At 39.9% G+C, this 72,089-nt stretch overlaps 1 protein-coding gene across 1 annotated transcript; it reads right to left on the bottom strand.

Annotated features, from left to right (window-relative positions):
* Positions 1-18,553: 18,553 nt before the first annotated feature.
* On the bottom strand, positions 18,554-69,566 carry CCNB3 (cyclin B3; the record flags this gene model as incomplete). Its single annotated transcript, XM_082682048.1, has 11 exons — positions 18,554-18,691; positions 18,913-19,043; positions 22,457-22,606; positions 23,441-23,596; positions 26,934-27,071; positions 44,558-44,650; positions 46,012-46,107; positions 47,021-50,189; positions 54,238-54,335; positions 59,151-59,237; positions 69,471-69,566. The coding sequence occupies 11 exons, from the start codon at positions 69,564-69,566 to the stop codon at positions 18,619-18,621; spliced, it is 4,287 nt and encodes a 1,428-aa protein (XP_082538174.1). The 3' UTR covers positions 18,554-18,618.
* Between the last annotated feature and the right edge of the window lie 2,523 nt (positions 69,567-72,089).

The following is a 72,089-nucleotide window of genomic DNA, read 5'->3' as shown; positions in this document are numbered from 1 at the left end:
TACTGTCTTTGTCTGGTTTTGGTTATATGGATAAAGCTAGCTTTGAAAAATGGGTTGAAATGTTCCCTTTTCTGTTTTCTGGAGAGATAGTGTAGAATTGGTGTTAATTCTTCTTTAAATGTTTGGTAGAATTCACCAGTGAAACCACTTGATAATGGAGACTTCTCTGGGGGGAGGTTTTCAACTATGAATTCAATTTCTATATTAGTTATAGGACTACTCAGATTATCTATTTTATCTGGATGACATTTGGTAGTTTGTAGTTTGCAGGGAATTGGTCCATTTCATCTAAGTTGTCAAATTTATGTGCATAGAGTTGTTCTTAGTATTCCCTTAATAGCCTTTTAATGAATATAAAGTCTGTAGTGATTTCCCCTCTTTCATTCCTGATATTGATGATTTGAATCTTTGCTCATTTTTCTTTGTTTAGCCTGGCTAGAAATTTACGAATTTTACTGATCTTTGCAAAGAAGCCGTTTTGGGTTTCATTGATTTTCTCTATTTTTTTCTTATGTTTCCTATTTCATTGATTGTTGCTGTTTCTTTCCTTCTGCTTGATTTATTTAATTCTTTTTCTACTTTAAGGAGGAAGCTTAAGTTATTGATTTCAGATCTTTCTTGTTTTCTAATATGAGCATTTAATGCTATAGAGTGCCCTAAAACCACTGCTTTTTGCTGTATTCAACTAATTTTGATATATTTTCATTTCCATTCTGTTCAAAATATTTCTAATCACTCCTCGGACATTTCTTTGACACATAGATTATTTAGAAGTATATTATTTAATTTCTAAGTGTCTGGAAATTTTACGATTATTTTTCTGTTACTGATTTCTAGTTTAATTCCATTGTGACTAGAGAACACATTCTGTATGAGTTCAATTATTTTTAATTGGTTAAGGCTTGTTTTATGACCTAGGATATGGTCTATCTTGGAGAATGTTCCACGTACACTTAAGAGAATGTGTATTCCTGCTGTCATTGGGTGGAGTAATATATCAGTTGGATTCAGTTGATTGATGTTGTTGTTCATTTCTTCAATATTCTTTCTGATTCTGTCTGCTTATTTCCATCAATTACTAAAACTATAATTATAGAGTTTTTCCACTTCTCTCTGCTCTGTCAAGGTTTGCTTCTTGAATTTTGAACTTCTGTTATTAGAAGCAAATACATATAGAATTACTAGGTCTTTGTGGTGAATTGACTCTTTTATCAATATATAATGTTGTTCTTTACCCCTGGCAATTTCTTAGCTCTGAAGTCCATTTTGTCTGATGTTAATATAGCCATTCCAATTTTTTTACATTAGTTTTTTTCTGGTTTATTTTTTTAATTGAAGTATAGTTGATTTTCAATATTATATTAGTTTCAGGTGTTACAACATAGTGATTGAATATTTTTATAGGTTATACTTTGATAAAGTTATAAAATATTACCTATATTCCCTGTGCTGTACAATATATCCTTGGAGCTTATTTATTTTATACAAAGTAGTTTGTACCTCTTAACTCCTTACCTTTATGTTGCCTCTCCCTTATTCCATCTCCCCACTGGTAACCACTAGTTTCTTCTCTATATCTGTGAGTCTCTTTCTGTTTTGTTATATCCATTCATTTTTTTAGACTCCAACATATAAGTGATAACATACAGTATTTGTCTTTCTCTGTCTGACTTATTTCACTAATACCCTCCAGGTCTATACATGTTGTTCCAAATAGCAATATTTCATTCTTTTTTAAGGCTTTTCATTCATTTTTTTTCTTTTTAATGTCCTTATTGGAGTATAATTCCTTTACACTGGTGTGGTAGTTTCTGCTTTATAACAAAGTGAATCACTTATACATATACATATGTCCCCAACTCTCCTCTCTCTTGCGTCTCCCTCCCTCCACCTTCCCTATCCCACCCCTCTAGGTGGTCACAAAGCACCGAAATGATCTCCCTGTGCTATGCAGCTGCTTCCCACTAGCTACCTATTTTATGTTTGGTAATGTATATATGCCCATGCCACTCTCTCACTTTGTCCCACCTTACCATTCCCCCTCCCCTTACACTCAAGCCCATTCTCTAGTAGGTCTGCATTTTTAATCCCGTCTTGCCCCTGGTTCTTCATGGCCTTTTTTTTTTCTTCTTAGACTCCATATATATGGGTTAGCATATAGTATTTCTTTTTCTTTTTCTGACTTAACTTCACTCTGTATGACAGACTCTAAGTTCATCCGCCTCACTAAAAATAACTCAATATCATTTGTTTTTATGGCTAGTAATATTCCACTGTGTATATGTGCCACGTCATGTTTATCCATTCATCTGTTGATGGACACTTAGGTTGCTTCCATGTCCTGGCTATTGTAAACAGAGCTGAAATAAACATTATGGTACAAGACTCTTTTTGAATTCTGGTTGTCTCAGGGTATATGCCCAATAGTGGGATTCCTGGGTAGTATGGTGGTTCTATTTTTAGTTTTCTAAGGAACCTCCATACTGTTCTTCATAGTGGCTGTATTAATTTACATTCCCACCAACAGTGCAAGAGGGTTCCCTTTTCTCCACACCCTCTCCAGCATTTATTGTTTCTAGATTTTTTGATGATGGCCATTCTAAATGGTGTGAGGTGATACCTCACTGTAGTTTTGATCTGCATTTCTCTAATGATTAGTGGTGTTGAGCAACCTTTCATGTGTCTGTTGGTGATCTATATATCTTCTTTGGAGAAATGTCTGTTTAGGTCTTCTGCCCATTTTTGGATTGAGTTGTTTGTTTTTTTGATATTAAGCTGCATGAGCTGCTTGTATATTTTGGAGATTAATCCTTTGTCAGTTGCTTCATTTGCAAATATTTTCTCCCATTCTGAGGGTTGTCTTTTTGTCTTGCTTATGGTTTCCTTTGCTGTACAAAAAGCTTTGAAGTTTCATTAGGTCCCATTTGTTTATTTTTGTTTCTATTTCCATTTCTCTAGGTGGTGGGTCAAAAAGGATCTTGCTGTGATTTATGTTATAGAGTGTTCTGCCTATGTTTTCTTCCAAGAGTTTGGTGGTGTCTGGCCTTACATTTATGTCTTTAATCATTGTTGAGTGTATTTTTGTGTATGGTGTTAGGGAGTGTTCTAACTTCATTCTTTTCCATGTAGCTGTCCAGTTTTCCCAGCACCACTTATTGAAGAGGCTGTCTTTTCTCCATTGTATATTCTTGCCACCTTTGTCAAAGATAAGGTGACCATATGTGTGTGGGTTTATCTCTGGGCTTTCTATCCTGTTCCATTGATCTATATTTCTGTTTTTGTGCCAGTACCAGACTGTCTTGATTACTGTAGCTCTGTAGTATAGTCTGAAGTCAAGGAGCCTGATTCCTCCAGCTCCGTTTTTCATTCTCAAGATTGCTTTGGCTATTCAGGGTCTTTTGTGTTTCCATACAAATGGTGAAATTTTTTCTTCTAGTTCTGTGAAAAATGCCAGTGGTAGTTTGATAGGGATTGCATTGAATCTGTAGATTGCTTTGGGGAGTAGAGTCATTTTCACAATGTTGATTCTTCCAATCCAAGAACATGGTATATCTCTCCATCTATTTGTAACATCTTTAATTACTTTCATCAGTGTCTTATAATTTTCTGCATACAGGTCTTTTGTCTCCTTAGGTAGGTTTATTCCTAGATATTTTATTCTTTGTGTTGCAATGGTAAATGGGAGCATTTTCTTAATTTCACTTTCAGAGTTTTCATCATTAGTGTATAGGAATGCCAGAGATTGCTGTGCATGAATTTTGTATCCTGCTACTTTACCACATTTATTGATTAGCTCTACTAGTTTTCTGGTAGCATATTTAGGATTCTCTATGTATAGTATCATGTCATCTGCAAACAGTGACAGCTTTACTTCTTCTTTTCCAATTTGGATTCCTTTTATTTCTTTATCTTCTCTGATTGCTGTGGCTAAAACTTCCAAAACTATGTTGAATTGTAGCAGCGAGAGTTGGCAACTTTGTCTTGTTCCTGATCTTAGTGGAAATGGTTTCAGTTTTTCACCTTTGAGGATGATGTTGGCTGTGGGTTTGTCATATATGGCCTTTATTATGTTGAGGATCGTTCCCTCTATGCCTAGTTTCTGCGGGTTTATATCATAAATGGGTATTGAATTTTGTGGAAAGCTTTCTCTGCATCTATTGAGATGATCATATGGTTTTTCTCCTTCAGTTTGTTAATATGGTGCATCATGTTGATTATTTTGTGTATATTGAAGAATCCTCGCATTCCTGGGATAAACCCCACTTCATCATAGTATATGATCCTTTTAATGTGCTGTTGGATTCTGTTTGCTAGTATTTTGCTGAGGATTTTTGCATCTATGTTCATCAGTGATATTGGCCTGTAGTTTTTTCTTTGTGACATCTTTGTCTGTTTTTGGTATCAGAGTGATGGTGGCCTTGTAGAATGAGTTTGGGAGTGTTCCTCCCTCTGCTATGGTTTGGAATAGTTTCAGAAGGATGGGTGTTAGCCCTTCTCTAAATGTATGATAGAATTCACCTGTGAAACCATCTGGTCCCAGGCTTTTATTTGTTGGAAGATTTTTAATCACAGTTTCAATTTCAGTGCTTGTGATTGGTCTGTTCATATTTTTTATTTCTTCCTGGATCAGTCTCAGAAGGTTGTACATTCTAAGAATTTGCCCATTTCTTCCAGGTTGTCCATTTTATTGGTATATAGTTGCTTGTAGTAATTTCTCATGATCCTTTGTATTTCTGCAGTGTCAGCTGTTACTTCTCCTTTTTCATTTCTAATTCTATTGATATGAGTCTTCTGCCTTTTTTCTTGATAAGCCTGGCTAATGGTTTTTCAACTTTGTTTATGTTCTCAAAGAAGAACCTTTTAGTTTTATTGATCTTTGTTATCGTTTCCTTCATTTCTTTTTCATTTATTTCTGATCTGATCTTTATGCTTTCTTTCCTTCTGCTAACTTTGGGGGTTTTTTGTTCTTTCTGTAATTGCTTTAGGTGTAAGGTTAGGTTGTTTATTTGAGATGTTTCCTGTTTCTTAAGGTAGGATTGTATTGCTATAAACTTCCCTCTTAGAACTGCTTTTGCTGCATCCCATAGGTTTTGGGTCATTGTGTTTTCACTGTAATTTGTTTCTAGATATTTTTTATTTCCTCTTTGATTTCTTCAGTGATCACTTCATTATTAACTAGTGTGTTTTTTAGCCTCCATGTGTTTGTATTTCTTACAGATTTTTTCCTGTAATTGATATCTAGTCTCATAGCATTGTGGTCAGAAAAGATACTTGATACAATTTCAATTTTCTTAAATTTACCAAGGCTTGATTTGTTACCCAAGACATGATCCATCCCAGAGAATGTTCCATGAGCACTTGAGAAAAATGTGTATTCGGTTGATTTTGGATGGAATGTCCTATAAATATCAATTAAGTCCATTTTGTTTAATGTATCACTAAAAGCTTGTGTTTCCTTATTTTCATTTTGCACAATCTGTCCATTGGTGAAAGTGAGGTGTTAAATTCCCCTACTATGATTGTGTTACCATCAATTTCCCCTTTTGTGGCTGTTAGTATTTGCCTTATGTATTGAGGTGCTCCTATGTTGGGTGCATAAATATTTACAATTGTTATATCTTCTTCTTGGATTGATCCCTTGATCATAGGTAATGTCCTTCTTCGTCTCTTATAATAGTCTTTGTTTTAAAGTCTATTTTGTCTGATATGAGAATTGATACTCCAGCTTTCCTTTGATTTCCATTTCAATGGAATATCTTTTTCCGTCACCTCACTTTCAGTCTGTATGTGCCCCTAGGTCTGACATGGGACTCTCATAGACAACATATATACGGATCTTGTTTTTGTATCCATTCAGCCAATATATGTCTTTTGGTTGGAGCATTTAATCCATTTACATTTAAGGTAATTATCGATATGTATGTTCCTATTCCCATTTTCTTAATTGTTTTGGGTTTATTAATGTAGGTCTTTTCTTTCTCTTGTGTTTCCTGCCTAGAGAAGTTCCTTTAGGATTTGTTGTAAAGCTGGTTTGGTTGTGCTGAATTCTCTTAGCTTTTGCTTGTCTGTAAAGGTTTTAATTTCTCCATCAAATCTGAATGAGATCCTTGCTGGGTAGAGTAATCTTGGCTGTAGGTTTTTCTCTTTCCTCACTTTAAATATGTCTTGCCACTCCCTTCTGGCTTGCAGAGTTTATGCTGAAATATCAGCTGTTAACCTTATGGGGATTCCCTTGTGTGTTATTTGTTGTTTTTCCCTAGCTGCTTTTACTATTTTTACTTTGTATTTAATTTTTGATAGATTGATTAACATGTGTTGTGGCCTGTTTCTGCCTGGATTTATCCTGTATCGGACTCTCTGTGCTTCCTGGACCTGGTAAAATATTTCCTTTCCCATATTAAGGAAGTTTTCAACTATAATCTCTTCAAATATTTTCTCAGTCCCTTTCTTTTTCTCTTCTTCTTCTGGGACCCCTATAATTTGAATGTTGGTGCATTTAATATTTTCCCAGACGTCTCTGAGACTGTCCTCAAATCTTTTCATTCTGTTTTCTTTATTCTGCTCTGCAGTAATTATTTCCACTATTTTATCTTCCAAGTCACTTATCTGTTCTTCTGCCTCAATTATTCTGCTATTGATCCCTTCTAGAGAATTTTTAATTTCATTTATTGTGTTGTTCATCACTGTTCGTTGGCCCTTTATTTCCTCTAGGTCCTTTCTATACGTTTCTTGTATTTTCTCCATTCTATTTCCACGATTTTGGATCATGTTTACTATCACTATTGCGAATTCTTTTTCAGGTAGACTACCTATTTCCTCTTCATTTGTTAGGTCTGGTGGGTTTTTGCCTTGCTCCTTCATCTGCTGTGTGTTTCTCTGTCTTCTCATTTTACTTAATTTACTGTGTTTGGGGTCTCCTTTTTGCAGGCTGCAGGTTCGTAATACCCTTTGTTTTTGGCGTCTGTCACCAGTGGCTAAGGTTAGTTCAGTGGCTTGTTTAGGCTTCCTGGTGGAGACGACTAGTGTCTGTGTTCTGGTGGATGAGGCTGGATCTTGTCTTTCCGCTGGGCAGGTCCATGTCTATTGGTGTGTTTTGGGGTGTCTGTGGCCTTATGATTTTAGGCAGCCTCTCTGCTAATGGATGGGGTGTGTTCCTGTCTTGCTAGTTGTTTGGCATAGGGTGTCCAGCACTGTAGCTTGCTGGTCATTGAGTGGAGCTGGGTCTTGATGTTGAGATGGAGATCTCTGGGAGATTTTTGCCGTTTGATATTACGTGGAGCCGGGAGGTCTCTTGTGGACCAGTGTCCTGAACTTGGCTCTCCCACCTCAGTGGCACAGCCTTTATGACTGGCTTGAGCACCAAGAGCCTGTCCTCCACGTGGCTCAGAATAAAAGGGAGAAAAAAAGGAAAGAAGAAGATAAAATTTTAAAATAAAGTAAAATAAAAGTTATTAATATAAAAAATAATTATTCGGAAAAAAATTTTTAAGTAAAAAAAAATGACAGACAGAACCCTAGGCCAAATGGTAAAAGCAAAGCTATACAGACAAAATCACACAGAGAAGGATACACATACACACTCACAGAAAGAGAAAAAGGGAAAAAGAAATATATATCTTTGTTCCCAAATTCCACCTCCTCAATTTGGGATGATTTGTTGTCTAGTCAGGTATTCCACAGATGCAGGATACATCAAGTTGATTGTGGAGATTTAATCTGCTGCTCCTGAGGCTGCTGGGAGAGATTTCCCTTTCTCTTCTTTGTTCGCACAGCTCCCGTGGTTCAGCTTTGGATTTGGACCCGCGCCTGCATGTAGGTCGCCTGAGGGCGTGTGTTCTTTGCTCATACTGGACGGGGTTAAAGGAGCAGCTGATTCAGGGGTTCTGGCTCACTCAGTCCAGGGGGAGGGAGGGGTATGGATGTGGGGTGGGCCTGAGGCAGCAGAGGCTGGTGTGATGTTGCACCAGCCTGAGGCATGCTGTGTGTTCTCCCGGGGAAGTTGTCCCTGGTCACAGGACCCTGGCAGTGGCAGGCACCACAGGCTCCAGGAGGGGAGGTGTGGGTAGTGACCTGTGCTTGCCCACAGGCTTCTTGATGGCTGCAGCACCAGTCGTAGAGTCTCATGCCCATCTCTGTGGTCTGCGCTGATAGCCGCGGCTCATGCCCGTCTCTGGAGCTCCTTTAATCGGGGCTCTTAATCCCCTCTCCTCACGCACCAGGAAACAAAGAGGCAAGAAAAAGTCTCTTGTCTCTTCGGCAGCTCCAGACTTTTTCCCGGACTCCCTCCCGGCTAGCTGTGGTGCACTAGCCCCCTGCAGGCTGTGTTCACGCAGCCAACCCCAGTCCTCTCCCTGGGATCTGACCTCTGAAGCCTAAGCCTCAGCTCTCAGCCTCCACCCAACCCGGTGGGTGTGCAGACAAGCCTCTCGGGCTGGTGAGTGCTGGTCGGCACCGATCCTTTGTGCGGGAATCTCTCCGTTTTGCCCTCTGCACCCGTGTTGCTGTGCTCTCCTGCATGGCTCTGAAGCTTCCCCCGTCCGCCACCCACAGTCCCCGCCCACGGAGGGGCTTCCTAGTGTGTGGAAACCTTTCCTTTTTCACAGCTCCCTCCCACTGGTACAGGTCCCATTCCTATTCTTTCGTCTGTTTATTTTTTCTTTTGCTCTACCCAGGTACATGGGGATTTTCTTGCCTTTTGCAGGTCTGAGGTCTTCTGCCAGCATTCAGTAGGTGTTCTGTAGTAGTTGTTCCACATGTAGATGTATTTCTGATGTATTTGTGGGGAGGAAGTTGATCTCTGCATCTTACTCTTCCACCATCTTTTTTGTTTTTGTTTTGTGGGTTTTTTTTGCAGTATATGGGCCTCTCACTGTTGTGGCGTCTCCCATTGTGGAATACAGGCTCCAGATGCACAGGCTCCAGATGCGCAGGCTCAGTGGCCATGGCTCACAGGCCCAGCCTCTCTGCAGCATGTTTTATCTTCCCAGACTGGGGCACAAACCCATGTCCCCTGCATCGGCAGGCGGACTCTCAACCACTGCGCCACCAGGGAAGCCCTCTTCCGCCATCTTGAAGCTCCTCCTCATTCATTTTTGAATGCTATCTATTTTTTTCCTTTTGCTCTCAACCTATTATATTTGAAGTGAGTTTCTGTAGGTGACATACAGTTGGGTTGTGTTTTTAATCCATTTTAATTTTTGTCTTTTCATTGGCATTTAGACCATTTAATATAATTATTGATATGACTGGATTTAGGTTTTCCATTTTACTGTTTATATTCTGTTTGGTTCCTCTGAATTATTATTCCTGTTTCCCTTCTCCTGCCTTCTTTAGAATTATTTAAACTTTTTTAGTAACCAATTTTTTTTTTTTAGTAAACAATTTTAATTTATTTATTGTCACTTTGACATCTCTTTGTCTAATTTTTTTAGTAGTTGCTCTAGGGATTACAAAACACACACTTTTCACAGTCTATTTAGAATCAATATTTTACCACTTTATTTGCAATGTAAAACCCTTTCCAGCATTTTGGGCCCTTTACCCTCTCCACTTTATGCTATCATTTCCTTATGTATTACATCTACATACACTGAAAATCCCATCAGAAAATGCTGTAATTCGCTTTCAATCAAGACTCAGGAGAAGAAAAATAGTCTATTATATTTACGCAGATTTTTACCATTTTTGTCTTCTTCCATCATTTGTAATGTTCCACTCTCCCTTCTGGTATCATTTCACTTCTGTTTGAAGAAATTCCTTTAGCAATTCTTTTTCAGCAGGTCTGCTTGCTGTGAATTTTCTTAGTTTTCCTTTATCTAAAATTGTGTTTTAAATTTTACCTTCATTCCTGAAGGGTATTTTTTGCTGGATTCTCTGGATTGATAAATCTTTCAATATCTGAAAAATTGTTTGTTGCTTCTTTCTGATCTAGAGTTTCTGATAAGAAATCTACAGTCATTCAAATCAATGTTCCCCTATACATAATGCATCATTTCTCTCTGAATGCTTTCAAGATTTTTTTACCTTTATTTTTCAGTGGTTTTCTTATGATGTATCTATCTATGGGTTTCCTTTGGCTTATGCTGGTAGGGATTTACTCATTTTCTTGAATCTGTAGGTTGGTGTCTTTCACCAAACTTGGGAATTTTTCAAGCCATTATTTCTTCAAAGATTTCTTTTTTTCAGCACTGCTTCTTTCTCCTTTCCTTCTGGATCTCCAGTGGCATGACTGATAGACATTTTATCATTGTCCCATGTGTCCCTAAGGCACTGTTTATTTTTTTCTAATCTTTTTTCCTCTGTTGTTCACATTATATAATTTCTATTTATCTACCTTCAAGTTTATTGACTCTTTACTGACATCTCACTTCTGCTATTAAGCCCATCCAGTGAGGTTTTTTTAAAATTTCAGTTATTGTATTTTTCAATTCTGAGTTTCCACTTGGTTTCTACTTCTTTATATCTTCTATTTATCTAATTAGACTCTGTATTTTAACATTTGTTCCAAGAGTGTTTGTGCCATTCATTTGAGTTTTTAATAGTAGCTGATTTAAAGTCTTTGTCAGATAAGTGCAACATCTGCATCCTCTTGTTAATATCTGTTGATTGCCTTTTGCCATGCAACTTGAGATGATCATGGTTCTTTGTATGCCTGGTAAACCTGGAGTATATCCTGGACATTTTGATATGACATTATAAAACTCTAAGTCTTGCTTAAATTGTATGGAAAACATTTACGTTTTTGCTTTAGCAGTCAATCTGATTAGGTTCAGGTCACACGTTCCCACCAGCCTTCCGTGGGCTGATGGTTCAATGTCAGCTCAGTTTTCAAAGCTTTTGCAGTGTTATTCAGATCTGTCTGGTGTGTGTGTTTGTGTGTGACTAAGTGGTCAGTCTGGAATCTAGATGGATGCCTGTTATCTCAGTTCTTTGGTATGCTCATTCGGATCTGATCAACATAGGCACAGGTTAGTGGTGGGTATCTAGGAGGTCATTAACAAAAAACATTATGGGGTCAGTTTCCTCCCACCTCTCCACAGTCTCCCCAGTGCTACTCAATTCCTGGGACTTCCCTTTCAGTCCTCCAGTTGGAAATTGTTCACTTCTGCAGCTGTGCCACATCTGGAAACAAGCAGTGGGAAAAGAGAGATAAAAAAGCAACAGTGTGTGGCTCAGCTCTCTTGCGGCCAGAGCTCCATCAGAGACTAAGGGTTCCCCTCTCCAAGAGTATTGGTTCCTGAAGGCTCTCACTGCTGCCACTGTTGCTGCCACTGCATGATTGCCTGAGGGTTGGGATGTGAGAGAAGAGAAATAAAGGGAAAAATGGAGGATTTCCCCCCTTCTCTCACTTCTCAAGCAAGAACTAGAGGGCTTCTCCTGGAGTTCTCTGCCTGTAGTATAGTACTCACTTCCAGGTTTCCAAATGCATTAAGTTCAGGTCAGGGAATGGGGTGGGGGGAGTGGGAAACTCACCATTTGTTTGTTGGCTTCTCAAATGCTGGTGTCCTTCTTCAATCTTCCTGCAGCTACTTACTTTTCAGAACTCTCAAACAGCTGTGCCATGAATTCTGTCCAGGTTTTATGATTGTGCTCAGTGACAGATAAAGAGTAGCAAGTACTTAACCATCTTACCCAGAACTGTAATCTAGAATCGAATTTTAAATAAATCACTCTGGTGGTTATATGGAGGGTGAAGAAGAAGGGAACAAGACTGAAGATGGGGAGACCAGTTAGGAAAGTACTCTAGTAATCTAGGCAATAGATGAGATCTCAAACCTGGGCAGTGATAATAGAGATTATGATGAAAATGCCAATTCAAGAAATATTTGGGAGGTAAAATTGATGAGACTTAACAAGGTCACCCTCTTACAAGGCCATAATTGAAATATGTAAGAAAGGAACTGACAGTGATCAAGACTGATGGCTCCATTAAAAAAAATATACTTAGGGATAAATATAACAATAGACATATAAAAGTTACACTCTGATAACTATAGAACATTGTTGAAAAGAAATACTTAAATAAATGGAAAGACATACCATGTTGCAGTATAAGTCCTGACATTTGGATTTTCTCTTTTTTGTAATGCAAATGTCTGACTTAAGCTTTGATTGCCCAGACATCACTTCAAAGAGGCACCCACTTCGAAGATGGCTACCTCAAAAAACACATTGCTAGTCACCCCCACCCCAGTTCCTACTCCTTTGTTTTAGCAATCTTGCTTGATTTTGATAACTGACCATTTGGGTTGCTTGTTTTTTCTATTCTCTAGCTTCAAATTCCCCTCTTCTATTTTCAATTCACCAATAATGAGTGAGCCCCAGAATCCCTAGTTTCCCACCTTCAATAAAAGCAGCCAGCTAGGCTTGCTCACTCATTCTCTGTCTCTCTGTATGTCTCTCTGTCTCCCTCTTCCCCTTTCTGTCTCTGTGTGTGTCTCTCTCTCCCCCAACCCTTGACCTTGCTATGTGGCTCCAGGTGTGCTGTGTATTTTCCAGGACCTGTAAGCAAAAAACTTGTCTCCTTCAAAGTTTTTCTGATGGTTATTGCTGGGGGGATCTTGCAATCATAAGAACCACAGGGCAAGCCAAGCCACAACATTGGTTTTGAACAGGTTGAGACCAGCACAAAAGACATTTTCATAGATTAGAAGACTTAATATGGTTAAGATGGCAGTTCTCCCCAAACTGACCAATAAATTTGATGCAATCTCTATCAAAATCTCAACTTTCTTTTCAGAAATTGATAGGCTGATGCCAAAATTCATATAAAAATGCAAGGGACCCAGAATAGCCAAAACAATCTTAAGAAAAGAGGAATGAAGAAGAACTCACATTTCCCAATTTCAAAACTTACTAAAAAGCTTACTAAAAAGCCAATAATCAAAATGTTATGGTACTGGCATAAGGATGACATATAGGTAAATGGAAGAGAATTGAGAGTCCAGAAATAAGCTTTCACATTTATAGTCAATTAATCTTCAACAAGGGTGCCAAGATAATTAAGTGGAGAAAGAATAGTTTTTTCAACAAATGGTACTGGGGCAACTGGATATGTTACCAAGGCTGTTGCCCCAGAATCATACCCCTGTCCCTTCCTTGAATGTAAACCAAGTGCTCTTACCTAAGTTTCAGGAGGAAGCTGCAAAGAGAAAAACAAGAACTGGTTAGAACCAGCTAGGCCCAATATGGTGGAAGATTTGACTTACAGTAGGCCTTGAGCCTCACGATATGCTCATTGTAATACATTAGTAGGCTAAATGACACACCCACCAGTGCCTTGACAGTTAACAATTGCCATGACAACAATCAGAAAAGTCCATACAAGGACTAAAAAGGAGTGTTGCCTCAGTTCTGGTCCAAACCACACTTCTATTCTCAGATAAATCATGAATATTCCTCCCTCTCTTTCCAATTCCCTCCATTTTACATCAATCCTCCTATATATATGGTGTCTCCACCCAAATTGGGTTGAGAAGCTGATTTGCAAATGAGGTTCCCACTTCCCCATTCTTTGGCTATTGAATAAAGCTTGTGCTGTTCCAGTCTCAGCATCGGTTTCATTACTGGCAAATCGGATCGGAAAAAGAACCTCCCTGGCCAAGACAACAGGACTTGGCCTGGGCTAGGACCCCGGCGTGGGTCCAGGCGACCAATTCAGTAACATGTCCACATTCAAGAAAATGAAGTTGGACCCCTATATCACATCGTATACAAAAATTAATTCAAAATAGATTTAAGACCTAAATGTAAGAGCTAAAACTATAAAATTCAGAGAAGAAATATTGGGGATAAATCTTCATGACTTTAAACTAGGTAATGGTTTCTTAGATAAATTAAACTTCATCAAAATTTAAAACTTTTATGCTTCAAATAACACAATCAAGAATGTGAAAAGACAATCCACAAAATCAGAGAAAATGTTTGCAAATCATATATATGATCCAGATTATATAAAGAATTCTTACCACTCAATAATAAAGAAATAAATAACCCAATTAAGACTGGGCAAATAATGTGAACAGACATCTCTCCAAAGAAGATACATATATGGTGAATAAGCACAAGAAAAAAAATGTCCAACATCATTAGCCATCAGGGAAATGTGAATCAAAACCACAGTAAGATACCACTTTATGCCCATTAGAACTGCCATAACAGATAATAAAGAATGTTGGAGAGGATGTGGAGAAACTGGAACCCTCATACACTGCTGGTGGTAATGTAAAGTGGTCCAGCAATTTCCCTCTTCAGTATATACCCAAGAGAAATGAAAACACATGTCTACACAAAAACTTGTACATGAATGTTCAAAGCAGAATTATTCATATTAGTCAAAAAGTGGAAAAAATCCACATTTCCATCAACTGATGACTGGATAAACAAAATGTAGTATACCCATACAATGGAACGTTTTTCAGCAATGAAAGGAAATGAAATACTGACACATGCTACAATGTGGATGAACCCTGAAAACATTATGCTAAGTGGAAGAAGCTAAACACAAAAGGCTACACATTGTAAGATTTAATTTATACGCAATGTCCAGAACAGATAAATCTATAGAGACAGAAAGTAAATCAGTAGCTGTCTAGGGTTGGAGGGTGGGGATGGAGACTGACTGCTACTGGGTATGGGGTTTCTTTTTGGGGTGATGTAAATGTTCCAAAATTAGATCATGGTGATAGATGTACAACTCTGTGAATATATGAAAAACTATAGAATTGTACACTTTAAGTGGGTGAATTGTATGATATATGAATTATATCTCAATAAAACTGTTAAAAATCCATAAGGTTACAAAGAAAACCAGTTATACTGAACTAGAAGAATCAAAATATAAACACAAATTCTTGATAAAGAAATAGATGTGCTTCTTTAGAAAGGCATTAAACAACAAGATCCAGATCTAATAGTTACCTTAACTCTGAAGTAGTGATGAGTGTAAAATACATTTTGAGACATGTGCAATGATTATAACAAAAATGATTGATGGTTCCACTAGCACCTCTAAAGAACAATGGAGTTGGAGAAAAGGAGAGGAAATAAACCAGTTGTTTCCCCGATGAAGCTCCAGAATTAAAACGCAGGTACAAACAAGACACTTCCTTTTAGTGAGGCTGGAGATTTGCAAGACAGCTTCCAGCCTAGTGCTTTTAGCATGTTTACACTTAGTTGGCTGTGCCAGCTAAATCACTGCCAAGCAGCTTGGACCTCTGTGGCTGTACCCTTTAGTCATCCTGCAAAGCAGTGGGATGGGGCAAGAGGGAACCTAATGATATCTGGTCATCAAGGCAAAGCAAGTTGGGAGGGAGAATGGAAAATTGACACAATGGGTAAGAAAGCACTAAGACTATTTGCAAACAGAGCGACCAACAAGGGTTTAATCTCCAAAACATACAAACAGCTCATGCAGCTCTGTGTCAAAAAAACAAACAACCTAATCAAAAAATGGACACAAGATCTAAATAGACATTTCTCCAAAGAAGATATACAGATGGCCAACAAACACATGAAACGATGCTCAATATCAATAATTATCAGAGAAATGCAAATCAAAACTACGAGGTATCACCTCACACTGGTCAGAATGGCCATCATCAAAAAGTATACAAACAATAAATGCCGGAGAGGGTGTGGGAAAAAGGGAACCCTCCAACACTGTTGGTAGGAATGTAAACTGGTACAGCCACTATGGAGAACAGTATGGAGGTTCCTTAAAAAACTACAGATAGAACTACCATATGATCTAGCAATCCCACTCCTGGGCATATATCCAGAGAAAACCATACTTCAAAGAGATACATGCATCCCAATGTTCACTGCAGCACTATTTGCAATAGCCAAGACATGGAAGCAACCTAAATGTCCATCGACAGATGAACGGATAAAGAAGATGTGGTACATATACAATGAGCCATAAAAATGAACGAAATAATGCCATTTGTAGCAACGTGGATGGACCTAGAGATTCTCATACTAAGTGAAATACTGAGCCCACGTGCTACAACTACTGAAGCCCGTGGGCCTAGAGCCCGTGCTCTGCAACAGGAGAAGCCACTACGATGAGAAGCCCACACACTGCATCGAAGAGTAGCTCCCACTCACTCTAACTAGAGGAAGCCTGTGCACAGCAACAAAGACCCAACACAGCCAAAAAATTAAATAAATAAATAAATAAGAAGAATGGGGCTTCCCTGGGGGCACAGTGGTTGAGAGTCCGCCTGCCAATGCAGGGGACACGGGTTCGTGCCCCAGGCCAGGAAGATCCCACATGCCGCAGAGCAGCAGGGCCCGTGAGCCATGGCCGCTGAGCCTGCGCGTCTGGAGCCTGTGCTCCACAACGGGAGAGGCCACAACAGTGAGAGGCCCACGTATTGCAAAAAAAAAAAAAAGGGAATGAAATAATGCCATTTACAGCAACATGGATGGGCCGAGAGATTATCATACTAAGAAAGTCATACAGAGAAAGACAGATACAATATGATATCATTTATATGTGGAATCAAAAAAATAATACAAACAAACTTACTTACAAAACAGAAATAGAGGCATAGATGTAGAAAACAAACTTACGGTTACCAGGGGGGAAAGGGAGGGAAGGATAAAATTGGGAGATCGGGATTGACATATACACACTACTGTATATAAAATAGATAACAAATAAGAACCTGCTGTATAGCACAGGGAACTCTAGTCAATACTCTTTAATGACCTATATGGGAAAAGAATCTAAAAAAGAGTGGGGGGCTTCCCTGGTGGCGCAGTGGTTGAGAGTCCGCCTGCCGATGCAGGGGACATGGGTTCATGCCCCGGTCCAGGAAGATCCCACATGCCGCGGAGCGGCTGGGCCCGTGAGCCATGGCCACTGAGCCTGCGCGTCCGGAGCCTGTGCTCCACAACGGGAGAGGCCACAACAGTGAGAGGCCCGCGTACTGCAAAAAAAAAATAAAATAAGAATAAAAATAAAAAAGAGTGGGTATATGTATATGTATAACTGATTCACTTTGCTGTACACCTGAAACTAACACAACATTGCAAATCAACTATACTCCAATTAAAAACTAAAACAGACTCACAGATTTTGAAAACAAACTTATGGTTACCAAAAGGGAAACATGGAGGGGGGAGGGATAAATTAGGAGCTTTGGATTAACATACACACACTACTATATACAAAATAACCAATGAGAATCTACTGTATAGCACAGGGAACTCTACTCAATATTCTGTAATAACCTATATGGGTAAAGAATCTGAAAAAGAACATATACATATATGTATATGTATAACTGAATCACTTTACTGAAACTAACACAACATTGTAAATCAACTATACTCCAATAAAAGTTTTTAAAAAATAAAATTTGAGGAAACAAAAAAATAAAACGTTTTTTAAAAATAGAAAGCACTAAGACATCTAAGGTCATGACATGCTCTCCCTCCTGTGTCCAACCCTTCAGAAAAGGAGATATGACCAGACTAGCATAGGGATTCTTGGGTCAGAATTGGGGAGTCTTCAATGACTGTCCCCCCTACCAGATATCCATCTCCAGGACTAATTTTCAAAATATTTGACAAGTGATAACAATCAGCCACAGAGCAATCACAACAGTTGCCAGCCACAGTACTAGAACAGAGTCCTGGAGGTCTCCTGCTATGACAGACATTACTTGATTCAGTTGCTAGATTGTGGGGAGGTCCCAGAGGTCCTAGAGGCAAGATTGAGGCAGTGGCTCTTCATCAACCAGCACAGAAGATGTTCAAGTCCTCTGTTAACAACTGAAGTACCTGTACCAGTACACATTACCCCAAAGATAGGGGAGAGAGAGAGAGAGAGTAGAACCTCCTTAAAGCTTTATGAATGAAGGATTGAGCAACTGGTTGATGCTTACATTCATGGGACATCTTGCTGATTTCACAGGTGGAAATTTCTCCTCTTTATTGAAAGACCAAAAGAGACTTCAGTGCACCACTCAAAGTTTTTTTCAAATTTAGACTCTAGAAAGACACCTTACTACAAAAGTAGGGGTACATTTCAGTGAAAATCCTTATCCCTACCTTTTCATCATCTAGGAAGAAGCAAGGAAAGCTGGCAACCTGAAATGGGGACCAAAGGGTATTGGCCCACGTTTCCAGCTGTCCCAGATCTGAACACTGAGGCCTGTCGGGTAGTGGGGTCTCTTTGGACTACCCCTCCCACCACAAGTCTACAGACTCATTCATCAGTTCACACCTAGATCAATTCCTCTTCCTGTGAAGAGAAAGTCTACAAACAGAGAGGGAAATTGGATAAGCTAGACCCTGAGGCACAGCCTTTACTAGGCAGGAAAAAAACAGGGCTATGTGTGGGGCTCCTGAGCAATAAGGGGGGAAGTGAGCCATGTTAACAACAACCATTAATTTTTATTAAATTTCTAATCAAATACAACAATAATTTCTTCTCTTTCATAAAAAAACACAAATATTTACAACATTATCAGTTTGGGAATAGACAAACAGTAAAAATGAAGAAAAGTGATGAAAAGACAAATTCAAGGACAGAATAAATACAGCTTATTTACACGCCTGCCTGGCCCCGGTGGCTGCTGCCAGAGTACCAGACCCTCGGCCTCAGAATTAGCAGCAGTTCAAAATCTCCTCCAGTTTCAACACGTCCAAGGGTGGGATTTTGGTGACTTCAAAGAAGACCCTGCAAAAGGAAGAGGGGTCTGCTCAGTGTAAAATAGCCCAAAGCAAGCAGGCTCCATGGAATAAGTGGGACATAGGCCCTTGGTTCCCTATCTTGCTTTAACTCTGGAGCAGAAAGTAAGGTAAAAAGTACCTGAATCTTTATTTTCCCTTAAATGAGGTTAGTCTGGGCCTCCCCATGACTGAGCACAAACCCAGCCTCAACTGGAGCTTGGTACTTACTGGTGAGAATACTTGGAATGCACAGTCTTGAGCTTATTGCACAAACGCAAAGTCAGCAGGATGTTCAGCTGCCTGACCAAGGGGTGAAGATCAGAGGTCTTGTAGCCACTGTAATACTCCAGGGTAGGAGCCTGGAAGAAGCAACATGGACAGTGACTTTTACAACAGGAAGCAGATACTTCCTGTCTCCAATACCCAAATCGAAACTTCCTATCCATAGTACAGGCAGGGAAGAAAGTCAAACAATTCAAAGACTCATAGAGCACAGACACCGACCAATAATTATAGGGTACTACCTAGAAGACTATGTTCCAGCTGCAGGCTAGTGATATGGCTATATCCATATGCACCAGCTGGATATTAGCCCTAGCCATAGGTATTTAAACTGAAATCCACCAAAGAATTTAAGGAACAGGACTGACTTTGTTACTTACTCTCAGGTTAAGAGCCAATGGCCAGGCAAACCTCAGAACAAACTTGAGGTCCCAACTAAATAGCCAGCAGGAACTTAAGGCTGTTCCTCCTCTCTGGCTCAAACAGCTATCATTTCATGCATTCATTTTCTCAGTCAACTTTAAGGATGCCTATCATGTGGCAAAAGGAATATAGCAGAGTGTTTAAGAGCAAAGGCTCTGGAGGCAAACTGCCTGGGTTCAAATTCCAGCTCCATTAACAGCATGGCCTTGAGCCAGTTACTTAACCTCTAGGTGCCTCAGTTTCCAAATCTGCCAAATAGGGACGATTACAGTAATTATATAACAGGCTTAAATGAGTTAATAGACATAAAGCACACGGAACAGAGTCTAGCACATACCCAAACAATGCTAGCTAGGATATTACCAAGCCCCATACAGGATGCTGGGAATACAAAGATGACTAAGAGATGACTAAGGCTCCTGCTCTTGAGGAGTCTGTAGTCTAGTTGGGGAGACAGACATGCACACATAGAATTATAAAATGTGTGGGAAGTGCTACAATGGAAGGGAGCATGGGACAGTGGAGGAACAGAGCTGCAGGACCCATGAATTTTGGCTGGGAAAGTCACAAAAAGCTTTGCAGAGGAGGGCACATCTGCAATAGGTACTGAAAGTCTAGTGGGAGTTCCACAGGTAGAGAAAAGAAAATTCATTATTCTGTGAGGCAGTGGTTTTCTTAAAATGTCTTAAATTATTTTCCCTGAACTCATGTTTTCCCAAATATCTTACCTGGAAGCCCAAATATCTTACCTGGAATTGGGGGTGGGAACTAAGAAGCCCACCAATTTGGATCCCTTTACCTTTTACATGGCCCCTGGGCCCCTGAGATACTTCTGCAGGAATCCCAAGGCTCTACTGAATACTCTTTGGAAACCACTGCCACAGGCAAAGGGCAGTCATTGGCATGCTGAGCAGGGGAGTAACACATGGGATAACACATCATATTGGGTGTGTTAATTAAGATTAACAGCCCTACTGTCACTGCCCCAATTGTTCACATTGTTCAATTGTTCACTGCCCCAATGCTTCACATTGATTATTATAAAAGCCCACTCACTGGTGTTGATACGTTCACATACGCTCTCTCATCTAATATACCTTCCATACTGCTATATACTAGTACTGTTTCCAAAACATACAAACAGGAAGATGTCACTCCCCTGCCTTAAAAACTTGCAATGCCTTAGTGTAAAATGGATCTTTCAGCATGGCATCAAAGGCCTCTCACAATCTGACCACACTCTACCATTCTGGTCTCACCTCTCACCATTCCCTACTCATACGTCCTCTGCTCTATCCATAGGAAATGTCTTATTCTGCCCTGAATACATCACACTGTTTTCTTATTGCCTTCACATCTTTTCAATTGTTGTTCCCTCTGCCTAGAATGTCTCTTCTCAAGGTTCCTACTCATCTCTCAAGACCCAACTCAAAAGTCACCTCCTCTGTGAAGACTTTCTCATCTATAGCAGTATATATAGTGTAGAGGACTATGGATCCAGACTACCTGGGTTCAGATCAGGGCTGACACTTAGCTGATACTCACTGGTACAGCCATGCCAAGTGTTAAAACACTGAAATATTTTTATACTGGTTGGCAAGCAGTTTGCTGCCCTGAGCCTCTCAACTGTCCTCCCTCAGGACCTACCAGCCTTCCCCAGGACCCAAGGGTAAAAGCCTGGGTCAGCATGGGGCCTCCAAGATCATGGCTCCAGGGCTACGGCCACATCCATTCTGATTATAGAGTAGGTATATTCTTTGAACAGACTCCTAGTTCCCAAAATCCTAGCTCTGCCTCTCATTAGCCAAACATGGGAAGTTATTTCTTATCTGTACAATAGGAATAATAGTGCTGATCTCATAGGGCTGTTGTGAAGATTGAGTTAATAGACAAAGTGTTTAGTTCACTGTCTAAGAACTCAATAAATGCTAGCCATTATTATTACGTATTCTTTCTCATCGCCATCCCTGCCATTTACTTAATGCTTTCTCTGTCCCAAGAAATATCAGTGCCTTGTCCAAATTCACACAACTGTTTATAGGGTTTTTCCTCAGCACACAGAGGTTTCTCCATCAGTAGTGGTGGTAGAATTTCTAGGCTGCAGGGTCTTAGGAGTGGTTGGGAAGAGTATGCTCATTTGCAAGCATACTTTTTCTATTGGATTGCATGTTACACGTCAGTAAAAATTCATAGTTTTCTAAAGTTACTTTTATTCACAATTTTTTATAAAATTGAGAAAGTATCAAATATGCATTTTATTTGTATTGGGGAAGGAGGCTGTGGGGGCCTTCCTCCTCAGAGAAGAGCACAATAGTATATCTGAGTCCCCTGTTATACACATGGACAGTTGCTTTCACTACTCTGTTCTCTGGGTCAGTGCTTTCCAAATCCTGTTCCAATGAGCTCCCTTGGGGGCCCAACCTTGCTGAGGGGGCTGCAAGGAGCAGGGGTGGAATGGGGTAAGGCAAGAAGTGGGTCCACGCCACCCCCTGCTGCAATCAGAATAATTTCACATTAGTCTGTTTTGTGATACTGGGCTTTCAGGTAAGCTGTCTTTGGAAGAAAGGGTACTGTGATGAAGAAAAGTGAAATAAAATACTTTAAAACCATGGCTCTAGAAACCCTTTAGGCAGCCAGGCCCCTAAGATGTCAAGATGTTAAAGGATTCATAATGGCAGGTATGTAGTAGTTTTGTCACAGAGTTTCCCACAGCCCTAGTTTACACCTTCCTCCTGAGCTGACCCTGTGCTTTTAAATCCCTATCCCTGGGACTTTCCTGGTGGTCCACTGGTTAAGAATCTGCCTTCCAATGCAGGGGACGGGGGTTTGATCCCTGGGCAGGGAACTAAGATCCCACATGCCACGGGGCAACTAAGCCCACGTGCCGCAATTACTGAGCCCACACACTCTGGAGCCCATGTGCCACAGCTGAAGAGAAGCCCGTGTGCTGCATGAAGAGCCCACATCCTGTAACTAAGACTCGATGCAGCCAAAAATAAAATAAATAAATAAATATGTTTTTTTTAAAATCCCTACTCCTTCTTCCCCACCGCACACAAGTGTTTACCAAGTGTCCGAGCTTCTTCATGTAGAGGGCCAGGAGGAAGGAGCCAGCAGCTAGCTTGGAAGCCCTCTCCTGGACATAGTCGTATTCCTGCAGGGTCATTTCACAGATGAAGCGGGACAAGGTCAGTGTCTTCATGCTGGCATGGACACACTAAAGGCAGGAAGAAGACTGGCTCAGCAATCAATTCAGAACACTGGCACCAAGCAGAAAACCCCCTGCACTCACTTACTCCAGTTATCCCACCTTGGGCCTAAATGGCTCTCTGCCTGAACAATGTACCTCTTTTGCCACCATGACTCACACTAAGGACCCTGCCCCCAAAGCACAGAATCTTTAGGAGGGGGGATTATGAAATTGGCAATGGTATTTGCCATTTTCAGGGTTTTAAACCAAATTATCAAGTGTGATTGTGGTACCCTCCACCTCCCCTTTCTGTACATGCCATCCTTTGAAGAGCCGAAGGCCTCCAACTGTTGACTTTTCACTGGGTTCCAGACTAGGAGGTATTTCATGCTCCAAAAGAACTCCTTCCCTTTTCTTGTTTGAATATGTGTGTGTGTGTGTGTGTGTGTGTGTGGGCGCGCATGTGTGTATACACACACACACACACACACACAAATCCTACAACAAGACACACTTGTATAATACAAAGTGACTTCCCCTGTAACCAATATTCAGGTGAAGGAAGAGAACTTTGACAGCATCTCCCCTAAACTTCCCAAGTGTCCCTTCCTGATCAAAGAATCTTCTTCCCCTCCCCTACTCTGCCCTCACCTCAAAACTTTATAGGCATACCATGGAAATATGCAATTTTCTTCCCCCCACACTCCATAAAGATTGCCAATCTAGGAGGGTGGACTGAAGAAGAAATTCCCCTGTCCCCAGTTGTCCCTTTCCCTTTTCCTACCACTCAAGCAGCCACTCTGGGAATGGAGGGGACTAACCCAGCAGTGGTAAAATGAAGATGTACCTGCCCTGTCTTACCTTAGCATATCTGCGCAGAAAATGATAAGCGATGGGAATGTTGATATCAAATTTGAGGGTTTTTAGGATGCTGATTTCCATGGCGAGCATCTCATCTCGCTTATAAATATCATCACAGATGTACAGGAAGTCATCCACACAAGGTGGGCTGGGCTCCTATGGGTGGAGAGGAGAGGCAGTCACAACCAGGCTAAGACAGCCCACTCCTCTCTGCTTGGAGATGAAAGGCAGGGGAGGAGAGGGGTGAAGGATAGGAGGTAATAACATTCCCTGGCATGAACCTTCAGGGTAGCTCTGAGAGCCAGCTTCTGGTTTTTGAGTAGTACATCTGAAAAACAAAATCAGAGAGATAGGAGGAGAGAGGATAGGGCCTCTTGTGGTAGATTCTTATAGCACTGGAAGCGGCATAATATGGCACAGGGACTGGAAGCACTGATCTCTCTTCTAATGAGTGAGAGCCAGAAATGGGAAATCTAAGGCCTACTCTTGGGGAAACAGAGGGAAGGAGACCACAGGAAGGGAGCTAGAGATGGAAAATAAGCCCGCACTTTGTTTTCTTGTCTAAGGAATGAATAAAGATGTTTGAGAGGGGGCACTACTGGGGTAATAGGCAGTGAGAGACAGAGAGAGATAGGCACAGAGGGAACCTAAGCAGAGACTGAAGACCAAGGGATGGGAGATGTGCAAGGGGGCTAGACTGGGAAGGTCCAATCCAAGCCAAGGGTGAGAAGAAAACCCCCCTCCACAATCTGGGGCACCTTTCCATGTCCTGCCCTTTGCAGGTTGAACCTTAGTTTGGGGGAAAGGACTAGGAGGCAGGTAGACCCCTGAATCTTTTCTCTAGCTGCACCTCACTGCCCACCCCAGCCTTCTTCTCACACCTTTATTTTCAGATCACAAACTGGACCAACCCTCTGGGTTTGCAGACAGGGAAATTGAGGCCCAGAGAGAGGAAGTGACTTGCTCAAGGTCACACAGCAACCTAGTGACAAGACCAGGACAAGAAACTCTCCCTTCTACTGCTCTACTCACCAGTGGCTCCTTCCTTTCTTCTCTTCTCATATCATCTCCATACCTCCCCTTGCAAAAGTCTTTCTGTACTTCTCAGTCCTGTGAGGGGAAGACACCCCTGCTCCAAAAAACTTAGTGGAGGTCCTTTGTCCTGATAACCAGAAGAGGGGTGCTCCTTGTTCCAAAATTTGCTAACGAGAGCACCTTGCACACTCCTTCTCCCTCCCGCTCTTGGTTGTCCAGGAACCCCCAGCTGCTTTTTTAACCCCCTTGAGGCTGAGACAGGGAGCACTTGCTTAAGCCACAAGGACATCCCTAGGTAGGTGGAGGAAGGAGGAGAAAGGGAGAGACGTGAAAAGAGAAAGGAAGGGGAGCAAGGGAATGAACCAGGAAGCCAGTGAGCAGGGAAGGAAATGAGCTAGAGAGGGAAGCAGGGAACAAGGGAGAGAGTGAGGGAGGAGGAAGAGAAAGAGGAAGAAAGGGAAGGAGGAGGCTAGGGAGCAAGGGCAATCAGGAGGGAGGGAGGATGGGAAGGAGGGAGAGAACCAAGGAGAAAAGGAGCCAGGGAGGGAAAGAGGGTGGAAGGGAACAAGCATGAGTGGGTGGGAGGGAGTGACCATGGAAGTGAGTGAGAGGGAGCTGAGCAGAGAGGGAGCAGGGAGTGAGGGGGAGCAAGGGAACCAGGGAGCAAGACAGTAGGGAAGGAAGTGAGCCAGAGAGGGAAATGGGGAGAACGAGGGAGGGAGGGAGGGAGGGAGGGAGGAAGGAAGAAGAGAGAGAAGGAGGAAAAAGGAAGGAGACAGGGAAGGAGGGTGTGAGGAAGTTAAGGTGGGGGGAGTCATGGTGCCAGAGTACCATGGAGCAAGGATGGGAGATACGGAGGGAAGGAGCAAGCAGGGAGGGGAGAGAAGGAACCAGCAGAAAAGGAAGGGTGAGGGAGGAGGGGAGGAGGAAGCAAAGGAGGAGGGAGGGGAGCACACACTAGAGAAGCAACAGGGAGGAGAGGGAAGGAGGAGGAAGAGAGAGAGGGAGTGACAGAGGGAAGAACATTAGCTAGGGAAGGAGAGAAGAGAGTGAACAAAGGAAAGGGACAGGAAGGGAGGGAGGGTGGAAGAGAGGAGGGTGGAGTAGGAGGGAAGGCGCGATGGGGTGGGTAGGTGGGTGGGAAGGCATGGAGGAGTGAGGGATAGAACCAGGGTGGAAGGGAGAGGGTCATGGAAGGAGGGATCAAGTGAGGAGGGGAAGGAGTGAGCGAGAGAAGGATAGAGAAAAGGAGAGTTAGAAAGAGCAACAGAGAGTGGGTGGGTGGGATGGAGGGAGGGGCCCAGCATGGAGTGAGCGAGTGTACAAAACAGGGATTGAGGGATCAAGGAAGGGATTGAAAGAAGGCTGGAGGGAAGAAGGGAGCTACCGAGCAAGGGCAGAAGTGGAACAGGGCAGAAGTGGAGCGAGGGTGGAAGTGGAGCAAGGGCAGAAGTGGAGAGAGAGCAGAATTGAAGAGAGGGTGGAAGTGCAGTGAGGGCCGGAAGTGGAGTGAGGGCCGGAAGTGGTGAGAGAGGGAGGCAAGTAAGGAGCAAAGGAGGGGTGGAGTTAGAGAGGGAGGTACTGATCGAGGTAGGAGCTAGTGAGTAAAGGAGAGAATGAAGAAGGGAAGCAGAAAGCTAGTTAGGGACAGATCTGAGTAGGGAACACAAAGACAAATCCACAGTTCTAAAGGTTTTTGTACTCATAAAAGTTGCTACTTCTCTGTTCCTAAACCCTAAGGTTTTATACTATTAGTCTATCTGAAGGAAAAATGAGAGTAGAACAAGATCATTTAGCATATAAGGAAGAGGAAAGACTCAGATAAAGTAGTTAGATGGATATGGTTATGAAGGAAAGGCCAGCTACTTGCTTTTATACTGCTACTTCAAAAATAACTAATTTACTTGGACTCACTACCATCTACACCAGGCCATTTTCTCTTAAATGTCTCCAGCACCTAGATTTGGAAATGCTTCCTTATATAAGCAATTCAAGACTCCACTAGACAGAGGTGGAGTTGCTGGAAGAAGAAAATGGGGTGGGGACAGAAAATTATGGTCCAGAAGGAAGCTTTAAAAAGAACAATCCATTTAACTAGTAATATGTCCACCTACACACATCTTCAAAGAGGAAAAGGGAGAATTTTGTTGACGCCAGGAAACAAATACACCACCATTTGCACCCAACACCAGTTTCCCTGCTTAGGAAGACAAAAAATCGGTAGGAAAACTTATTTGTGTGCATGTATGTAATTGTATACACACACAAATACACATGTGAATGTACACACATGCGTATATATATATGTATATACATGTATATAATATATACATACACATATGCATGCATATATATACATACATATGTAAATGTACATACATACATACATACATATATATCTGGCTTGGATAGAAACCGATTGATTAGTTTTCTCCAGGTCCTATGGACTCAGGCTCACCTCAAATTTTGCTGCAATCAGAAAAGCAGTGGAACCAAGGAGTTGTAGCTTGTCCCTCTTGCATATTACCTCCATAAGGTAGTGATCTACCAGCTTCACTGCCAAGTACAGGGTCTCATGACTCATCTCAAAGGTCATCTGGAGGAACACACAAACAGGGCAGGAATCCACGTATTGTCCAACTCCAAAGGCACATCCAAATAGATGTAACTACCTGGTCTGTGGTATTGAGGACAGTGGTGCTACCAGGCCTGGCCAGCTGAAACTCTGCTATGAATGCAAGAACTCATTCAGTTAGGGGTCTGGCTATATCTCTAGTGCCTTTGAGGACCCTGGCATTATCTATCCCTACACATTTGGGTAAGTGACCAATCTTACATCAGAGGGAGATGCTCTGCCTTCTCTATGAGCACCTTGAGTGAACACACCCTCTCTCTTTCATCTCCAAAACTTAGATTCTTGCTTTCCCCATTTGCTACTTTGTAGTGTAAACCCTGACGGTTGACTTTTTGTAATGCAAGTGCCTGACTTAAGCTCTGATTGCCAAAGCATCCACTTCAAAGAGGCATTCAGATAATAGGGAGACATCTTCAAGATGGCAGAGGAGTAAGACGTGGAGACCACCTTCCTCCCCACAGATACATCAGAAATACATCTACACATGGAACAACTCCTACAGAACAGCTACTGAACGCTGGCAGAAGGCCTCAGACTTCCAAAAAGGCAAGAAACTCCCCACGTACCTGGGTAGGGCAAAAGAAAAAACAGAGACAAAAGGATAGGGACGGGACCTGCACCAGTGGGAGGGAGCTGTGAAGGAGGAAAAGTTTCCACACACTAGGAAGCCCCTTCACTGGCGGAGACGGGGTGTGGGTGGGGGGGGACACTTCGGAGCCACAGAGGAGAGCGCAGCAACAGGGGTGCAGAGGACAAACCAGAGTGATCCCCGCACAGAGGATCGGTGCCGACCAGCACTTACCAGCCTGACATGCTTCTCTACTCACCCACCAGGGTGGGTGGGGACTAGGAGCAGAGGCTCTGGTGGGTCAGATCCCAGGGAGAGGACTGGGGTTGGCTGAGGGAACACAGCCTGAATGGGGTTAGTGCGCCACAGCTAGCAGGGAGGGAGTCCAGGAAAAGGTCTGGAACTGCCTAAGAGGCAAGAGACCATTGTTTCAGGGTGTGCGAGGAGAAGAGATTCAGAACACTGCTTAAAAGAGCTTCAGAGATGGGCACAAACCGCCGGCAACCACCACAGACAACAGAGATGGGCATGAACTGCTAACGCTGCTCCTGAAGCCACCAAAACTCCTGTGTGCAAGCACAGATCACTATCCACAGCTCCCCTCCAAGAAGCCTATGCAGCCCACCACTGCCAGCGTCCTGTGATCCAGGGGAAACTTCCCCAGGAGAACACAAAGCACACCTCAAGCTGTTGCAATGTCACTCGGGCCTCTGCCTCCACAGGCTCACCCCGCCTTCTATACACCTCCCTCCCCCCGGCCTGAGGAGGCAGAGCCCGCGAATCAGCCACTCCTATTTTTTTTTTAACATCTTTATTGGCGCACAATTGCTTTACAATGGTGTGTTAGTTTCTGCTTGATAACAAAGTGAATCAGTTATACATATACATATGTTCCCATATGTCATCCCTCTTGCATCTCCCTCCCTCCCACCCTCCCTATCCCACCCATCCAGGTGGTCACAAAGCACTGAGCTGATCTCCCTGTGCCATGAGGCTGCTTCCCACTAGCTACCTATTTTACATTTGGTAGTGTATATATGCCCATGCCACTCTCTCACTTTGTCACAGCTTACCCTTGCCCCTCCCCATATCCTCAAGTCCATTCTCTAGTAGGTCTGTGTCTTTATTCCCGTCTTACCCCTAGGTTCTTCATGACCTTTTTCTTTTCTTAAATTCCATATATATGTGTTAGCATACATTATTTGTTTTTCTCTTTCTGACTTACTTCACTCTGTATGACAGACTCTATCTAGGTCCATCCACCTCATTACAAATAGCTCAATTTCGTTTCTTTTTATGGCTGAGTAATATTCCATTGTATATATGTGCCACAACTTCTTTATCCATTCATCTGATGATGGACATTTAGGTTGCTTCCATCTCCTGGCTATTGTAAATAGAGCTGCAATGAACATTTTGCTACATGACTCTTTTTGAATTATAGTTTTCTCAGGGTATATGCCCAGTAGTGGGATTGCTGGGTCGTATGGTAGTTCCCCTTTAACCCCCTCCTGTCGACACCAGAGGGCAACCTACATGCAGAGGCAGGGCCAAATCTGAAGCTGAGCTCCAGGAGCTGTGCAAACAAAGAAGAGAAAAGGAATTTTCTCCTTGCAGCCTCAGAAGCAGCGGATTAAACCTCCACAATCAACTTGATGTACCCTGTATCTCTGGAACACCTGAATAGACAACAAATCACCCAAAATTGAGGCGGTGGACTTTGGGAATGAAGAGGAAATAGGCAGTCTACCTGAAAAATAATTCAGAATAATGATAGCAAAGATGAACAATCTTGGAAATAGAATGTTACAAGAGACAAGGAAGGACACTACATAATGATCAAGGGATCAATGCAAGAAAAAGATATAACAATTATAAATATATATGCACCCAACATAGGAGCACCTCAATACATACGGCAATGGCTAACAGCCATAAAAGGAGAAATCGAGAGTAAAATCGACAATCATAGTAGGGGACTTTAACACCCCACTTTCAACAATGGAAACATCATCCAAAAAGAAAATAAATAAGAAACAAAAGCTTTAAATGATACGTTAAACAAGATGGACTTAATTGATATTTATAGGACATTCCATCCAAAAACAACAGAATACACATTCTTCTCAAGTGCTCATGGAACATTCTACAGGATAGATCATATCTTGGGTCACAAATCAAGCCCTGGTAAATTTAAGAAAATTGAAATTGTATCAACTACCTTTTCCGACCACAATGCTATGAGACTAGATATCAATTACAGGAAAAGATCAGTAAAAAATACAAACACATGGAGGCTAAACAATACACTACTTAATAACCAAGCGATCACTGAAGAAATCAAAGAGGAAATCAAAAAATACCTAAAAACAAATGATAATGAAGACACGACGACACAAAACCTATGGGATGCAGCAAAAGCAGTTCTAAGAGGGAAGTTTATAGCAATACAATCCTACCTTAAGAAACAGGAAACATCTCGAATAAACAACCTAACCTTGCACCTAAAGCAATTAGAGAAAGAAGAACAAAAAAAGCCCAAAGGTAGCAGAAGGAAAGAAATCATGAAGCTCAGATCAGAAAGAAATGAAAAAGAAATGAAGGAAATGAAAGCAAAGATCAATAAAATTAAAAGCTGGTTCTTTGAGAAGATAAACCAAATGGATAAACCATTCGCCAGACTCATCAAGATAAAAAGGGAGAAGACTCAAATCAATAGAATTAGAAATGAAAAAGGAGAAGTAATAACTGACACTGCAGAAATACAAAGGATCATGAGAGACTACTACAAGCAAATCTATGCCGAAAAATGGACAACCTGGAAGAAATGGACAAATTCTTAGAAATGCACAACGTGCCGAGACTGAACCAGGAAGAAATAGCAAATATGCACAGACCAACCACAAGCACTGAAATTGAAACTGTGATTAAAAATCTTCCAACAAACAAAAGCCCAGGACCATATGGCTTCACAGGCGAATTCTATCAAACATTTAGAGAAGAGCTAACACCTATCCTTCTCAAACACTTCCAAAATATAGCAGAGGCAGGAACACTCCCAAACTCATTCTACAAGGCCACCATCACCCTGATACCAAAACCAGACAAAGATGTCAAAGAGAAAGAAAACTAAAGGCCAATATCACTGATGAACATAGATGCAAAAATCCTCAACAAAATACTAGCAAACAGAATCCAACAACACATTAAAAGGATCATACACCACGATCAAGTGGGGTTTATTCCAGGAATGCAAGGATTCTTCAATATATGGAAATCAATCAATGTGATAAACCATATTAAAAAATTGAAGGAGAAAAACCATATGATAATCTCAATAGATGCAGAGAAAGCTTTTGACAAAATTCAACACCCATTTATGATAAAAACCCTGAAGAAAGTAGGCATAGAGGGAACTTTCCTCAACATAATAAAGGCCATATATGACTAACCCACAGACAACATCATCCTCAATGGTGAAAAACTGAAACCATTTCCACTATGATCAGGAACAAGACAAGGTTGCCCACTCTCACCACTCTTATTCAACATAGTTTTGGAAGTTTTAGCCACAGCAATCAGAGAAGAAAAAGAAATAAAAGGAATCCAAATTGGAAAAGAAGAAGTAAAGCTGTCACTGTTTGCAGATGACATGATACTATACATAGAGAATCCTAAAGATGCCACCAGAAAACAACCAGAGCTAATCAAGGAATTTGGTTAAGTAGCACAACACAAAATTAATGCACAGAAATCTCTGGCATTCCTATACACTAATGATAAAATATCTGAAAGTGATATTAAGAAAACACACGTATTTACCACTGCAACAAAAAGAATAAAATATCTAGGAATATACCTACCTAAGGAGATAAAAGACCTGTATGCAGAAAATTATAAGACACTGATGAAAAAATTTAAAGGTGATACAATAGATGGAGAGATATACCATATTCTTGGATTGGAAGAATCAACATTGTGAAAATGCATCTACTACCCAAAGCAATCTACAGATTCAATGCAATCCCTATCAAACTACCACTGGCATTTTTCACAGAACTAGAACAAAAAATTTCACAATTTGTATGGAAACACAAAAGACCCTGAATAGCCAAAGCAAACTTGAGAAAGAAAAATGGAGCTGGAGGAATCAGGCTCCCTGATTTCAGACTATACTACAAAGCTACAGTAATCAAGACAGTATGGTACTGGCACAAAAACAGAAATATAGATCAATGGAACAGGATAGAAAGCCCAGAGATAAACCCATGCACATACAGTCACCTTATCTTTGATAAAGGAGGCAAGAATACACAGCAGAGAAAAGACAGCCTCTTCAATAAGTGGTGCTGGGAAAACTGGACAGGTACATGTAAAACTATGAAATTAGAACACTCCCTAACACCATACACAAAAATAAACTCAAAATGGATTAAAGACCTAAATGTAAGGCCAGACACTATCAAACTCTTAGAGGAAAACATAGGAAGAACACTCTATGAAATAAATCACAGCAAGATCCTTTTGACCCACCTCCTAGAGAAATGAAAATAAAAACAAAAATAAACAAATGGGACCTAATGAAACTTAAAGGCTTTTGCACAGCAAAGGGAACCATAAACAAGACCAAAAGACAACCCTCAGAATGGGAGAAAATATTTGCCAGTGAAACAACTGACAAAGGATTAATCTCCAAAATTTACAAGCAGCTCATGCAGCTCAATATCAAAAAACAAACAATCCAATCCAAAAATGGGTTGAAGACGTAAACAGAGATTTATCCAAAGAAGATTTACAGATTGCCAACAAACACATGAAAGAATGCTCAACATCATTAATCATTAGAGACATGCAAATCAAAATTACAATTAGATAGCATCTTGTATCGGTCAGAATGGCCATCATCAAATAATCTAGAAACAGTAAATGCTGGAGAGGGTGTGGAGAAAAGGGAACCCTCTTGCACTGTTGGTGGGAATGTAAACTGATACAGCCACTATGGAGAACAGTATGGAGGTTCCTTAAAAAACTAAAAATAGAACAACCATATGACCCAGCTATCCCCCTAATGGGCATATACCCTGAGAAAACAATAATTCAAAAAGTGTCATGGACCAAAATGTTCATTGCAGCTCTATTTACAATACCTAGGACACTGAAGCAACCTAAGTGTCCATCAACAGATGAATGGATAAAGATGTGGCACATATATACAATGGAATATTACTCAGGCATAAAAACGATTGAAACTGAGTTATTTGTAGTGAGGTGGATGGACCTAGAGTCTGTCATACAGAGTGAAGTAAGTCAGAAAGAGAAAAACAAATACTGTATGCTAACACATATATATGGAATCTAAGGGAAAAAGAAAAAACGGTCATGAAGAACCAGGGGCAAGATGGGAATAAAGACACAGAACTATTAAAGAATAGACTTCAGGATATGGAGAGGGGTAAGGGTAAGCTCTGACAAAGTGAGAGAGTGGCATGGACATATATACACTAGCAAATGTAAAATAGATAGCTAGTGGGAAGCAGCCACATAGCACAGGGAGATCAGCTCGGTGCTTTGTGACCATCTAGAGGGGTGGCATAGAGAGGGTGGGATGGAGGGAGATGCAACAGGGAAGAGATATGGAAACATATGTATATGTATAACTGATTCACTTTGTTATAAAGCAGAAACTAACACACCGTTGTAAAGCAATTATACTCCAATAAAGATGTTAAAAAAAGAAAAAAAAGAAAATTACAGACCAATACCACTGATGAATATAGATGCAAAAATGCTCAACAAAATACTAGCAAACAGAATCCAACAACACATTAAAAGGATCATACACCACGATCAAGTGAGATTTATCCCAGGGATGCAAGGATTCTTCAATATATGCAAATCAATCAATGTGATACACATATTAACAATTGAAGACTAAAATCCATATGATCACCTCAATAGATGCAGAAAAAGCTTTTGACAAAATTCAACACCCATTTATGAGAAAAACTCTCCAGAAAGTGGGCATAGAGGGAACCTACCTCAACATAATAAAGGCCACATATGACAAACCCACAGCAAACATCATTCTCAGTGCTGAAAAACTGAAACCATTTCCCCTAAGATCAGGAACGAGACATGGATGTCCATTCTCACCACTATTATTCAACATAGTTTTGGAAGTCCTAGCCACGGCAACCAGAGAAGAAAAAGAAATAAAAGGAATAGAAACTGGAATAGAAAAAGTAAAACTGTCACTGTTTGCAGATGACACGATATTATACATAGAGAATTCTAAAAATGCCACCAGAAAACTACTAGAACTAATCAATGAATTTGGTAAAGTTGCAGGATACAAAATTAATGCACAGAAATCTCTTGCATTCCTATACACTAATGATGAAAAATCTGAAACAGAAATTATGGAAACACTCCCATTTACCATTGCAACAAAAAGAATAAAATACCTAGGAATAAATCTACCTAAGGATACCAAAGACCTGTATGCAGAAAACTGTAAGACACTGATGAAAGAAATTAAAGATGATATCAACAGATGGAGAGATATATCATGTTCTTGGATTGGAAGAATCAATATTGTGAAAATGACTATACTACCCAAAGCAAACTACAGATTCAATGCAATCCCTATCAAATTACCAATGGCATTTTTTACGGAACTAGAACAAATCATCTTAAAATTTGTATGGAGACACAAAAGGCTATGAATAACCAAAGCAGTCTTGAGGGAAAAAAACAGAGCTGGAGGAATCAGACTCCCTTACTTCAGACTATACTACAAAGCTACAGTAACCAAGACAGTATGGTACTGGCACAAAAACAGAAATATAGATCAACGGAATAAGATAGAATGCCCAGAGATTAACCAATGCACCTATGGTCAATTAATCTACGACAAAGGAGGCAAAGATATACAACACAGAAAAGACAGTTTCTTCAATAAGTGTTGCTGGGGAAACTGGACAGCTACATGTAAAAGAATGAAATTAGAACACTCCCTAACACCATGCACAAAAATAAACTCAAAATGGATTCGAGACCTAAATGTAACACCAGACACTATAAAACTCTTAGAGGAAAACACAGGAAGAACTCTCTATGACATAAATCACAGCAAGGTCTTTTTTGATCCACCTACTAGAGAAATGGAAATAAAAACAAAAATAAACAAATGGGACCTAATGAAACTTAAAAGCTTTTGCACAACAAAGGAAACCATAAAGAAGACAAAAAGACAAACCTCAGAATGGGAGAAAATATTTACAAATGAATCAACGGACAAAGGATTAATCTCCAAAATATATAAACAGCTCATGCACCTCAACATTAAAGAAACAATCAACCCAATCCAAAAGTGGGCAGAAGACCTAAATAGACATTTCTCCAAAGAAGACATACAGATGGTCAAGAAGCACATGAAAAGCTGCTCAACATCACTAATTATTAGAGAAATGCAAATCAAAACTACAATGAGGTATCACCTCACACCAGTTAGAATGGGCATCATCAGGAAATCTACAAACAATAAATGCTGGAGAGGGTGTGGAGAAAAGGGAACCCTCTTGCACTGTTGGTGGGAATGTAAATTGATACAGCCACTATGGAGAACAGTATGCAGGTTCCTTAAAAAACTAAAAATAGAATTACCATATGATCCAGCAATCCTGCTACTGGGTATATACCCAGAGAAAACCATAATTCAAAAAGACACATGCACCCCAATGTTCACTGCAGCACTATTTACAATAGCCAGGTCATGGAAGCAACCTAAATGTCCATCGACAGACGAATGGATAAAGAAGAAGTGGTACATATATACAATGGAATATTACTCAGCCATAAAAAGGAACGAAGTTGAGTTATTTGTTGAGACGTGGATGGATCTAGAGACTGTCATACAGAGTGAAGTAAGTCAGAAAGAGAAAAACAAATATCTTATATTAACACATGTATGTGGAACCTAGAAAAATGGTACAGATGAAGCAGTTTGCAGGGCAGAAGTTGAGACACAGATGTAGAGAACAAACGTATGGACACCAAGGGGGGAAAACCGCAGTGGGGTGGGGATGGTGGAGTGCTGAATTGGGCGATTGGGATTGACATGTATACAATGATGTGTATAAAATTTATGTCTAATAAGAACCTGCAGTATAAAAAAATCAAACAAACTAAAAAAACAACTAATACTAAAATTTCTTTGGGTTATTTGTATGGAAATATGTTAATATAAATGTTTCAGACATTACCTGAAATTTCTAAAAATCTTATATGTTCTGTTATAATGTTATAAGTCATAATTCTAGTTATTACTTTAAAATGTATATCTCAGAAATAACTAAATTACCTTGTCAATTGCATTATTATGAACTTTTATCAAATCTTTAACCATGGTCATTTTTAAGTCTTTTGTCATGTACAGACAGTTCTGGGTGTACTCTGATGCGTTTGCAAAAATGTTCCTATAAAAGGGTTTCATCTTCAAGTAATTCATGGAAAAGACTGACAAGTACAGGTTTCTGGTAACTGACTATACTGCTGAACTGAATGAATCAGCATTTTCAGAACTCTAATGGAAAACTGATGAATTCATAAAAGTGCTAACAAAAGATGAAGATAAAAAATTAATTTTATGGGACTGAGTGAACTGATGAGGATGATTATAATTTTTGTGACTTTCTGTTTGAATAAAATAAAAATCCCACAAGGACTCAGAGGCAAAAAATATACAAATCAATTTTCACTGCAAAGTAAAGGAGCTGTTACAGCGGAGGATTACTGGACTGAATGTCAATATTATGACATAGTATGAGTGTGTTTCATGTTTGGTAATTGCAATCATTGTTGCTTTTGTTGTGGTCATCCATTTACAATGTTTGGTGTCAGTTTATTTATCTCTTGTAAAAATAAAACACTGTGTGTGTGTGTGTGTGTGTGTGAAAAATTTAAAAATTAAAAAATAAAAAAGTAAATTAAATAAAAAGGAAATAAGAAAAGTCTGAAGTCAATAATCTAATCTTCCATCTCAAACTACGAAAAGAAGAGCAACTTAAACCCAAAGCAAGAAAAAGGAAACAATAAAAATTAGCATAGATATCAATAAAACTGAAAACAGAAAAACAGAAAACAAATAAAAGCAAAACCTGGTTCTTTGCAAATATCAATAAAAATGATAAACTCCTAGCAAGACTGATAAACAAAAAGAGAGAACACACACATTACCAAATATCAAGAATGAAAGCATCATCAGGAAATGCTATGAACATAAATACAACAACTTAAATGAAAGGACCAATTCTTTGAAAACCACAAAGTTCCAAATTTCATCTGACATGAATAGATAACTTGAATAATCTCATAACTATTAAAGAAATTATATTCTTAGATAAAATTCTTCAGAGAAAAGAAAAAACTTCAGGCCCAGATAGTTTCACATGTGAATTCTACCAAACATTTAAAGAATGAATAATATAAATTCTGCACATCTCTTCTAGAAAAGAGAAGAGAAGGGAATACTTCCCAAATTATATTTTTAACATCTTTATTGGAGTATAATTGCTTTACAATGTTGTGTTACTTTCTGCTGTATAACAAAGTGAATCAGCTATATGTATAGATATATCCCCATATTCCCTCCCTCTTACATCTCCCTCCAACTCTCCCTATCCCACCCATCTAGGTGGTGACAAAGCACCAACTTGATCTCCCTCTGGAATGCATCTGCTTCCCACTAGCTATCTATTTTACATTTGGTAGTGTATATAGGTCAATGCTATTCTCTCACTGCATCCCAGCTTACCCTTCCCACTCCCCGTGTCCTCAAGTCCATTCTCTACGTCTGGGTCTTCATTCCTGTCCTGCCCTTAGGTTCTTCAGAACCTTATTTTTTTTGCTTACATTCCATATATATGTTTTAGCATATAGTATTTGTTTTTCTCTTTATGACTTACTTCACTCTGTAAGACAGACTCTAGGTCCATCAAACTCACTACAAACAACTCAATTTCATTTTTTATGGCCGAGTAATATTCCACTGTATATAAATGCCACAACTTCTTTATCCATTCATCTGTCAATGGACACTTAGGTTGCTTCCATATCCTGGCTACTGTAAACAGAGCTGCAGTGAACATAGTGGTATATGACTCTTTTTGAATTATGGTTTTCTCGGGGTATATGCCCAGTAGTGGGATTGCTGGGTCATATGGAGTTCTATTTTTAGGTTTCTAAGGAACCTGCATACTGTTCTCCATAGTGGCTGTATCAATTTACATACCCACCAACAGTACAAGAGTGTTCCCTTTTCTCCACACCCTCTCCAGCATTTACTGTTTCTAGATTTTTTGATGATGGCCATTCTCACTGGTGTGAGGAGATACCTCATTGTAGTTTTGATTTGTATTTGTCTAATGATTAGTGATGTTGAGCATCCTTTCATGTGTTTGTTCGCAATCTATAAATCTCCTTTGGAGAAATGTCTATTTAGGTCTTCTTCCCATTTTTGGATTGGGTTGTTCGTTGTTTTGATATTGAGCTGCATGAGCTGCTTGTATATTTTGGAGATTAATCCTTTGTCAGTTGCTTCATTTGCAAATATTTTCTCCCATTCTGAGGGTCATCTTTTCATCTTCTTTATGATTTCTTTTCCTGTTCAAAAGCTTTTAAGTTTCATTAGGTCCCATTTGTTTGTTTTTATTTCCATTTCTCTAGGGGGTGGGTCAAAAAGGATCTTGCTGTGATTTATGTCATAGAGTGTTCTGCCTATGTTTTCCATTAAGATTTTTATAGTGTCTGGCCTTACATTTAGGTCTTTAATAACTTTTGAGTTTATTTTTGTATACGGTGTTAGGGAGTGTTCTAATTTCATTCTTTTACATGTAGCTGTCCAGTTTTCCCAGCACCATTTGTTGAAGAGGCTGTCTTTCCACCATTGTATAGTTTGGATCTATCCTGGAGAATGTTCCACGAACACCTGAGAAGAAAGAGTATTCTGTTGTTTTTGGATGGAATGTCCTATAAATATCAATTAAGTCCATCTTCTTTAATGTATCATTTAAAGCTTGTGTTTCCTTATTTATTTTCATTTTGGATGATCTGTCCATTGGTGAAACTGGGGCATTAAAGTCCCCTACTATCATTGTGTTACTGTCGATTTCCCCTTTTATGGCTGTTAGCATTTGCCTTACGTACTGAGGTGTTCCTATGCTGGGTGCATAAATATTTACAATTGTTATATCTTCTTCTTGGATTGATCCTTTGATCATTATGTAGTGTCCTTCTTTGTCTCTTGTAATAGTCTTTGTTTTAAAGTCTATTTTGTCTGATATGAGAATTGCTACTCCAGCTTTCTTTTGATTTCCATTTGCATGGAATATCTTTTTCCATCCCCTCTCTTACAGTCTGTATCTATCCCTAGGTCTGAAGTGGGTCTCTTGTAGACAGCATATATATATGGGTTTTGTTTTTGTATGCATTCAGCCAGTCTATGTCTTTTGGTTGGAGCATTTAATCCATTTACCTTTAAGGTAGTTATCAATATGTATGTTCCTATTACCATTTTCTTAATTGTTTCAGGTTTGTTATTGTAGGTCTTTTCCTTCTCTTGTGTTTCCTGCCTAGAGAAGTTCCTTTAATGTTTGTTGTAAAGCTGGTTTGGTGGTGCTGAATTCTCTTAGCTTTTTCTTGTCTGTAAAGGTTTTAATTTCTCTGTCGAATCTGAATGAAATCCTTGCTGGGTAATCTTTTTTGTAGGTTTTTCCCTTTCATCACTTTAAATATGTCCCGCCACTCCCTTCTGGCTTGCAGAGTTTCTGCTGAAAGATCAGCTGTTAACCTTATGGGGATTCCCTTGTATATTATTTTTTGCTTTTCCCTTGCTGCTTTTAATATTTTTATTTTGTATTTAATTTTTGATAATTTTATTAATATGTGTCTTGGCATGTCTCTGCTTGGATTTATCCTGTATGGGACTCTCTGCACTTCCTAGATGTGACTGACTATTTCTTTTCCCATGTTAGGGAAGTTTTCAACTATAATCTCTTCAAATATTTTCTCAGTCCCTTTCTTTTTTCTCTTCTTCTTCTGGGACCCCTATAATTCAAATGTTGGTATGTTTAATATTGTCCCAGAGATCTCTGAGACTGTCCTCAATTCTTTTCATTCTGTTTTCTTTATTCTGCTCTGCTGTAGTTATTTCCTCTATTTTATCTTCCAGGTCACTTATCCGTTCTTCTGCCTCAGTTATTCTGCTATTGATTCCTTCTAGAGATTTTTAATTTCATTTATTTTGTTGTTCTTCATTGTTTGCTCTTTAGTTCTTCCAGAAAGAACTAAAGAACCAGAAAAATACAGTACACAAATATTTTTAAAAAGAACACTACAGACCAACATATATCATAAACATAGATGCAAAAATCCTCAACAAAATATTAGCATATAAGATTTGCAATACATAAGAATAATACTCCAGAACCAAGTGGAGTTTATCCCAGGAATATGAGCCTGCTTCAATATTTAAAAATCAATATAATCCACCACATCAATAGGCTAAAGCCAAAAACAAAATCAATAGATGCAGGAAAAAAGCGTTTGACAAATTTAACATTGTCATGATAAATATGTATCAGCAAACTAAGAATGGAAAGTAAATTTCTCAACTTGATCAAAGGTAGCAGCAAAAACTCTACAGTTAAGATCATACTAATGGTGAAAGATTAACTGCTTTATTTCGAAGATCAGGGACAAGACAAGGTTGTCCACTCTTACTGATTCTATCAACATCATAATTAAGTCCTGCACAGTGCAATAAAACACAAAAATGAAGTTAAATGTATACAGACTGGAAAGGGATCAAACTGTCTCCATTTGCAAATGACATAATTGTCTATGTAGATAACTTCAAGAAATCTACCAAAAAAAGAACTCCTAAGATTTAATAAGTGAGTTTTAGCAAGATCATAGAAAACAAGGTCAACACACAAATATCAATATTTCATATTGGCACTGTACAAATGGAAACCAAAAAATTTTTTAAATACCATTTACAATAGCTACAAAAAAGAAAATATTTGGGTATAAATCTAACAAAACATGTACAGGATCTGTATGGTTTTTTTAAAAAAAATCAAAGAAAATCTAAATACATGAGAGACATACTACATTCATGGTTCATGGGTTGGAAGATTCAACATAGAAAAAAATGTTGATTCTATGCAAATTCACCTATAAATGTGTATTGGGGGTCCCCAAGACCACCTCCAGGTACAATGATTCCTAGGATGACTCACAGGACTCAGCACATAGTCACACTCATGGCTATGATTTATTATAGCAAAAGATACAAAGCAAAGAGAAAAGGAGCATGGGCAAAAATTGGTGAAAACCAGAAGCAAGCTTCCAAGAGTCCTATTCCCGCAGAGTCTCTCAGGATGCAGTTAATTCCTCCAGCAATAAGACGGAACAATACGTGTCAAGTGTTGTGTAACAGGGAAGCTCATTAATGACTCAGTGCCTAACATTTTACTGGGAGCTGGTCACATAAACACTCTACCTAACATGGACCAAAGTTCCAGACTCGCAGAAGGAAAGCAGGTGTTCAGAATAAACCATAGTGTTTGCACAAAGAGTTTAGGCACAGTTATCATTAGGGGAGAATTTTACAGCAGTGTAGGGAACTGCTTACCAATCAAGTTCCCAGATGCCAGCCAAAGGGCAACCTTGCAAACAGGCCTTTCTAAGGCTAGTAGCATCATGCCTGTTATGTTAACTCTTTTCTGCACAAGATGTAATTCAATTCCAATCAAATCCTCAGCGGGATTTTTTAGTAGATATAGACAAACTGATTCTAAAATTTGTCTAGAAAGGCTAAGACACTAGAATAGCTAAAACAATTTTGAAAAAAAAGACAGAATAGGGTTGGAAGAATCATGTTACCTCGTTTTAAGACTTACTATAAAACTATAGAAATAAAGGCTGCAATACTGGCAAAGGGATAGACACAGATCAATGAAACAGAATATTTAAAAAAAGTATAGAAATAGACCCACACAAATAAGGCAAACAGATTTTTGGCAAAGGTGCAAAAGCAATTTACTGGAGAAAGTATATTTTTCCACAAATGGTATTAGAACAATTAGACATCCATATGCAAAACAATGAAACTTGATTTCAAAACCTGCATACCTTATATAAAAATTAACTCAAAATGAATTATAGATTTAATGTTAAAGCTATAAAATTTTTAGATAAAATATGGGAGAAAATATTCATGACCTAGGTTTAAGCAGAGTTCTTAGATATGACACAAAAATTGCAATCCATACAGAAAACATCGAAAAACTGGACTATCAAAATCAGAAATTTTTGCTCTGTGAAAGACACAGATAAAAGAATCAAAAGACTACAGACTGGTAGGATATGTTTGTAAATCACACATCCAACAAAGGATTTGCATCCAGAACATGTAAAGAACTCTCATAACTTGACACAAAGAAAATAAACTACCCAATTTAAAACTGGGCAAAAGACACAGACACTTCATCAAAAAGGATATACAGATGACAAGTATGATGTTCAACATCATTAGCAAATGCAAATTAGAACTACGGTGAGATTCCTCTACACATCTATATGGCTAAAGTTTAAAAAAAAATACCCAGTGCTGACCAGGAATTCAGAGCAGCTAGAACTCTCATACACTGCAGGTGAGAGTGCAAGATGATACAGTCACTCTGTAGCACTTTCTCATTAAGTTAAACATACATTTATCATATGACACAGCAATCCCATTCCTGGGTATTGATGTTAGGAATGAAAACTTATATTCACATAAAACCCTGTAAATTAATGTTTATAGATGTTCTTTTCACAGTCTCAGAAACTGGAAACAACCCAAATGGCCTTCAATGGGTGAAGGGTTAAACTAACCTTGGTACATCCATACCATGGAATACTACTCAGCAATAAAAAGGAATGAACTATTGATACACACAACTTGGACAGACCTCAAGGGAATTATGGTGAGTGATAAAAGTCAATCCCAAAATGTTACAAAGGTCAAAAAGAGAAAAACAAATACCGTATGCTAACACATATATATGGAATCTTAAAAAAAAAATTGGTTCTGAACATCCTAGGGCCAGGACAGGAATAAAGATGCAGACATAGGGCTTCCCTGGTGGTGCAGTGGTTGAGAGTCCGCCTGCTGATGCAGGGGACGCGGGTTCGTGCCCCGGTCAGGGAAGATCCCACGTGCCGTGGAGCGGCTGGGCCTGTGAGCCATGGCCGCTGAGCCTGCGTGTCCGGAGCCTGTGCTCCGCAACAGGAAGGGCCACAACGGTGAGAGGCCTGTGTACCGAAAAAGAAAGATGCAGACGTAGAGAATGGACTTAAGGACACGGGGAGGGGGAAGGGTAAGCTGAGACGAAGTGAGAGAGTGGCACTGACATATATACACTACCAAATGTAAAACAGATAACTAGTGGGAAGCAGCTGCATCGCACAGGGAGATTAGCTCAATGCTTTGTGACCACCTAGAGGGGTGGGATAGGGAGGGTGGGAGGGAGATGCAAGAGGGAGGGGATATGGGGATATATGTATACATATAGCTGATTCACTCTGTTATACAGCAGCAACTAACACAACAATGTAAAGCAATTATACTCCAATAAAGATGTTAAAAAAAAAGCGGGGGATAATAAACATACACAAATGTTAACACTGTTTGTACGTTGTGGGATCATAAGTAATTATAATTTCTTACTTTGCTATAATAATTATGAATTTTGTGCAATAAAAATAACAAAACTTTTTTATTAAAAGATTCAGTTCATCATTCCAGCTGCTAGAGATATTTTATCTGTTATCCATTTATTTCCTACCCCTACTCCCAGTTTCATGCCATCTGTGAATTTGATGAGATGATCTTCTCTGTTCTCATCTACATCACTTATAAAAATATTGATCAGAACAAAGTCCACTGGCAGTCTACTAGAAATCTCTTTCTTGCTTGGTAATGATCAGCAATCTTTGTGATCAATTTTACTTATTTAAGATTTACTCAAATTCTACTCTTATCTAATTTACTATTTTGCATCATTTCCATAAGATGACATTTTCATGCTTTGCTGATGTTCAAATATACCATGTCTACCACATTTCCCTGGTCTGTCACTCCAAAGTGAGCCTGAACCATTACTCTGGTACTTAAAGGATATTAAACTATATTACATTTTCTTCCCAATTATATAGTAAGCCTCTGCTGGGCATATACTATGCTTTATATTTCCTTGCAAACTCCACAGCAATCCTTTCAATTCCATTCATTCAACAAATATTTATTGACACCTACTACGTCCAGGTACTATTCTGGACTACCTTTGTTAGTATAAAGTGATAATTAAGTATTCATAACAACATTCCCTCAACATCCAACCCTCAACAAACAGCCATCTGCCCTGTTTGGGGCTACAATGTCCTTCCTATTACCCATCCCATCCAAAGCTTGAGAGACTTTGTCACTAACCCCTATCCAAATCACAAGATATACTTTTACAGGATTTTGAGAATGATTAAACTGACATACCATCATTGCCTTTTCTAGAAATCTCTCTCCTTCCACTGGGTTCTCCGAGTGTCTTATTAATAACATTCTTATAGTACTTAGTATATGCTACTTTGTATTGTTCTTATCTGCCTGCTTGTCTTATCTTGTCCCCTAGGTCATAAGCTCCCTGAGGGCAGGAATCATGGCTTATTCAGCTCTGTAGACCCAGAAAATTTTTACTACGTTTGGGACCTGGCAATGCTGAATGAATAATTGATAAAGAGAATATCAGCCCCTTAAGGCAGCAGTTGTCAGGCTTACCTGCACCTCCACCAACCAGTCCACGAGAATGGCCCTCATGTCACTGTTGATATCATTCTGCCTGGTCATGTATTTTTTAAGTATGAACTTTTCCTGGCAGCAAGAAGAAAGAAGTGTTAACAAATAAACTCTTCCTGTAGTTCAAAAATTGTAACTTGGGAAAAAATATTTGCAACTAATATCTCAGAAAAAAATTGTAACCTAAGTAATTTCCTCAGGGTTCTAAATCATTATTTTCAGCTGGTATCAGATAGGGGCAGATAAAAGTATCCTTTTCCAGACAAGTTTCAGTTATCCTTAGGAAATGGACACACATGATATTTAAGTGTCAGGGTGGATAGCGAGGAGTCCAGGAGAATATGGAATATGGGCAGGAATACACCTATGACTATAGATGAATACCAAAGAGATTCTGCCCCTTCTTTGCAATTCAGTCTAAAGCACAATACCAGGCTGTGTAGAGGAGTCCTTCTCAAACTTTAACATGCATATGTGAAAGATACTTGAGGATCTTTAAAATTCACATTCTAATTTAGAAGGTTTGGGGTGAGGCTAGGTTTCTGCATATCTTTTTTTAATTTTATTTTATTTATTTTTTTATATAGCACGTTCTTATGTTATTGATTTTAGTTAGTGTATATATGTCAATATATATGTCAATCCCAATCTCCCATAAGATCCCCAGTGAAACCAATACTGCTGAGCTAAGGCCTGCACTTTTAGTATAGTAATCTCTTGCTTCCTCCAAGGTATACTAGAAAAAGTACAGGCACTGGAGTCAGTTAATCTATTGCTGTGTCTCTAGAGAGAAGATGAGATATTCATCTTTCCTCTTATGCATGGCTTGCTAAAATTCTAGTTAGTAGATAACCTTGGTCCCATCTGTTCCACTGAGAGACAGAAGAAAATCTGGAATTGATGAATATTAGTGGTAAAAGAGACTGGCAGATTTCAAAGGAGAAAGAAAATTTCACCAGGTTGGAGAGCTGGAATAAAAGGTCTGGTTTTACATATGATGCCAGAAACTTGCACAGAGAAAGGAAAAGATCCCTAAGAGCAGTCACTCAGAAAGAGCCCGCTTGACAATTTTTGTGTCTGAGATTAGCTCCTCAACAATTAGAGGTGTAGGCTTATGGTCTCCAAGGTAATTAGACTTTAGTTCATATCCCAGATCTACCACATACTATTTGTGTTGACTGAGCAGTTTCCTCCAACTATAAAAAGGAGATAATAATACCTACCATCATGAAGTTATTGGGAAAATTAAACAAGATAATGTTTATAAATCCCTTAGCACAATGTTTAACTCATAGTATGCTACCAGTAGATGTCAGTTGCTGCTAATATTGTTTTCATCATCATTATTACCTCCCCTTTAAACTTGCATTTGAAGGATGTGTGATGAGAAAATGAGAACTGGAAATCATTGCCCCTCACCCTCACCACCTACACACCTCTCTCTCCTTCATGTAACTGAAGATATCCTTAGCATATATTGAGTTGAAAAATGGATCACTGTGGTCCTTGTCAATATCCTCCAGTGGGGTCATCTGCTTGGAAATCACCAGAAAGACATATTAAGAGAAAGATTCCAAGGAAAGCTTAGCACACATACATAAAAAATGACTCCTTTCTTCCCACTGTCATCTCCTCCTAAGGTTCCTCAAGCCTTATATGTCCTGGGCCATAACAGAGCACCCCTTGGCCCTGTAATCCTCATACTGTTGAGTAACCAAGAAATGCTTAGTCCTCCTGTACATACCGGCTCTGCCCTAAGAAACAGACACTATTTTTACAGGTAAACTCAAGATTCTCCAAGAAAGACATTCTTGTCTTACTCTTTCAAATTATGTCACCTGTCTTCTTAGGTCCCTTGTTATGTCTCAGTGCTTTGATCTGGCCCAGTTCATCTTCTTGTTAGCCTTTTCCTCCCTTCTACACATTTAACCAGGTTGTTCTGCCTACAAGAGGGGTCTTTCTTCTTCTGCTTGCCAAATTTCATCCCTTAGTCCTTCCAATTTACAACTTAAAAACCATCTTCCTTGGAAGATGCCTCTGTGAACTTAATCCATCTTTAGCTAAGATCCAATGTAATGCAGACTGCAATTACTAAGAAAGGCAATTTCCTGAAAGAAATTGTCTAGCCACTACTGAAAAGCATATATATACATACATATATATATATTATATATATATGTATATAATATACACACACACACACACACACACACACACACACACACACACACAGTATTCCAGACCCTTGGGGGGTATTCCTGGAATAAATACTTTCTAATTGCTCAGGTACATCACTACGCCAATCACAAAGTCAAGAGATTCCACAAGGCCAACTTGATTTAATACCAATTGCTTAGGAAGGCAAAAAAAATCTCTTTGCTAGCAGCCACCTCCAGGACAACAAAGAACACTTCATCTAATTTAAGAAGAAAGAAAGCAGAATACCTCCTTCTCTGATCTCTTGTCCTGAGATGAGAAAGGTTCATTGGAACTGGATTCACAAGTACTGGACTGGCTTGTGGTACTGAACTTGCCCACACTGGACATGGTGACAGTGCTGGACAAGCCTGTTCTAGAGTCAGGGGCAGTGGTAGACACATGTGGGCTGGTTTCAACTTGGAGGATGATGAAATCTTTGATAAAGGTGTCTTCTTTGTGAGTGAGATTCTTCTGCAAGGCCAATGGCTCCTTGGAAGACAAGTCTTTCTCACTGCTGGGCTTCTCCTGCAAGGCCAAGTGCTCCTTCAGGATAGGCTCCTCCTCAATTGTGGGATTCTCCTGCAAGGCCAAGGGCTCCTCGAAGAGGGTCTCTTTCTCACTCGTGGGCTTCTCCTGCAAGGCCAAGGACTCCCTCAAGACGATTTCCTTCTCAATGCTGGGATTCTCCTGCAAGGCCAGGGGCTCCTTCAGGATAGTCTCCTCCTCAATTGTGAGATTCTCCTGCAAGGTCAAGGACTCCCTCAGGATGGTCTCCTTTTCAATGCTGGGCTTCTCCTGCAAGGCCTGTGGCTGCTTAATTAGGGACTCCTCTTCAATGGTGATGTTTTCTTGCAAGGCCAACTGCTTTTTCAAGAGGAACACCTCCCCCTGAGCAGTGGGCTTCTTCTTTAAAGATAATTGCCCCTCTATGCTCACTGCCACCTCAGTGGAGAGCTCTTCCTTCAGAACCAACGGTTTCTTGAAAAGGAATTCCTCTTCAGTGGTGCTTTTGTCCTGCAAAGCCAACAGTGCCTTCAAGGAGTCCTCTTTGTTATCAGTCTTCTTCTGCAAGGCAAAAGACTTCCTGAAGAGGGACTCATCTTTGTTGGTAGGTTTAACATGCAGTGAAAATGGCTCCTGAAAGGGGAATTCCTCCTCAGTGGTAGACCTCTCCTCCAAGGTCAATGGCTCCTTAATATATGATTCTTCTTCAGTGGTGATATTCTCCTGCAAGGCCAATGGTTTCTTTGAGAGGGACACCTCTTGCAGAGTGGTGTGCCTCTCTTTCAGTACAGATGGATCCTGGAAGAGGAACTCTTCAGTTGTAGACTTTTTTTTAAAGGGCAACAGCTCCTTAAAGAGTGACTCCTCTTCAGAGGTAGTCTTCTCTATGACCAGTGGCTTCTTTAAGAGGAACGTCTTCCCCTGAGTGATTTGCCTCTTTTTTAAAGATACCGGTGTCTTGGTTAGAATTGTCTCATCAGTTGAAGACTTCTTCCTAAATGACATTGGCTCCATAAAGGAGGAGTCCTCACCTTCACCAATCATATTCTGCAAGTCCAACTGTTCTTGGAAGATAGGCATCATCATTTGAGTGGTACACTTTTTCTTCTTTAAAGATAATGACTCCTTGGTAGAGATTGCCACATCTGTGGTATGTTTCTTCCTAAATGACACTGGATCCATAAGAAATTCATCTTTACTGTCTATATTCTCCTGCAATGCCCATAGCTTCTTTAAGAGGACCACATCCCCCTGAATGGTGTGCTTCTCTTGCAGTGCAGATGGTTTCTTCAAGAGGGACTCCTCCTCAGTGGTAGGCTTTTTTTTAAAGGATAATGGCTCCTTAATGAGTGACTTCTCTTCAGAAATGGTCTGCAATACTAGTGGCTTGGTCAAACAGGACACCTTACCCTGACTGGTACACTTCTTCTTTAAAGACAACAGCTTATTAGAGGAGGTTGCCTCCTCAATGGTACGCTTCTTGTTAAAAGCCAAAGGCTCCCTTAAAAGGGACTCCTCCGCAGTTGGAGTCTTCCGCAAGACCAACGGCTTCTCCAAGATGGACAACTCCTCCCGAGTGGTGTGCCTCTCCTGCAATGCTGATGGCTCTTGGAAAAGGGACTCCTTAGTGGTAGGCTTCTTCTTAAGGGATAACGGCTCCTTAATGAGTGACTTCTCTTCAGAGGTGGTCTTCTGTAATACTAGTGGCTTCTTCAAGCGGTACCTCTTCCCCCGAGTAGTATGCTTCTTCTTTAAAGGTAATGGCTTCTTGGAAAGGGTTGCCTCCTTAGTAGTATGCTTCTTCCTTGAGGAAATTGGCTCCATAAGAAATTCATCTTCGCCATCCTTTTTCTCCTGCAATGCCTCTGGCTTCTTCAAAAGGGTAACTTCCCCATCAGTGGTGTGCTTCTCTTGCAACACAGATAGCTCCTGGAAGAGGGACTCCTCCTTAGTGGTAGGCTTCTTTTTAAAGGACAATGACTCCTTGATAAGTGCCTTCTCTCCAGAGATGGTCTTCTGCAATACTAATGGCTTCTTCAAGTGGGCTATCTTCCCCTGAGTAGTGCACTTCTTCTTTAAAGATAATGGCCTTGTGGTGAAGGTTGTCTCCACTGTGGTAGGTTGTTTCTTAAAAGCCAATGGTTCCTTAAAGACAGAATCCTCTTCAGTGTCGATCTTCTCCTGAAAGGCCAATGATTTCTTCAAGATGGACACCTCTTGTTCAGTGGTGTGCTTCTTTGGCAATGCAGATGGCTCCTGGAAAAGGCACTCCTTCTCAGTGGTAGGCTTTCTCTTAAAAGACAACAGCTCCTTAGCGAGTGACTTCTCTTCAGAGGTGATCTTCTGCAATACTAGTGGCTTCTTCATACAGGACATCTTCCCCTGAGTGGTACACTTTTTCTTTAAAGATAACAGCTTCTTGGTGGGGGTTGCCTCCTCAGTTTTAGGCTTCTTCCTAAAGTTTATGGGCTCCATAAAGAAAGAATCCTCTTCAACACTGATGTCCTGCAATGCCAACTCCTCCCTCGTGCAGGACTGCTTCCCCTGATGTGTGCACATATTCTTTAAAGATAATGTACTCTTGTTGATGGCTGCCTTCTCAGTTTTATGCTTCTCCCCAAAAGTCACTGGCTCTACAACATCACTGTCAGTCTCATCCTGCAAGGATAGTGGCTTCTCTAAGAGGGACACCTCCCTCTGATTTGTGCTCTTCTTTAATGACCCCTTGATGAGGATTGTATCCTCAGTAGTGGGTTCCTCTTTTAAAATGAATGGCTTTTTGAAAAGAGATGCCTCCTCAGTAGTGGGTGTCTTGGAGCTGGTAGATATCTCCAGAATGAATGGTTTATCTATAATATTTGGTACCATGGTGGTTGAGACTACTACTGGTGAGAGTTCCAGCTTATTATACCTGTAAAGGAAACAATGTCTGGGTAAGAAGAATGTAGTTCCTAGAATCCTCACCTACCATCTCGTTTTGTCACTCTACTTACTAAATGTATGGAAGTGGAAAGGGCTTCAACCCCAAGAGACAGACTAGAGGGTAAAAATCAATGGGTACCATAGTAAATCAACTAAGTAGCACACAGTATAGTTTCTATGACCTAGGTCCCCATACTTTTCCAAAAAATTTCCCCTGAAATCCATGTTATTTATGCTTTCTCATATATGATTTATTAACTTTATTTATATACAAAGGCTTTTATTATAATACTTACCACATTGTATGAGTGACTGGCTTATATATGTCTCCCTCACTAGCTGCATTTATCTGTCTTTGTCTATCAGCACCAGGCATCTGATAAAATTCAGGTTGAAATTAATATTGTTTAAAGGCTTATGAGAGAGGATTATAAGAGAGAGGCTTATAAAAGGCTTATAAGAGAAAGTTGGGCTGGTACTTATTGTTCATGGTATCTAACCATATTCCTTTCACTCTAGGCTATTCACAAGATGCTTTCCTAGTGGAGATAATAAAAAAGACCAAAATAAACATTTGTTCACATGTGTCAGATGCAAAGCTTTGTTTTGAATAGGACTGCATATCCAATCAGAGTGACTAACCTGGTGTGACCAAATCTCTGGATGACTAGAAATCAGAATAAGAAAAGGGAGAGAATTAAAGGTAAATATGATCAGTCTGAACAAGAGTAAGTACCTTCAAAAGACTAGATATTATATGATTCCTTTTATATGAAACATCCAGAGGAGACATATCCATAGGGGTATATCCATAACAGAAAATAGGTTGGTGGTTGCCTGAAGCAATTAGGCAAGAAAATAAAATAAAAGGGATCTAGATTGGAAAGGAAGAAGTAAAACTACTTATATTAGCAGATGACATAGTCTTATACATAGAAAATCCTAAGGAACCCACACACAAATACTATTAGAACTAATATACAAGTTCAGCAAAGTTCTATGATTCAAGATCAATATACAGAAATCACATGTATTTCTATATCCTTGCAATGAACAACATGAAAATGAAATTATGAAAACAATTCCATTTACAATAGAATCAAGAAGAATAAAATGCTTAGAAATAAATTTAATAAAAGAGGTGAGAAATTTATACTCTGAAAAGTACAAAAAAATGTTAAAAGAAATTAAAGATCTAAATAAATGAAAAGACATCCCATGTTCCTGGACTTAGTATTAAGATGGTAATACTCCCCAAATTGATTTACAGGTTCAAGGCAACTTCTATAAGAATCCCAGCTGGCTTATTAGTAGAAATTGACAAGCTGATTCTAAAACTTATATGGAATTGCAGGGAACCCAGAAGAGCCAAAACAATCTTGAAAAAGAGGAACAACGTTGGAGGGATCACACTTCCCAATTTCAAAACACACTACAGAACAACAATAATCAAGATACCATAGTACTGGCATAATGAAAGACACGTAGGTCAATGGAATAAAATTGAGAGTTCAGAAATAAACACATGTACAGTCAGCTGATTTTCAACAAGGGTGCCAAGACAATTAAGTGGAGAAAGATTAGTCTTTTCAATAAATGGTGCCGAGGCAATTGGATATCTATCAATACATGCAAAACAATGAAGTTAAACCCCTAACATACACCAACAATAAAAATTAACTCAAAATGAATCAACAATCTAAGTTAAGAGCTAAAAATTTTAAACTCTAAAAAGAAAAAAATCTTAAAAGTAAATGTTCATAACCTTGGATTTGGCAATGGTTTCTTAGATTATGATACCAAAAGCATAAGCAACAAAAGAATAAATTGGATTTCATTACAATTAAAAACATTTATGCCTCAAGGAACACCAAGAAGAAAATGAAAAGACCTACAGAATGGAGGAAAAGTACTTGCTAATCATATATCTGATCAGGGACTTGTATCTAAACTATATAAAGAATTCTTACAACTCAATAATGAAATGATCAATAACCAAATATTTTAAATCAGCAAAGGATCTGAATAGACATTCCTCCAAAGAAGATATGCAAGTGGCCAATAAGCACATGAAAGATTCCCAAATCATTAGTCATCAGAGAACTGCAAATCTAAACCACAATGAGATACCATCCCACACTCACTAGAAAGGCCATTTAAAAAACAAACAAACAAAAAACCCAGAAAATGGCAAGGATGTGGAAAATTCAAAACCCTCATCCACTGCTGGTAGGAATGTAAGATAGTGCAACCACTATGGAATACAGTTTGGCAGTTCCCCAATGAGTTCAACATAGAATTACCATATGACCCAGCAATTTCTAGTTACATATGCAAAAGAATTAAAAACAGGTGTTCAAACAAAAATTTGTACACAGGTGTTCACAGCAGCACTATTCACAACAACCAAAAGGTGTAAACAATTCAAACGTTCATCAACTGATGAATGGATAGACAAAATATGGTACATTCATACAATGGAATATTATTTGGCAATAAAAGAGGATGAAGTACTAATACCTGCTACAACATGGATGAACCCTCAAACATCATGCTGAGTGAAAGAAGCCAGATACAAAAGACGACACATTGTACAATTCCATTTCTGGGAAACGTCCAGTATGGATAAATCTATAGAGACAGAAAGTAGACTAGTGGTTGCCTACAGATGGGGAGGACTGAGAGGTGGTAGCTAAAGGTAGAGTTCCTTTTGGGGTTGATGAAAACATCCTAAAATTCACTGTGGTGATGGCTGCATAACTCTGTGAATATACTAAAAACCATTGAATTGTACATTTTAAGAGGGTGAATTGTGTATGTGAATTATATCTTAATAAAGCTGTTACCAAAAAAAAAACCCACTTAGAATAATGTGTGATTACAGTGAACTCTCAATAGATGTTAGCTATTAGCTCTAGCACTATTATTAGGGTCCATTTCACTGAACTCTGAATGAGGACAAGAATGTTTATGGCATTTTGTGAGGATTTCCCTGCTAAAGTCAGAATGGTGAAAGAAATTCAAAAGAAAATAACACAGGGAATTAAGGTCAAAATACACATGCAAATCCCAGGAATTTCATTTCAGCAAGAAACTGAGTGGGCTAAATGCTAATCTTCTGGTATGATTTCTTTCTGCTGGGTAATTAGCAAAGTGTCCTGTGGACCTGGCATGTTAATTTTTAGGAGTTCCCCAAACTTTTCCCCTTACCATTTGGAACCCATGCTTAGCTGGGTTATAGCTATCTAGCTGATCTATTCTATTCTTCCAGAAAGAAGTAATTCCCACTGGAATGAGGAGAGGATATAAAAAGGTCTCACTCCACTTTCTAACTCTTCTTCTAATAGAAGATTTCCTAGGAGTAAATCCTTTTCCCGATCCTAGATGAGAATACTCCTATCTACTTGCAGAACCTGTGATCAGTTCCCTATAACAGCGGACAACACACATTTCTGGCCTAAGGAGATAGTAATTTCTCTACAGTAAAAAGGAACAAGCCTCCCCCTAAGGTTTCTAATGGGATAAGCAGACTGGCAAGCTATCAGCCAGCTGCTGAGAATCCCCTGAAAAGTTAAGTTGCATCCACACTCTCAACCACGGAGTAGCTCAGTCAAGGACTGAAGTACTAAAATAGAGAAAGATGAGCACAAGAACTTTTGGCAAATTCCTCAATGACAACAGCTCTTTCAATATGCACACACCATGTGGGTGGGTGACAGAGGGAAAGAGGGGGAGGGGGAGGGGGAGGGGAGGGGGAGGGAGAGAGGGAGTGAGGGAGTGAGGGAGTGAGGGAGTGAGGGAGTGAGGGAGTGAGGGAGAGGGGCAAAGAGAAAGAGAGAGAAAGATTGGGGGTGGTGGTGAGATGAGGCCTATAATTCTTCAGCAATTTAGTCCATCTAAGCACCCGGAGTTAATGTAATACTCACCACTGTAGCTCACTAAAAATGTTCTCAATGGGGACAAAAGGCAGTCAAAAGGATGTCACACCCTCTCCTTTACCATATAAAACAATGCCATCTGACTACCCTCGTACTCACCCACGAGCACGTGTGTTCCTGTTTATCTTCTTGGAAACATCTTTAACAAACTCATTACTGGCTTCTTTCTTGGGCTTGGCAGGTTGACTTTGAGAAGCCTGCAAGGAAAAAATAAAGGTGGGGGGGCTGGTCTGGAGGAGGAAGCAAGGAAATGGAGAGAGAGAGAGAGAGAGAGAGAGAACCTCAAATTAACCAATAGGTGGTTCTCACAGGAAGGTCCTGACACACATCCACACCCTGGACACCTTGTTTGGGTGTTCCCAGGAACATTGATCAAAACATCTTACAACCAGTATGGTACTGGTGCCAACTAGTCATGATGGAAGCTAGCAGTACAGTAGTCCTGGTGCATATTAGCTAAATAGCAGCCCTAAGTGATTTCAAGATACATATGATGTAGTTCTGATCTCCAATGTCAGGCATATGGCTGGTAAATTCTCAAAAAGATGTTTTGTAAACATCACATTCCATTTTGACCCCATAAGATGTTCAGAGGGGGGAAAAGGTAATATAACTGGCTTTGCTGCCTGAGTATACCAAGATCAACTAGCTTTTCAGGATAGACCTCTAATACAACACTACCTGTGATACATCTATCCCATCTCACTGAGGGGATATTTATTTAACATGGGGCTCTGGAAAGCTCCACCAGAAACTCTAATCATGACTAATTCTATTAAACAGTAGAAGAGATCATGGGACTGTGAATAATGTCAGTAAAAATAATCTTAAAGGTTATGCCTTTAAAATGAAACAAATGGAATCTAATTATATTCCAAATAAATACCATAACCACACTGAAGGACAAAAGAAAGAAAACAGAAGGAAATACAAGATAATAAACAACTAATCCAAGTAAACACAGACTATACACCCTCACCATATACATCCTCAGTCAGGATGTGTTTGTGGGATGGTGGAGAATATTGCAAATAAATCTGGAACTCTTTTTAGTAGGTGTGTTTATTATGGTGGTGTGGAAGAAGTAATTCTGAAACTCTTTTAGATGTATTATAGTATTGAGTAAATGTGTTGATGATCTTGTGAACCATGGTTCTCATTGTAGAGAAGGAACATATAAACACGGATTGAGGAATACAAGAAAGAACCCTGTACGTTTTGGAATGGGAGTTGTGTGGACTCATGATTTCTTAAATAGGTATATGTGTATATACATCTGAGTATACAGGAGTGTGTGTATTTGTATATATAGATATATGTGTATATATATATATATGTTTAAGTACAGATGTGTGTGTATCTATATGTATATATACATGCAGACATTTCCTAACTCTGTCTGCAGAAAGGGCAGAAAAAGCAGACACCCCAGTAGCACACCTAGCACTGAGATCTTGGTCTCTAATACCATTCCCCATTAAAAGGAATAGGAATTCTTCACAGAAATGGTTGACTCCATGCCAATAAAATAGGTACAAGAACATCCTGGAACATCCTGTTATGCTGGAAAGAAAATGTTCAAAAAAATGATGATAGTATGTCACAAAGACACAGTAGTCAGATTAAGGGGGGCCCTAGTGACCAAATTTGGGACAATTTGAGCACCAAAATAATAAAATACAATACTGAACAACAAACCACTGAAAAAACAGGAATTCATAAGTCTATACCAATAATAAATAAACAGGGAAGAAGGGAGGCCTCTGCTTGTAGACTGGTAAATGGGGAGCAAGTGCTAGAGTTGGAAAAATCATCAAAAAGATTGTTAGGCAAAAATCATCAATGAATGCTAAATCTAGGGGACATTTTGATGAAGAGTGGCTATTTGGAGGCTCTTAAGGGTGTGTCCCACAGATTATTAGTTGCAAGAGGAAAAAGAAATAAACAGTAATTATATAGTGGAGAAACCAGACAACATCTTGACTGGGTGATCAAAATTAACCTCACCAATGAGGGACAGATGGATGTCATGTGCCTCCAGATGTGATACTCTAAAGACAGAACATCACCTATACAGTACTCCAGCCAAGCATATATAACATCAATCTAATCACATGGAAACATCAGACGAACACAAAATGAGGAATGTTCTATTTTTAAAAGGGGGGTTGGGTGGGACTGTATTCTTCAAAAATATCATAAAAAACAAAGAAAGGCTATGGAAGTGTTCCAGATTAAAAGAAGCTAGAGACATGACACGTAAACGACCCTAGACTGGATCCATTACTGGAGGGGAAAAAGTGCTTATAACATTGACTTTACAAAGTCAATGGAAAAAAATTGGAATATGGACAATAGATTACATAAAAACACTATATCAATGTAAATGTATAAAGTTGTTGACTGCACTGTGTTTATATAAGACTATTTCTCTGAGGAGAAATAGTATATAGAGACTCTTTCTCTATATACACTGAAATACCCTAAGTACTTCATGGTAAAGGACCATGATGTATATAAGCAGATAGGATAAAATGTTAGTAATATGTGAATCTAGGTAAACAGCATATGTGTGTTCTTTGTACTGTTTTTTATTTTTGCAACTTTTTATAAATTTGAAATTATTTCCAAATGAAGTATAAAAAAATTATGCCTTTGTATCATCGTATCATAATAAGCAACTACAATCCAACAGGGAATTCTTTCTTAGGCCCTCAAGTTGTTGTCCACTTCTGCTCTTCAAAGAGCTTGACACAGTTTGCATTTTAATTTCACCTAAAGTTTTACAAACTCCTTATGTGTCAGGCTGAGATCCAGCTTTGGAAAAGATGTGCGTTCTTGGCAGGAGAGAGGTGGAGACCCTAATCCCCAGGGTGAAACTTTCAACTTGCCATATGTGAAGGTTCAAAGCACTAATATTTTCAGATCTAAGCTCAAGGGGACCTTTACCAGTATCTCCCCATAATTCTTTCACCAAAAAATAGGAAAATAGAGATGACAATCCTACTGGCAAAAAATAATTTAGGAAATAGACTTTATCTCCTCATCCACTGGCTTTGGACCAGCTCTAACAAATCAAAAGTCCTTCCCATGCTGAAAGGATAAAGGAGAGGGAAAAAAAGAACGCTCACAGCAGACTAACTAATTAAAACAGATCAGCTCTTTTGGCAAGCCAGGACCTCACTGTGGTGAATGTTGAGGAGAAGACAGATATGGGGACATGAAAACGAAGTAATATTGACAGGAAGAAGCAAATCATCATAAAGGGAAACCCCAAAATTCAGAGAGAAAAGAGTCCTCAATCCTCAAAGAAATGAGCTCAGACGTCTGCAGAAATGCCCAACCCTGGAATGGCTTAGGTACACTGTAATGATAGAACTTTGTCTGGAAAGCACCAAAGATCATTCAAGGTGACCAGGACTTGAACACAAAAGGGAAATGGGCTTTCTGAGCTTCTGAAAAGCTAGAGGCAGAGATACTGCTCAGGGATGACTTGCATCCCCAACCCTGGACAAGTATGTGGCCTAACAGATGTTGAATTCAGTTGGAGAATCAGGAGGGTCCTAGCATGTGTTTCCTATTAATTTATTTGTGTTTGTTCTTTATGAATGATGACATAAACTTCACAACAAAAAGAGGACTGAGACATGGCAGGAAAGTTTTTCATATGCGGTTAGACTTTGCTTTGCACAGTGTCACTGGACTCCCATCAGGGACTCTGGAGGCCAAGGGAAGCTACATTAAGATGAGCTGCATCTGCTTCTGATTTCTGTGGCTACCTTATTTCAACCAAGTTTCTAGAGCCATGGTTAAATAAGTCAGGAAATGAATCTAACCTTACAGGTCTGTGTGGGAGGTAGCTCTTTCAAGCAATCTAGAGTAAATCTGATTATGCAGGAAGCTGTAACACAATCATACATGTTGTAATCTGCATGGGGAAAAGACTGTTTTAGCACAAAGGTGGTCACATAGCATCTAAAGAGCAGAGATACAAAGGGGAGAACTTTGCCAATGCTTATCCAATCCTGCCCAAGGGGGTAAAATATTATCTAGCAGATGTAAGAATTCTGGTAGCCACAGAAGGACACTATTATAGAGGGCAGGATAGGGTCCACTAGGGTTCTCTGTATCCTAGATGAAACAGACTTCAAAAACAACATTGGGCAAGTCTTTATCTGTGAAGTGGAGATAATTATAGTATCTGCCTCAAAGGATTTTATGAGGATTAAGTGAGTGGATACAGGGAAAAATGCTTAGAATAGTGCTTGACACGTGGTAAACACTCAGGAGACATCAGTTATTATTATTTTCTAAGACAAAAGATTACCTCTGACTCAATTCTATATTCAGTTAGTAACTTTCTAACTAGTAAATTTTTTTTGCTGGTGCCTTAATAACATCAGAAGGGAGGTAACTTGGAAGTGAACTCAGGAATTCTAGTCAAAATTGAGTTTCTAGATCTCCATAGTTGAAAACCAGATCATGGAACTGTGGTCATCAATGGTTCTGTACATCAGACGACATTTTTGATTGTCACTATGACTTGGATGCTGCTGGAACTTAATGCTAGGGACCAGGAATGCTGGCTGAAGTCAGTCATATACAATAGAAAAACTTTGCTGTTCAAAATGTCCATAGTGCTTGAACTGATAAACACTGCCCTAGACTACAATGAATCTACCAAAGTACTTACCTCCAAGGCCTATGCAACCAGCTGAGCCACCTCTGGACTTTATCTAAATGCAAGATCCCAAAGTTCTCATATTTCTCTACAATTTCATACCTGATAATCACTCATACTGCTTCCAGAGAGCTCCATCAATTAATCCAGATGGTATGTGGCAGCAGAAGAGCCACTGCAGTTTCTGAAATTGGGTCATTGATTCCAAATAAAATTGGCTCTCAACATTCTAGAGAGGGTCAGAGTTTGGTAAACTGGAAAGGTCCCTCAAGGAAGAGGCTGTGTAAACCTTATGCAACACCATGGCAGAGAACTGGACTGGCATACTCACGTTGGTGAGATCTTCAAAAGCTGACCTCTTTTTGAGTGGTCCCTGAGGTGAAGATGGAGATATCTTTGCTTGGTAATTCTCCTCTCTCTAAAAAAGTAAAAGAGGTAAATGCGTATATCCAATTGTGAACAGTCTTTTCAGGGACGTCAGGTCATCTTTGGGGCTCAGGGGGGGAATGGCTGAATCTCCAAGCAACTGTAGACGCCTATAATAAACCCCAATAAACCACAACAAAAGGAAATTTTGGAACCCACTGCTTAGACAGTCACTGAAGGAGGTAATCATTGATGATAGGGACAAGGCTGGGAGGAGAAAAGATAACTGTCAGTGTAACTCTCAGAATGAGTAAACTAGCTTGATGAAGCTAATTTTCTCTCTTACTCCTCTCATATTCATGGCTATACTAGCCAAGATTAACCATCACCACCCCCACCACCCTGCAACTCCCAGTCATTCCTTTAATATGGACATTCCCAGTTAAATTAGTTCAATAATTTAACAAAATTTAAGTGTCTCTTATGTTAAGTAGTTGATTTAAGACATTCTCAATAAGGACAATAACACACATACCTAGATACTGATCCAGGATCAGCTCTTTATTAGGTATTGACCTCGCACAAGTCACTTAGTTTCTGAGACTCAATTGCCTCATCAGTAAAACTGGAATAATAACCTACCGCATTTGAGGACCAAATAAGAGAAAACATGTTTTTTAAAAATCTATATAAAGTATAAATGGGCAGAAATAGTATTTTAAAAGTATATAGTCCAGGCTGATGGGTGGGGCTGGGTTTCCTCCCTGTTAGTTGTTTGGCCTGAGACACCTCAACACTAGAGCCTACCCGGATCTTTGGTGGGGCTAATGGCAGACTCTCGGAGGGCTCACACCAAGGAGTACTTCTCAGAAATTCTGCCAGTGTCCTTGTCCCCACGGTGAGCCACAGCCATCCTCCGCCTCTGCAGGAGACCATCCAACGCTAGCAGCTCCACATGTATGAAACTTGGAAGCTGTCACTCCACCCTAATAACAACTAGAAAATCAACAACTCTTACTGGATCTGTAAGAGAAGGTGGTGGACACAGGGCAAATTGCTGCCTCCAAGATTGAAGAGACAGTTTTTTGGAATCGGGAAGATGGGGGAAGAGTAAGACGCAGAGATCACCTAACTCCCCACAGATACAACAGAAATATATCTACACGTGGAACAACTCCTACAGAACACCTACTGAACGCTGGCAGAAGACCTCAGACTTACAAAAAGGCAAGAAAATCTCCACGTAGCTGGGTAGGGCAAAAGAATAAAGAATAAACAGAGACAAAAGGATAGGGACGGGACCTGCACCAGTGGGAGGGAGCTGTGAAGGAGGAAAGGTTTCCACACACTAAGAAGCCCCTTCGAGGGCGGAGGCTGCGGGTGGCGGAGGGGGAAGCTTCGGGGCCGTGGAGGAGAGCACAGTAACAGGGCTGCAGAGGGCAAAGCGGAGAGATTCCCACACAGAGGATCGGTGCCGACTGCAACTCACCAGCCCGAGAGGCTGATCTGCTCACCCGCCGGGGTGGGCGGGGGCTGAGAGCTGAGGCTCGGGCTTCGGTCGGATCCCAGGGAGAGGACTGGGGTTGGCGGCGTGAACACAGCCTGCCGGGGGTTAGTGCACTACGGCTAGCCGGGAGGGAGTCCGGGGAAAAGTCTGGACCTGCCGAAGAGGCAAGAGACTTTTTGTTCCCTCTTTGTTTCCTGGTGCGAGAGGAGAGGGGATTAAGAGTGCTGCTTAAAGGAGCTCCAGAGACGGGTGCAAGCCGCAGCTAACAGTGCGGACCCCAAAGACGGGCATGAGACGCTAAGGCTGCTGCTGCCGCCACCAAGAACCCTGTGTGTGAGCACAGGTCACTATCCACACCTCCCTTTGGGGGAGACTGTGCAGCCCGCCACTGCCAGGGTCCCGGGATCCAGGGACAATTTCCGAGGGAGAACGCATGGCGCGCCTCAGTCTGGTGCAACGTCCCGCTGGCTTCTGCTGCCATAGGTTCGCCCCACATCTGCACCCCTCCCTCCCCCCGGCCTGAGTGAGACAGAGTCCCCGAAGCAGCTGCTCCTTTAACCCCGTCCTGTCTGAGTGAAGAACAGATGCCCTGCGGGACCTACACGCAGAGGCAGGGCCAAATCCAAAGCTGAGCCCCGGAAGCTGTGGTAACAAAGAAGAGAAAGGGAAATCTCTCCCAGCAGCCTCAGAAGCAGCGGATTAATGCTCCACAATCAACTTGATGTACCCTGCATCTGTGGAATACACGAATAGACAACGAATCATCCCAAACTGAGGAGGTGGACTTTGAGAGCAAGATTTATTATTTTTCCCCTTTTCCTCTTTATCTGAGTGGGTATGTGTATGCTTCTGTGTGAGATTTTGTCTGTATAGCTTTGCTTTCACCATTTGTCCTAGGGTTCTATCCGTCCGTTTTATTGTTTGTTTTGTTTTTCTTTTAAAAAAATTATTCTTAATAATTATTTTTTATTTTAATAACTTTATTTTATTTTATCTTACTTTATTTTATTTTATCCTCTTTCATCTTTCTTTTCTTTCTTCCTTCCTCCCTCTCTCTCTTTCTCTCTTTCTACTTTTTCTCCCTTTTATTCTGAGCCATGTGGATGAAAGGCTCTTGGTGCTGCATCCAGGAGTCAGTGCTGTGCCTCTGAGGTGGGAGAGCCAACGTCAGGACACTGGTTCACAAGAGACCTCCCAGCTCCACATAATATCAAATGGCGAAAATCTCCCAGAGATCTCCATCTCAACACAAGCACCCAACTTCACTCAACGACCATCAAGCTACAGTGCTGGACATCCTATGCCAAACAACTAGCAAGACAGTAACACAACTCCACCCATTAGCAGAGAGGTTGCCTAAAATCATAATAAGTCCACAGACACCCCAAAACACACCAACAGACATGGACCTGCCCACCAGAAAGACAAGATCCAGCCTCATCCACGAGAACATAGGCACTAGTCCCCTCCACCAGGAAGCCTACACAACCCACTGAACCAACTTTAGCCACTGGGGACACACACCAAAAACAATGCGAACTATGAACCTGCAGCCTGCAGAAAGGAGACCCCAAACACAGCAAGATAAGCAAAATGAGAAGACAGAAAATCACACAGCACATTAAGGAGCAAGGAAAAAACCCACCAGACCTAACAAATGAAGAGGAAATTGGCAGTCTACCTGAAAAAGAATTCAGAATAATGATAGTAAAGATGATCCAAAATCTTGGAAATAGAATAGACAAAATGCAAGAAACATTTAACAAGGACCTAGAAGAACTAAAGATGAAACAAGCAACAATGAACAACACAATAAATGAAATTAACAATACTCTAGATGGGATCAATAGCAGAATAACTGAGGCAGAAGAACAGATAAGTGACTTGGAAGATAAAATAGTGGAAATAACTACTGCACAGCAGAATAAAGAAAAGAGAATGAAAAGAATCGAGGACAGTCTCAGAGACTTCTGGGACAACATTAAACGCACCAACATTCGAATTATAGGGGTTCCAGAAGAAGAAGAGAAAAAGAAAGGGACTGAGAAAATATTTGAAGAGATTATAGTTGAAAACTTCCCTAATATGGGAAAGGAAATACTTAATCAACTCCAGGAAGCACAGAGAGTCCCATACAGGATAAATCCGAGGTGAAATATGCCAAGACACATATTAATCAAACTGTCAAAAATTAAATACAAAGAAAACATATTAAAAGCAGCAAGGGAAAAACAACAAATAACACACAAGGGAATCCCCATAAGGTTAACAGCTGATCTTTCAGCAGAAACTCTGCAGGCCAGAAGGGACTGGCAGGACATACTTAAAGTGATGAAGGAGAAAAACCAACAACCAAGATTACTCTAAACATCAAGGATCTCATTCAGATTTGATGGAGATATTAAAACCTTTACAGACAAGCAAAAGCTGAGAGAGTTCAGCACCACCAAACCAGCTTTACAATGAATGCTAAAGGAACTTCTCTAGGCAAGGAACACAAGAGAAGGAAAAGCCCTACAATAACAAACCCAAAACAATTAAGAAAATGGGAATAGGAACATACATATCGATAATTACCTTAAATTAAATGGATTAAATGCTCCCACCAAAAGACACAGACTGGCTGAATGGATACAAAAACAAGAACCATATATATGCTGTCTACAAGAGACCCACTTCAGGACTAGAGACACATGCAGACTGAAAGTGAGAGGATGGAAAAAGATATTCCATGCAAATGGAAACAAAAAGAAAGCTGGAGTAGCAATTCTCATATAAGACAAAAGAGACTTTAAAATAAAGACTATTACAAGAGACAGAGAAGGACACTACATAATGATCAAGGGATCAATCCAAGAAGAAGATATAACAATTGTAAATATTTATGCACCCAACATAGGAGCACCTCAATACATACGGCAAATACTAACAGCCATAAAAGGGAAATCGAAAGTAACATAGTCATAGTAGGGGACTTCAACACCCCACTTTCACCAATGGACATATCAACCAAAATGAAAATAAATAAGGAAACACAAGCTTTAAATGATACATTGAACAAGATAGACTTAATTGATATTTATAGGACATTCCATCCAAAAACAACAGAAAACACATTTTTCTCAAGTGCTCATGGAACATTCTCCAGGATAGATCATATCTTGGGTCACAAATCAAGCCTTGGTAAATTTAAGAAAATTGAAATTGTATCAAGTATCTTTTCCGACCACAATGCTATGAGACTAGATATCAATTACAGGAAAAGATCTGTAAGAAATACAAACACATGGAGGCTAAACAATACACTACTTAATAACGAAGTGATCACTGAAGAAATCAAAGAGGAAATAAAAAAATACCTAGAAACAAATGACAATGGAGACACGACAACCCAAAACCTATGGGATGCAGCAAAAGCAGTTCTAAGAGGGAAGTTTATAGCAATACAATCCTACCTTAAGAAACAGGAAACATCTCGAATAAACAACCTATCCTTGCACCTAAAGCAATTAGAGAAAGAAGAACAAAAAAACCCCAAAGTTAGCAGAAGGAAAGAAATCATAAAGATCAGACCAGAAATAAATGAAAAAGAAATGAAGGAAATGATAGCAAAGATCAATAAAACTGAAAGGTGCTTCTTTGACAAGATATACAAAATTGATAAACCAGTAGTCAGACTCATCAAGAAGAAAAGGAAGAAGACTCAAATCAATAGAATTAGAAATGAAAAAGGAGAAGTAACAACTGACATTGCAGAAATACAAAAGATCATGAGCGATTACTACAAGCAACTTTATGGCAATAAAATGGACAACCTGGAAGAAATGGACAAATTCTTAGAAAAGCACAACCTGCCAAGACTGAATCAGGAAGAAATAGAAAATATGAACAGACCAATCACAAGCACTGAAATTGAAACTGTGATTAAAAATCTTCCAACAAACAAAAGCCCAGGACCAGATGGCTTCACAGGAGAATTCTATCAAATATTTAGAGAAGAGCTAACACCTATCCTCAAACTCTTCCAAAATATAGCTGAGGCAGGAACACTCCCAAACTCATTCTACGAGGCCACCATCACCCTGACACCAAAACCAGACAAGGATGTCACAAAGAAAGAAAACTACAGGCCAATATCACTGATGAACATAGATGCAAAAATCCTCAACAAAATACTAGCAAACAGAATCCAACAACACATTAAAAGGATCATACACCATGATCAAGTGGGGTTTATTCCAGGAATGCAAGGATTCTTCAATATATGCAAATCAATAAACGTGATACACCATATTAACAAATTGAAGGAGAAAAACCATATGATCTCAATAGAGGCAGAGAAAGCTTTCGACAAAATTCAACACCCATTTATGATAAAAATCCTCCAGTAAGTAGGCATAGAGGGAACTTTCTTCAACATAATAAAGGCCATATATGACTAACCTACAGCCAACACCGTCCTCATTGGTGAAAAACTGAAAGCATTTCCACTAAGATCAGGAACAAGAAAAGGTTGCCCACTCTCACCACTCTTATTCAACATAGTTTTGGAAGTTTTAGCCACAGCAATCAGAGAAGAGAAGGAAATAAAAGGAATCCAAATCAGAAAAGAAGAAGTAAAGCTGTCACTGTTTGCAGGTGACATGATACTATGCATGTCACCTGAGAATCCTAAAGATGCTACCAGAAAAGTACTAGAGCTAATCACTGAATTTGGTAAAGTAGCAGGATACAAGATTAATGCACAGAAATCTCTGGCATTCCTATACACTAATGATGAAAACTCTGAAAGTGAAATCAAGAAAACACACGCATTTACCACTGCAACAAAAAGAATAAAATATCTAGGAAAAAACCTACTTAAGGAGACAAAAGACCTGTATGCAGAAAAGTATAAGACACTGATGAAAGAAACTAAAGATGTTACAAGTAGATGGAGAGATATACCATGTTCTTGGATTGGAAGAATCAACATTGTGAAAATGCCTCTACTACCCAAAGCAATCTACTGATTCAGTGCAATCCCTATCAAACTACCACTGGCATTTTTCACAGAACTAGAACAAAAAATTTCACAACTTGTATGGAAACACAAAAGACCCCGAATAGCCAAAGCAATCTTGAGAACGAAAAACAGAGCTGGAGGAATCAGGCTCCCTGACTTTAGACTATACTGCAAAGCTACAGTAATCAAGACAGTATGGTACTGGCACAAAAACAGAAATATAGAGCGATGGCACAGGATAGGAAGCCCAGAGCTAAACCCACGCACATATGGTCACCTTATCTTTGATAAAGGAGGCAGGAATGTACAGTGGAGAAAGAACAGCCTTTTCAATAAGTGGTGCTGGGAAAACTGGACAGCTACATGGAAAAGAATGAGATTAGATCACTCCCTAACACCATACACAAAAATAAGCTCAAAATGGATTAAAGACCTAAGTGTAAGGCCAGTAACTCTCAAACTCTTAAAGGAAAACATAGGCAGAACACTGACATAAATCACAGCAAGATCCTTTTTGACCCACCTCCCAGAGAAATAGAAATTAAAAAAAAAAAATAAACAAATGGGACCTAATGAAACTTCAAAGCTTTTGCACAGCAAAGGAAACCATAAACAAGACCAAAAGACAACCCTCAGAATGGGAGAAAATATTTGCAAATGAAGCAACTAACAAAGGATTAATCTCCAAAATTTAGAAGCAGCTCATTCAGCTCAACAACAAACAACCCAATCCAAAAATGGGCAGAAGACCTAATAGACATTTCTCCAAAGAAGTTATACAGACTGCCAACAAACACATGAAAGAATGCTCAACATCATTAATCATTAGAGAAATGCAAATCAAAACTACAATGAGATATTATCTCACACCAGTCAGAATGGCCATCATCAAAAAATCTAGAAACAATATATGCTGGAGAGGGTGTGGAGAATAGGGAACACTCTTGCACTGCTGGTGGGAATGTGAATTGGTACAGCCACTATGGAGAACAGTATGGAGGTTCCTTAAAAAACTAAAAAGAGAACTACCATATGACCCAACAATCCCACTACTGGGCATATACCCTGAGAAAACCATAATTCAAAAAGAGTCAGGTACCACAATGTTCATTGCAGCTCTATTTACAATAGCCAGGACATGGAAGCAACCTACATGTCCATGGACAGATGAATGGATTAAGAACATGTGGCACATATATACAATGGAATATTACTCAGCCATAAAAAGAAATGAAATTGAGATATTTGTAGTGAGGTGGATGGACCTAGAGTCTGTCATACAGAGTGAAGTAAGTCAGAAAGAGAAAAACAAATACCGTATGCTAACACACATATATATATGGAATCTAAAAAAAAAAAAAAGGTTATAAAGAACCTAGCAGCAGGACGGGAATAAAGACGCAAACCTACTAGAAAATGGACTTGAGGACACGGGGAGGGGGAAGGGTAAGCTGGGATGAAGTGAGAGAGTGGCATGGATGTATATACACTACCAAATATAAAATCGATAGCTAGTGGGATGCAGCCGCATAGCACAGTGAGATCAGCTCGGTGCTCTGTGACTACCTAGAGGGGTGGGATAGGGAGGGTGGGAGGGAGGGAGACGCAAGAGGGAAGAGATATGGGAACATATGTATATGTATAACTGATTCACTTTGTTATAAAGCAGAAACTAACACACCATTGTAAGGCAATTATACTCCAATAAAGATGTAAAAAAAAAAGTATATAGTCCAATATGTTTTTAAACCTCATAGGGGAAATTTTGTATTTTAAGAAAGGAGTTTGGTAATTCATATTAATCTCTTTTAGTGTATACAAGGGAGAGATGGGGGAAAGGAGGAAGGGTGAGTATTTTGGATCAAAGGGAGCTTCCTTTCTAGGTAGTGTTTATCTACACATGCCTTACCCCACTCCCAAATGAGCAAGACTATCTCTGTGGGGTTAGAGGTTAAGGTAAATCACGCTGTAGGGCTTTTCTGTTCCCTAACAGTTTTTATTTGGTGAAAGTCTCCTAAGTATCAGATTTCCTTTATGAATTGAGAACCCTGCCCTACCTATGTCAGAGAGTTGTTATAATATGAAGCAGAACATTGAGGTCAGACCATTTATTTTCCCTGTTCTCTATTTACATCATGGACAGTTAGCACATGACACAGTAAGTGATTACAAATTTAGAGAACTGGATTCATATTACAATAGAACAATCTAGCACAGTGGAGCAATCCTGAAAGAGCTGAGAATTACTTCTGTTTTTTAATTGATTAAGCTAAGAAATAAGTAAACTATTAGTCTCTTATCTAGTTCATGATAAATAATCCTAGTGGAAATAATTAGCAAAAAATAAATTACTATTTTCTCTCAAATTGGCTAAGAAATTAACTGTTGGTCTGTTATCCAATTCCTACTTAGTATTACTGGTAGAAATAACCAGCCCCAAATAAAATCAATGGGTGAAACTGAACTCAATAAAATTTATATTTGCAAGATGTGCCCTGAGAGAGTTGGATTTAGAAAAATAACTGCCACAGAAGAAAACTTACAGTGGCAGGACTCTAATTGGAAAATTTGATATGGACAAAAATCTGATCAATGTATCAAATCTTTCTTGCCAAATTTACATAGGAAAAACACATTTGGCCCCTCCAAGAAAATCATTTCAGTGAGACAAAAATGAAAATGATTAGAAAGTGTTTATCTGTGCTGAGAGAAAACCAATCAAGGAAAATAAATTGGCCTAATGATGTTTGCTCCAGGAAATACTCTTTTTTTTTTTTTTTTTTTTGGCGGTACGCGGGCCTCTCATTTGTTGTGGCCTCTCCCACTGTGGAGCACAGGCTCCAGACGCGCAGGCTCAGCAGCCATGGCTCACAGGCCCAGCCACTGCGCGGCATGTGGGATCTTCCCGAACCGGGGCACGAATCCGTGTCCCCTGCATCAGCAGGCGGACTCTCAACCACTGCGCCAGCAGGGAAGCCCCAGGAAATACTCTCTTAATGACAATTCATCAGGTTAGTAAAATTCTGATTAAAATATGAATGATGAGGAACATAGAACATCACAGGGTCGGAATGACAAACTATCCACAAGGTCAAAACAGCAGGCTTGGGCTTCCCCGGTGGCGCAGTGGTTGAGAGTCCGCCTGCCGATGCAGGGGACACGGGTTCGTGCCCTGGTCCGGGAGGATCCCACATGCTGCGGAGCGGCTGGGCCTGTGAGCCATGGCCGCTGGGCCTGCGCGTCCGGAGCCTGTGCTCCGCAACGGGAGAGGCCACAGAAGTGAGAGGCATGCGTGCCACAGCAGTGAGAGGCACGTGTACTGCAAAAAAAAAAAAAAAAAAAAAAAAAAAAACCTCAAAATGGGCCCATTCTTCAAATTTAATAGCTGTAAAAAGCATTATAATACATTTGTTGACCTAGTCTTCATACTCTCCCCAGGATGTACCAAGCAGCCACCTGGCAAGGTGCTTTGAGCATCTCAGAGAGAGTAAGAGTATAGATGTGATCACTAATGAGAACTGAGTATTGTTTGCTTTTGAAGGTTATGGAGGACGGCCTTCATCTTAGCCATGTATTTACAGGAAAGAAGAGTTGACACTTTCCCCCTAAGTCCTAATTTGATGGTCTTCTCCAACTACAAGGTCTGCCACCCTTTCCCACTTTCTCAGATTAAACCACACATATTTCAAAAGATGTAGGGATGAGCATAGGGACTGAACCAACACAGGAAGAGCTTATATGAAACACTGTTGGGAGGGACAGCTTGCTCTAACCTTTTCAGATGGGCCATGATCACTGGGCACAATTTTGCTGGACTGAGATTTCTTAGTCTCACGTCTGGAGCGTTGGGGTGGTAGTGGCAGTGGCATTTCTTATGGATTCAGCAGCATCTATCCAAGGCAGGGCTGCAATCAGAAAAGGACTCTTTAAAACACCATTCACCAGAAATATCAGAATTCTCTGGAGATCCTTGAGAAAACCCAGTCTCTCTGTAGCATCCCTAGGAGAAAACATACTTTGATTTAAGCAGATCTGGGCTCAAATCTTGGTTCTACCACACTTAACCATGGGCAAGTGACTTAAACTCCCTAGGCTTCAGTTATCTCATCTGTAAAATGGAGATAAGTATACGTACCTCTGCAGGGCACTGTTCAAATTAAATGAGATACTCTATGTAAAAAGCTCAGTACAGTGCCTGCCACCCCCTGTGGGCACTGGGACTGTGGCCTAGCCCCTAGTTTAGCCTAGGAACACTGGGGACAAATTAACAGTTTTGCATTGAAAATAATCAAGAACATGACAGATCATATAGTATGGAGGCTCGCTGGTAGGGTTAATGTTCTTTAAAAGGCATGGGGTCCTGGCCACAGCAATTATAATGATGCTACAGAGAAGGCAAAAGAATACACTGCACGCACGCACACACACACACACACACACACACACACACACACACGCACAATAGGCCAGAGGGTATTCAAAGGCTGCATTCAATCAAGAAACTGTAATCCAGTTCCAGACACCCAGTAAGAAAAAAATAAAATAAAAAGATAACAGCAGAAGGAACTAACTTGTTGAAAATCACTTGACATAAAAATTTAACAGTCATTACAGACCTTGGGAGAGTCCTACCTTCATCCTATCTCAGTGTGGGATCCCATTCTACATTCCTTAAATTTCTTTTAGTTTGTGAGTTCCCAATAGTTATGATATACTTATGTATCTTACAAGCAAATACATAATTAGGAGGAATCAGTTCTTGGATATCCAAGAGACCCTTCCCACTCAAATACAACTGCCCTTCCAACTCCACCGATATTCAGTGTCCAAGCTCAACTGCATTTGACAAAGAACAGGCTTCCATAAGAGAGACCCTAAAGGCAATGCACCAGATACTTCAGGCAATGGAGATACAAACACAAATAAATCATGTATCTTACCCTAGAAGTATTCACAGGCACAGCTCTAACAGTAACATAAAAATATGACAAATGATTTAAAAACGGTAGATAAAAAGTACTTTAGAAACACAATGGCAAGACAGTAATCTTGTGGGAGATTCCATCTGGACTTAAACGACAAAAAGGTTCCCAAGTAGACAGGGGAGCTTTCCAGGCAAAGAAAGCTTGAGCCTAGGCAGAGGGTTGAACATGCAGAGCACAGCAAGTTTGGTAACATCCTGGAGTGTGGAGTATAAAGAATGTGTTGGGGAGGAGTTAGAAAGAGGCTGCAAGCTAGGCTGGGGCCACGCTGGTAAGACTGCAGAGAAGACTGCAGTTTGAGGGGAAGGTTTAAGAAAGAAGAAAGGCTAACTTGGGCTTTGCTTTGGATGGAGAATATTAAACATTTTGTTGGCAAGGAAAAGTTAGTACAAGTATGTGCCTTCACATTTACTATGTCAGTTAATCCTCCCAACAAAACTGTGAGGGTAAGCAGGGCAAGTACAATTCTTTCCATTTTATAGTCCCAGATGAGTTAAGTGACTTACTACACAGGACAAATTATTAAGCAGCATAGAACATTCAGCTCTTTCCAGGGCTCTTTTCTAAAATACCATGAAGTCTCTCTGATCGTATGCAAAAAAAGATTCCAAAATAGCCTACAGTCCAAAGTGAAAGGCCATAGTGTGGTAGTATGAGGAGTAATGAGGAGTTAGAATGAATAGACTTTTTTTTAAGAAGCAATTGGGCTCCTAAATCAGCCAACTTAGCATCTTAGAGCCTCAGTTTCCTCATTCGCAAAAGAGCTATACCACCTCTTACTTGCAGAGGTATTGTGTGGCTCAAATGTAAATTTGTACGTGCAAAGCTTAACCTGGTACTCAGAATAAATGGTGCATCTTATTCTCCTTCTCTTCCTCCAAATCCAAACCTATTTTCCATCTCATCCCTCAAAACTCAGCCAAGCAGCAATAAAGCTAAATTGAGTGAACCCACCCTTAACTGCACTGTATGAAAACCACTCACTCCACTATTATTATTCACACCTCATACAATTTTCTATGGATGACCAAAGACTCATGTTCTGAAATCTTTATCTTTCAAACGGAAAGAAAACATCAAACTGGAGTCAACAGGCCAGAAAACTTTCAGCTGATGACATCACAGGCTGACTAAACCTCAGAGAAAATAAGGTTTTTCAGATGATGGTTATGTATCACCTTCATTATCCTGAACAATAATCACTTGCTTTGGGGGACACAGACACTGACTTAAGTAACTAATTTCCCTGCCACTAGGTGGGGGGAGGGGATTGACATCACCAAAAACATGCTTTCATAAAAGGACACTCTGTAGAACACTCTCAACTTGTACCACCTACAGAACCCTTAGCCTTATTTGGACAAAAAAATTAAAATCCTTTCTGCTTTCCAGACTTTCCATCTCCCCTAC

This window comes from Grampus griseus (genome assembly GCF_964374135.1).
Source record: "Grampus griseus genome assembly, chromosome: X".
Lineage (NCBI taxonomy): Eukaryota > Metazoa > Chordata > Mammalia > Artiodactyla > Delphinidae > Grampus > Grampus griseus.
The sequence above is the reverse complement of the archived record's forward strand: the minus strand, read 5'-3'. Positions and strand labels throughout refer to the sequence as shown.